This window comes from Oncorhynchus clarkii, chromosome 10 (assembly GCF_045791955.1).
Source record: "Oncorhynchus clarkii lewisi isolate Uvic-CL-2024 chromosome 10, UVic_Ocla_1.0, whole genome shotgun sequence".
NCBI classification, from domain to species: Eukaryota; Metazoa; Chordata; class Actinopteri; order Salmoniformes; family Salmonidae; genus Oncorhynchus; species Oncorhynchus clarkii.
In genome coordinates this window covers 36059157-36129880 of record NC_092156.1, presented here as the reverse complement: position 1 = coordinate 36129880, position 70724 = coordinate 36059157, and the positions used below count along the sequence as shown (strand labels likewise).

General features: G+C 42.9%; 4 protein-coding genes and 1 pseudogene across 5 annotated transcripts; 3 read left to right on the top strand and 2 right to left on the bottom strand.

Moving 5' to 3' along the window:
• Nucleotides 1–28107: 28107 nt before the first annotated feature.
• LOC139418379 (NF-kappa-B inhibitor alpha-like) lies at nt 28108–31788 on the top strand. Its single transcript, XM_071167777.1, has 6 exons — nt 28108–29004; nt 29094–29211; nt 29453–29654; nt 29795–29883; nt 30058–30288; nt 30477–31788. The coding sequence occupies exons 1-6, from the start codon at nt 28511–28513 to the stop codon at nt 30516–30518; spliced, it is 1176 nt and encodes a 391-aa protein (XP_071023878.1). The 5' UTR covers nt 28108–28510; the 3' UTR covers nt 30519–31788.
• Nucleotides 31789–32250: 462 nt separating this feature from the next.
• On the bottom strand, nt 32251–34677 carry LOC139418377 (zinc finger and SCAN domain-containing protein 21-like; annotated as a pseudogene).
• On the top strand, nt 34459–37200 carry LOC139418378 (zinc finger and SCAN domain-containing protein 23-like). Of its 2 annotated transcripts, none has more exons than XM_071167776.1 (3): nt 34459–34553; nt 35061–35740; nt 35920–37034. In XM_071167776.1, exons 2-3 carry the CDS (start codon nt 35076–35078, stop codon nt 36800–36802), a joined length of 1548 nt encoding a protein of 515 aa, XP_071023877.1. In that variant the 5' UTR covers nt 34459–34553; nt 35061–35075; the 3' UTR covers nt 36803–37034. The 2 variants fall into 2 exon arrangements, with proteins under 2 accessions (XP_071023877.1, XP_071023876.1); XM_071167775.1 differs by lacking the exon at nt 34459–34553 and adding an exon at nt 34623–34813 and having other exon boundaries at nt 35920–37200.
• A 3655-nt stretch (nt 37201–40855) lies between these two features.
• Nucleotides 40856–46832, bottom strand: LOC139418376 (tripartite motif-containing protein 16-like). Its single transcript, XM_071167774.1, has 8 exons — nt 46562–46832; nt 43375–43974; nt 43145–43240; nt 42669–42902; nt 42311–42467; nt 42154–42210; nt 41990–42043; nt 40856–41903 (listed from the first exon to the last, which is right to left on the bottom strand). Exons 2-8 carry the CDS (start codon nt 43933–43935, stop codon nt 41353–41355), a joined length of 1710 nt encoding a protein of 569 aa, XP_071023875.1. The 5' UTR covers nt 43936–43974; nt 46562–46832; the 3' UTR covers nt 40856–41352.
• A 208-nt stretch (nt 46833–47040) lies between these two features.
• LOC139418383 (tubulin polymerization-promoting protein family member 3-like) lies at nt 47041–51193 on the top strand. The gene is made up of 4 exons (XM_071167780.1): nt 47041–47183; nt 49234–49430; nt 49547–49700; nt 49873–51193. Exons 2-4 carry the CDS (start codon nt 49240–49242, stop codon nt 50062–50064), a joined length of 537 nt encoding a protein of 178 aa, XP_071023881.1. The 5' UTR covers nt 47041–47183; nt 49234–49239; the 3' UTR covers nt 50065–51193.
• The last annotated feature ends 19531 nt before the right edge of the window (nt 51194–70724 follow it).

The window sequence follows — 70724 nt, the reverse complement described above, 5'->3', positions numbered from 1 at the left end:
TCTCTAAAGTTGATAGTCTCTAAAGTTGATAGTCTCTAAAGTTGATAGTCTCAAAAGTGTTGATAATCTCTTAAGTGTTGATAATCTCTAAAGTGTTGATAATCTCTAAAGTGTTGATAATCTCTAAAGGGTTGATAATCGAAGGTTTTGATAGTCTCTAAAGTTGATCATCTCTAAAGTGTTGGTAGTCTCTAAAGTTGATAATCTCTAAAGTGTTGGTAATCTCTAAAGTGTTGATATTCTCTAAAGTGCTGATATTTTCTAAGGTGCTGATATTCTCTAAAGTGCTGATATTCTCTAAAGTGTTGATAATCTCTAAGGTGTAGATAGTCTCTAGGGTGTTGATAGTCTTTACGGTGCAGATGATCTCTAAAGCCATTTGATTACCTGTTCAGGAGTCTTATGGCTTGGGGGTAAAAACTGTTGAGAAGCCTTTTTGTCCTAGACTTGGCACTCCGGTACCTCTTGCCATGCGGTAGTAGAGAGAACCGTCTATGACTGGGGTGGCTGGGGTCTTTGACCATTTTTAGGGACTTTCTCTGACGCCGCCTGGTGTAGAGGTCCTGGATGGCAGGCAGCTTAGCCCTAGTGATGTACTGGGCCGTATGCACTACCCTCTGTAGTGCCTTGCGGTCAGAGGCCGAGCAATTGCCGTACCAGGCAGTGATGCAACCATGCTTTCTATGTTGCAGTTGTAGGACCTCTTGAGGATCTCAGGACCCATGCCAAATCTTTTTATTTTCCTGAGGGGGAATAGGCTTTGTTGTGCCCTCTTCACGACTGACTTGGTGTGTTTGGACCATTCTAGTTTGTTGTTGATGTGGACACCTAGGAACTTGAAGCTCTCAACCTGCTCCACTACAGCCCCGTCGATGAGAATGGGGGCGTGCTCGGTCCTCCTTTTCCTGTAGTCCACAATCACCTCCTTAGTCTTGGTTACGTTGAGGGATAGGCTGTTATTCTGGCACCACCCGGCCAGGTCTCTGACAAATTGTAGTATATAAATAGAAATAAAAAAGATAATTGAATTATTACACTATTACCCTATTGCTAACAAAAAACACACAAATACATCTAAATTGCACAAATCCTATATCACAAAAATACACAAATAGAATAACACACTTATAAAGAAGAGAACCTGATTATTCCACTATTCCACAGAAACACACAAACTAAATTGCACAACTAATTACATTAGTAGTGTACAAAGTTAGAGGTGCGCTATTTGACACATTCCCCCGCTCCCCCTTCCCCGGGCTTCCAGTGGAGAGACCTGAGGTCAACCTACCCACGCCCCCCTCCCCATCTCGTACTTCTGAGTGGGAGACCTTCCCAGACAGTAGCCTACCTAGCTCACAAAATAGAATCAGGGTGCCCACTCCAACAAGGTTAATTGACCCACAGTCCCACACAGTGACATGATATCATTGATGTGAAGTGCAAATGAGCGATAGAAAACCGATCGCGCAAATGTCTCAATTCGGGATATGTATATATTTTGTTGTGCGGGCGCCCCATGCCGCCCCTGGCAAGATGTTGCCCCGGCAAGATGCCGCCCTGGGCGGCTGCCCATGTCGCCTATGCCTAAATCCACCACTGATCACTGCATATGCTTGGCCTGCCAATATTATTTTCAGACCATATTATATTTCAAAACTCAAGCTTTGAGCCTTTGATAACAAAGTAGATCAGTTGTTGTATTACTTGCGAGGCACAGCTGAGCATAAATTTGAATAATTTGCTTTTTATTTTGCTGTACTGATGGTAGGCCTACCTGCAGCAGATGGTTCGCCTCTCATCGTCCCTACTCTCTCCTTTCCTCTGGTGAGACGTTTCATATTATTCTGTAAGTAACACTCCATCTAGTATGATATGCCACGTTTCGTATGATATGTATTCATTTGTGGATGTCCATGATCCATTTCGTACGATATGTTACGAACTACAATTCGTATGATATGTCATGGATTTCCAAAACATACAACATGTTATGAGTTTGCAAAATGTATAATATGTTATGAATTTGAAAAACGTATGATATGTTACGAATTCCAATGTGTTGTGGCTAATGTTAGCTAGGTGGCTAATGCTAACGTTAGCTAGGCTAGGGGTTAGGGTTAGGATTAAGGTTAGGGTAGGGGTTAGCGTACATGCTAAGTAGTTGCAAAGTAGCTAAAAAGTAGTAAGAAGTTGAAAAGTTGCTAAAGTAAAGATGAGGTTTAAGCACGCAACCTTTGGGATGCTAGACATTCGCATTATATGCCCACCCATTCACCCTGACAAACCACCTCCTTTCATGTTTGCCTTAAGTAACCTTCTGTCTTATGTAAGCATACCAAACGTAACATATCATACTAATTTGAGTGTCCCGGATATACATTTACTATGTTATGTCTAGTCTATGAGACCAGGCTGGTGAGACTGACCGGAGAGGGGGGACACAGTCTTCCACCTGATGGCGAAACTCGAGTCACACCACATTGCACAAATTCATGTTATTCCTATGACCAGATAAAGTGAAATATTCCTTGATATTAAAATAGACATGAGGAGCTGCTAATAATAAAAACTCAGGCCTATCGATACACGGCTACCCCATACCTCTACTTCTAACTGATTGGTTTATGTAAGCGGGGTAGAAGTAAAAGCAAGTGGAAGTAGGGAGAAGCGCATTCATGTTTTGTAAAGGTGTTGACAAAAACAGTGACAGTGCTGAGTAAAAACAGTGACAGTGCTGAGTAAAAACAATGACAGTGCTGAATAAAAACAGTGACAGTGCTGAGTAAAAACAGTGACAGTGCTGAGTAAAAACAGTGACAGTGCTGAGTAAAAACAATGACAGTGCTGAATAAAAACAGTGACAGTGCTGAGTAAAAACAGTGACAGTGCTGAGTAAAAACAATGACAGTGCTGAATAAAAACAGTGACAGTGCTGAGTAAAAACAGTGACAGTGCTGAATAAAAACAATGACAGTGCTGAGTAAAAACAATGACAGTGCTGAATAAAAACAGTGACAGTGCTGAGTAAAAACAGTGACAGTGCTGAGTAAAAACAGTGACAGTGCTGAATAAAAACAATGACAGTGCTGAATAAAAACAGTGACAGTGCTGAATAAAAACAGTGACAGTGCTGAGTAAAAACAGTGACAGTGCTGAATAAAAACAATGACAGTGCTGAGTAAAAACAATGACAGTGCTGAATAAAAACAGTGACAGTGCTGAGTAAAAACAGTGACAGTGCTGAATAAAAACAGTGACAGTGCTGAATAAAAACAGTGACAGTGCTGAGTAAAAACAATGACAGTGCTGAGTAAAAACAGTGACAGTGCTGAATAAAAACAGTGACAGTGCTGAGTAAAAACAGTGACAGTGCTGAATAAAAACAGTGACAGTGCTGAATAAAAACAGTGACAGTGCTGAATAAAAATTTAAACATGAACTCACTCATAAAAACAGAAGCTCGTTGCTGTATTCTTTGACAGTCTCTCTTTGGTCATGGTTTTAAAAGTTATGAATCTCACCTAGACTAGTATCAAACTTTGCTGTGGGTTTGTGGAAGCTGTAAATTGAGTTTACAGTGAGTTGAGCTATCCAATTGGCCAGCGCAGTAGGAGCATTTGATTTAGCTTTCCTGGTCCGCCAGGTAGGCGGAGTTTATCACTTCAGACAAATGAAATGGTTCAAAATGGGAACACTTTGCCTGCAGGACTACTGAATCAACTGCACCTACCGCCAACAGTGCAAGACGAATAGAAAAAAAAGACATCGGAGTGCAAGGCTTTATCGTTGGCTTTTCTACAGAAATGTTTGGTGATCGACTAGGAATGCCTTGAAGATTGACCAGTGGATCTCGGTTGACCGGTTGGTGTGCGCTGCTCTATAGAGTGGAAAATGTCTCCACTGCACTCCCTCTGCTCTGCAGTCTATCTCATGTAATACACAGTGACAGCTTAACATTCCAGCTGTTTTTAGCTGCACAAAGATTCAAAACCTGCTTTACATCAATTATTTAAGAAACAAAAATGATACATCTCTCTCAGAGGCTATGTTACACTATTGTGTAGAGTCTGAGTTTCTACTCATGAATCCTTGATATTTCACCGGTTCAGTCTGGATATGAAAGTTAAGCTCCTGACCTGAATGGTCTGAGCATTTCACTGTTAGTCTACACCTGTTGTTTACGAAGCATGTGACAATTCAAATGTTATATGATTTGATTCAGGATAAGAGACTCAAACATTATGCAGTCAGTTCTTCTATTGAGTGTATTGTACTGTAACACAACAGAGTGGGTTTAACCCAGACATGACTCCCTCGTCTCACACCCACTCCAGCTGACACACATGCGCCTACATGCACGCACACACAAACGCGCATCCACATGCACGCACACACACACATACTGAGTCCTAGTACACTTGCCTGGCCTCGACGACTCCTCAACATCACGATTATCATTCATTTGGGTAGGAGAGAGGAAGCAGACAGAAACGAATACAACTAATGAGAATTTCACCCAAAACACAAAGCCTCTTACCGTCAAAACAATATCAATATCTATGTATAATCTATGGAAATCTTAACCCTACCTCTGATATGACATTACGATGGGAAATCAGAGCAGCAGTGATCATAGATCTAATGGCGTTGGTGTTAAGAGTGGTCCAGAGTGAGTGGGTGGGGTGTGGAACCTTTTAGTGAGATTAAACCTTCACGGCTTATTTATTCACATCAAGGCTGTGTTATGAACCCATTGACATGTGGCCAGGAGGAAAATAGGAGTGTGTGCAGGTGCTGAAAACCAACATATCATTATCATGTCAACGACACCCGCTGACAAGCAAGCACAACCTCAGCACACACAAGTCACAAGTCATCCAACTCCTAATCAAAAGAGTCGGTTGTCACAGAAGAGTTGAGATTGATTTTGTTAGCAGGCTGGTTGCCAGGCCGGTTGCTGTGGTGATGGAGAGAGGACAGTAACGATGTTAAGCACCACAGAGATTACTGTATCAGTATCAGTGTGCAGCACTGCCTCCTCATTCCCCTCTTCATAAAACTATAGTCGACCATCAAATAAATCATTGTGTTGCCCTTTAAAGGGACTTTTATCCACACTACTAGAGTTGGGCGATATTTGGGGAGACCTATTCCACAATAGGCTATTTCAAGTAACGCAGATATCCAATATTATCGTTTTGCGCTGTTAATTCTCTAGAGTGTAAGATGTTGGGAAACAAGGTTTGGAAGTATCTGTCCTATATCTAGGATAGCAGCGGAGAGTCAGTTGCAGTAGGAGCACATATAGTACCAGTCAAAAGTTTGGACACTCCTACTCGTTCAAGGGTTTTTCTTTATTTTGACTATGTTCTACATTGCAGAATAATAGCGAAGACATCAAAACTATTAAATAACACATATGGAATTATGTAGTAACCAAAGAAGTGTTAAACAAATCAAAATATATTTTATATTTGAGATTCTTCAAAGTAGCTAACCTTTGCCTTGATGACAGCTTTGCACACTCTTGGCATTCTCTCAATCAGCTTCATGAGGTAGTTACCTTGAATGGATTTTAATTAACAGGTGTACCTTGTTAAAAGTTAATTTGTGGAATTTCTTTCCTTCTTAATGCCTTTGAGCCAATCAGTTGTGTTGTGACGCGGTAGGGGTGGTATACAGAGCATATCCCTATTTGGTAAAAGACCAAGTCCATATTATGGCAAGAACAGCTCAAATAAGCAAAGAGAAATGAAAGTCCATCACTACTTTAAAACATGAAGGTCAATCAATATGGAAAATGTCAAGAACTTTGAAAGTTTCTTCAAGTGCAGTCGCAAAAACCATCAAGCGCTATGATGAAACTGCCGGTCATGAGGACCGCCACAGGAAAGGAAGACCCAGAGTTCCCTCTGCTGCAGAGGATATGTTCATTAGAGCTGAGCTAACTGCACCTCAGATTGCAGCCCAAATAACACAGAGTTCAAGTAACAGACACATCTCAACATCAACTGTTCAGAGGAGACTGCGTGAATCAGGCCTTCATGGTCGAATTGCTGCAAAGAAAACACTACTGAAAGACACCAATAAGAAGAAGAGACTTGCTGGGGTCAAGAAAGACGAGCAATGGACATTAGACAGGTGGAAATGTCCTTCGGTCTGACGAGTCCAAATTTGAGATTTTTTGGATCCAACCGCCGTGTCTGTGAGACGCGGAGTACGTGAACGGATGATCTCTGCATGTGTGGTTCCCACCGTGAAGAACAGAGGAGGGGGTGTGATGGTGAGGGGGTGCTTTGCTGGTGACACTGTCAGTGATTTATTTAGAATTCAAGGCACACTTAACCAGCATGGCTATCACAGCATTCTGCAGTGATACGCCATCCCATCTGGTTCGTGCTTAGTGGGACAATCATTTGTCTTTCAACAGGACAATGACCCAACACACCTCCAGGCTGTGTAAGGGCTATTTGACAAAGAAGGAGAGTGATGGAGTGCTGCATCAGATGACCTGGCCTCCACAATCACCCGACCTCAACCCAATTGAAATGGTTTGGGATAAGTTGGACCGCAGAGTGAAGGAAAAGCAGCCAACACGTGCTCAGCATATTTGGGAACTCCTTCAAGACTGTTGGAAAAACATTCCTCATGAAGCTGTTTGAAAGAATGTCAAGAGTGTGCAAAGCTGTCATCAAGACATGGCTACTTTGAAAAATCTCAAATCTCAAATATATTTAGATTTGTTTGACACTTTTTTGGTTACTACATGGTTCCATATGTGTTATTTCATAGTTGTGATGTGTTCACTATTATTCTACATTGTAGAAAATAGTCAAAAAAATAAGAAAACCCTTTGATTGAGTAGGTGTGTCCAAACTTTCGACTGCAATTGTATATGTATATTCATTGCACATATTTAACCCCTTTTTTTGGGAAGGCACAAAACTACCTTCATACTTCATACGTTTTTTTTAAACCGGTACCGGTTACCTTCAGATGAGTCCCACGAGAGACTCTGACCTTTCCATAGAGCGGTTATAGTAGTTTTGTAGGTCAAACAGTTCAGATGCTACATAAGTTTTCCAGAGAAGACCGATTTTTGGTCTCATGGTCTGACTAACACCTCTCTAGCTCTGTCACCTTTCAGATGCGGAAGTGTGGCACTGGTGATGTGGTGGATTGAGACGCATCCAATGCAAAGAAAATACAGATCTCTATATTAAACTGACTTAATGGGGAGTTTTTGTTATTTAACTTAGATTGATGCACCAGTAATTATTTATAAATAATTTCACACTGTGTGTCACGACTTCCGCCGAAGTCGCCCCCTCTCCTTGTTCGGGCGGTGTTCGGAGGTCGACGTCACCGACCTTCTAGCCATCACTGATCCATTTTTCATTTTCCATTGGTTTTGTCTTGTCTTCCATCACACCTGGTTCCATCCCATCAATTACATGTTGTGTATTTAACCCTCTCTTTCCCTCATGTCCTTGTTGGTGATTGTTTGTTGTATGTATTGGTGCTAGTTATCATTCTGGTGTGCGATGGGTTTTGTACCCACTTTCATTATTTTTGTACATGTTGGTTTTCGGAGTTTGTGAGCACTTATTAAACGACTCTGTTTATACCAAGTTCGTTCTCCTGCGCCTAACTTCCCTGCCACCAGCACGCACCCATTACACTGGGCTGTTTTTTTGGTTTATTTATGACATTAAAGTCATTATACTCTTATGGCAAAAAATAAGCCCTAGTTAATTAATTTTGACATATTGATACAGCCGAACAGATAAAACTGCACAGTTTTGATTTGTAAAGTTAAAGTCAAGTATTGTCTTGCACATCACAATATCTTCCACATATCGCTGATTCTCGATATTATAATATGTCGGCCAAACCCTAATTGCTACCACTCAAAACATGCCTCTAGCTTTCTCCCTATTTAGATACAATGCTGTCTCGGAGCTCTATGGACAATTCCTTCGACCTCATGGCTTGGTTTTTGCTCTGACATGCACTCTCAACTGTGGGACTTTATATAGACAGGTGTGTGCCTTTCCAAATCATGTCCAATCAATTGAATTAACCACAGGTGGACTAAAATCAAGTTGTAGAAACATCTCAAACATCTCAAAGATGATCAATTTCGAGTCTCATAGCAAAGGGTCTGAATACTTATGTAGATAAGGTATTTCTGTTTTAATTTTTTTATAAATTTGCAAACATTTCTAGAAAACAGTTTTTGCTTTGTCGTTATGGGGTATTGTGTGTAGATTGATTAGGATTTGTTTTATTTAAACCATTTTAGAATAAGACTGTAACTTAACAAAATGTGGAAATAGTCAAGGAGTCTGAATACATTCCGAATGGACTGTACATACCAGGGTTAGACAGTGGCTTCATAAATCTTCACCAAGTCTTCTGCACTAGTAACCAAATGGACTGAATGAACAATTGGAACAGTTGGTTCCCATGTTGTTTACGTGTTCCCTTTTTGTTCTAATTTATGAATATCTATATTGAACCAAGGTCTATGACATCCTCTCTGCCTGTCACTGGTTTATATCACTCTAGCTAATTCCCTGAACCAGTGGAATACAGCTGTATGAATGACTGCCTATGGTAAGGGATGAGCCTCCACAATGTACAGATGCTGATTGCATTCAAAACAGGACAGCGCCACAACACACACACACACACACACACACACACACACACACACACACACACACACACACACACACACACAAATACATACATAACAAACACATAACAGTGTACCTTAGACATACATATTACTACTAGCTTATTCATGCATTGACGCATGTAAGTCAATTATTTCTCCCAGTGTGCAGCCAGTCACAGGAGCGAGCGGTTTGGGCTCTGTGTGTTTATGCAACTGAAATGAAGGGAGGTAAATCAAATGAGGGAAATGACAGGGAAGCCGCCTCAGCCAGGGAGATGAAAACTTTGATTCGAAAATGTTCATGAGGTAGCTCTTGACTTTCATCAATCAGAAGATCAATAAAGGGAGAGCAGATGACAATTGTGTAATGTATTTTCTGTGACTGTAATCTAGGAATACTTCACAGTCTATGGAATAACTAATTAAATCACTTTCACCCATTGTTATCCCTTCTGGGTAAGGGTGCTATCGTGTTACAAAGAGACAGGCTTTGGGGTCTCGATTTTCCAGTTCAAGTTTAAGTGTCAGGACAATCTAATCATATTTTTACACTCATGAAATTACAGTACAAAATTAACATGAGTGTCTGGGGTATTGGCAGGAAATGGGATACCTAGTCAGTTGCACACCTGAACGCATTCAACCGAAATGTCTCTGAATCAGAGAGGTGCGGTGGGCTGCCATAATCCATGTCCATGTCATCAGCACCCGGGGAGCAGTTGTTGTGAGGGTAAACTGCCTTGCTCAAGGGCAGAACAGCTGATTTTTTCACCTTGCCGCCTCACAGATTCAAACAAGCAACCTTCGGTCCCAAGCCAACACTCTTGGCACTAGTGATCCCTTGAGGGGAGGAGCAGAAGTAAAGCAGAAGTAAAGTGGGAGGAGGCAAGAACAAACACATCAGAAGAGGAGAGGAAACGGACAGAGTGCTGGAGGAGGGAGACACAAAGCAGCAGAGCAGACGGTCTGTTTAACTGCTCATGTTGCCTCCACATGAGAAGCAGCAGCTCAGCCCAGAGAGATTAGGCTATAGGTCAGTCTGTGTCTTACATTACATTACTACAGGTCAGTCTGTGTCTTACACTACATTACTACAGGTCAATCTGTGTCTTACACTACATTACTACAGGTCAGTCTGTGTCTTACACTACATTACTACAGGTCAATCTGTGTCTTACACTACATTACTACAGGTCAGTCTGTGTCTTACACTATATTACTACAGGTCAGTCTGTGTCTTACATTACATTAACACAGGTCAGTCTGTGTCTTACATTACATTACTACAGGTCAGTCTGTGTCTTACACTACATTACTACAGGTCAATCTGTGTCTTACACTACATTACTACAGGTCAGTCTGTGTCTTACACTACATTACTACAGGTCAATCTGTGTCTTACACTACATTACTACAGGTCAGTCTGTGTCTTACACTACATTACTACAGGTCAATCTGTGTCTTACACTACATTACTACAGGTCAGTCTGTGTCTTACACTATATTACTACAGGTCAGTCTGTGTCTTACACTACATTACTACAGGTCAATCTGTGTCTTACACTACATTACTACAGGTCAATCTGTGTCTTACACTACATTACTACAGGTCAGTCTGTGTCTTACACTACATTACTACAGGTCAGTCTGTGTCTTACACTACATTACTACAGGTCAGTCTGTGTCTTACACTACATTACCACAGGTCAGTCTGTGTCATACACTCATTACATTACTTGCTACAGGTCAGTCGGTGTCTTACACTACATTACTACAGGTCAGTCTGTGTCTTACACTACATTAACACAGGTCAGTCTGTGTCTTACACTACATTACTACAGGTTAGTCTGTGTCTTACACTACATTACTATTGGTCAGTCTGTGTCTTACACTACATTACTACAGGTCAGTCTGTGTCTTACACTACATTACTACAGGTCAGTCTGTGTCTTACACTACATTACTACAGGTCAGTCTGTGTCTTACACTACATTACTATTGGTCAGTCTGTGTCTTACACTACATTACTACAGGTCAGTCTGTGTCTTACACTACATTACTACAGGTCAGTCTGTGTCTTACACTACATTAACACAGGTCAGTCTGTGTCATACACTCATTACATTACTTGCTACAGGTCAGCCATAGAGTCCGTAATGTTGCACACTATAGATCTACAATCAAATGGCATTTGGCATCAGTGGAGGGTCCTCAGAGAAGGAAGGGGAGGAAAATCCTCCTCAGTGAATTTCATTTTATTTTTAAATAGTGAAACATTAAAAATGTATCCTTTTGGGGGAAACTATACTAAATATATTCCCATGTCACCAAATAATTGATTAAAATACATTGTTTTGCAATTAAGGTCTACAATAGCGTGAAAAGCACTCTGTAGGATAACATCATGGTGTAGCCGGAGGACAGCTAGTTTCCATCCTCCTCTGCGTACATTGACTTCAAAACAAAACTTAGGTGGCTCATAGTTCTCACCACAGTCCATAGACTTACAGAGTAATTCTGACTTCCGGAGGACATCCTCCAACCTATCAGAGCTCTTGTAGCATGAACTGACATGTTGTCCACCCAATCAAAGCATCAGAGAATGAATTTAGTACTGAAAGCATAAGCTACATCTAGCTAGCACTGTGGTGCATAAAGTATGGTGAGTAGTTGGCTCAAAGAGCAAGACAATAGTTGAACAGTTTTGAACATATTCATTTCTTTAAAAATGAAGGATGAGCAAGAGAGAGAAAAAGAGAGAGAAAGAGAGAGCTAGCTAGTATATATATATCTTTACTTTCACTTTCACTTAGATAGTGAATGCAGCTACTCAAACACCCGGCTCAAACAGAGAGGGATGCTAGGTTAGCTAGCTGGCTATGGTATCCAACACTAGAATTCTTTATTTTTATTTATTGCCACCGGGACCCGCTGGTGTAACTGCTAAACTGCTTGCTGACTTTACAGTGTACTGCATGATTGTAGTGGGTTTGTAACACGTTAGTTCTAGGAGCCATGCTGACTATGACGTTAGCTATTATGGTGATAACGATGTAGGTTGGGTGTAGCCGTTAGTGGTTATAATATGAAGGTTTGGCTTGGAAAGGTTTTTTCTGGTCACAGACAGCTGATTTGTTGTGCACTAAAGTCCACATGCGAAGGGGAAAGGTGAGAGGAGGAAAGCACGTAGTTGCGAGAAGGAATTATGTGATCATGCTGTTTGTGCATGGCTGCTATGAAAGTGAACTGTGTTTGCATGTGTACAAGACCTTGGGACTAAACACCTCCCCCTGTAACTCCATCTTCCACGCTGATCCTCAACATGGGGGCCACTCAGGGGTGCATGCTTAGTCCCTCCTGTATTCCCTGTTCACCCACGACTGCGTGGCCAAGCACTACTCCAACAGCATCATTAAGTTTGCTGACGACACAACGTGTTAGGCCTGATCACCGACAACAATGAGACAGCCTATAAGGAGGAGGTCAGAGACCTGGCAGTGTAGTGCCAGGACAATAACCTCTCCCTCAAAGTGAGCAAGACAAAGGAGCTGATCATGGACTACAGGAAAAGGAGGGCTGAACATGCCCCCATTAACATCCTCAGGGTTGTAAGTGGAGCGGATCGAGAGCTTCAAGTTCCTTGATGTCCACATCACCAACAAACTATCATGGTCCAAACACACCAAGCGTGTCTTGAAAAGGGCACGACAATGCCTATTCCCTCTCAGGAGAAAATATTTGGCATGTGTCCCCAGATCCTCAAAAGGTTCTACAGCTGCACCATCAAGAGCATCCTGACTGATTGCATCACCGCCTGGTATGGCAACTGCTCGGCATCCGACCATAAGGCGCTATAGAGGGTAATGTGTACGGCCCAGTACATCACTAGGGCCAAGCTTCCTGCCATCGAGGACCTCTATACTAGGCGGTGTCAGAGGAAGGGCCCAATTTTTTTTAAGGACTTCAGCCACCCAAGTCATAAACTGTTCTTTCTGCTACCGCATGGCAACTGGTACCCGGGTACCAAGTCTAGGTCCAAAAGGCTCCTTTAACAGCTTCTACCGAAAGCCATAAGACTGCAAATAGTTAAATGGCTACCCGGACTATTTGCATTGACCGTTCCCCCCTTTTTTTTACGTTGCTGCTACTCGCTGTTTATTATCTACGCATAGTCACTTTACCCTTACCTACATGTACATATTGCCTCAATTACCTCAACTAACCTGTACCCCCGCACATTGACTTGGTACCGGTACCCCCTGTATATAGCCTCGTTATTGTTATTTTATCTTGTTACTTTTATTCTTTAGTTTATTTTGGAAATATTTTATTAACTCTTATTTTTCTTAAAACTGCATTGTTTGGTTAAGGGCTTGTAAGTAAGGATTTCACGGTATCTGATAAATAATATTGAATTTGAAATTCATTCCTCTGTTTCTGTTGAAAAAAAATCTTAAACGGAAGCAAACGGGGATAAACATACCTGAATTTGTCCAACAGAAACTCTTGTTCGCAACTGTTGGACTAATGATTACACCCATTGGGCTCCCGAGTGGCATAGCAGTCCAAGGCACTGGATCTCAGTGCTTGAGGCCTCACAACAGACACCCTGGTTCGAATACAGGCTGTATCACAACTGGCTGTGATTGGGAGTCCCATAGGGCAGCGTACAATTGGCCCAGCGGTGTCCGGTGTAGGCTGTCATTGTAAATAAGAGTTAAATAAAGGTTTCACTGTTACTTTTTTAAACAGCTAGATGCAGGAAAGAGTGTGCACGGCGGTATTGAATGTGTCACTGTCACCAAATTTTCTCTCGAACCTGTGCACCTACTTTGTAAACTTTCATTCATAGGCTAGGTTGTAGCAACCTCGTGATGGGTATAGGGAAAATTCAAGTATCATGTAGTAGCCTAAACCTATTGATGTTACATTGAACTGGGTAAATTTAATATGAATGACAGTTATCTAATGTGCTGTGATAGAAATAAGGCCATAGTCATTTAAAAAATTATCATCCTCCCTCATAGGGCTGTGGCGGGCACGAAATTTCTTCAGCCGGTGATTGTCAAGCAAATAACTGTCGGTCTTACGGTAATTTACTGTTAATTAACATAAACACATTTAGCACCTCCACATATAGCCTACAAGACACTGATGCAGACCTTTGGAACATCTACATTTTAAAAAGTCTAATAAATCCATGTAATATAGCCTAAACTTTCACAATGAATCCCTTATTTATTTTAGACGGGTCTAAAGAAGCATGATATGAAGAAAATGTAGTGTATTTCAGAAGAACAGAATAACATACTCTGCTACACTAGTTCATTTAGCAGACAAGATTTGCTTAGAATTCCGTGACATTATTTTATAGTATGAAGAATACAAATGAACAAAGCTGAATAAAATAGAAAGGATATTTTCTCTAAAAGATTTGAGGGAGGGAGCATATGGGGCTATTCTTTGTTGAGCGGTTAACAATGGAATAGGTACTCCTATATGCTTAATTTAGAGTTGTTAATGTAACTAAAAAAATCAGCTTGAAAGGCATGAGCTCTGCTTTGTTTTTTTGCGCAGGATGTACACACTACATCAGTCTCTCATTCAGAATTCGACAAGCACTTGATACTGCCTTGAATTTCACGCTTGGCATCCCCTTTGTGTGGCCGTAATGCACCCCCCAAAAAATCCATGCCTTTTGTGGCCAGTGGCCGCTGTGCCCTTGGCCCGGAATGCTGCATTGTGCCCTTTTCCCTGAGTGCTGCGCGCTCCGTAGCATGGACCATTATCATGCACCTGTCTCGAAACAGGGTCAGGGGAAAAAATACATGTCATCTATGCACTTCAATAGCAAATGGAGGACCGCTTTTCCTGTGGTTCATTTTCATGCCAGCCAGGTAGGCTGTACTCCTGTTGTAAAGATAAGAAATGTGCTTAATATTAGTTGAGAAATAAATATAGTAGGTCTGTTATTATCTATGCATAGCCACTTTAATAAACCTACCTGCATGCTATTGTTAGTTACTGCTGCTCCTAAATTATTTGTGTTTCTTATCTCTTACTTTTTTAGGTATTTTATTAAAACTTCATTGTGGTTTAAGGGCTTGTAAGTAAGCATTCCACTGTAAGGTCTACACCTGTTGTATTTGGTGCATGTGACAAATGAAATTTGATTTGATTTGTTTGAGTCAATGCCATTCCATGGGTTATTTCAGGAGGCATGTCTTATTAGGGGTGTGGCTTTCACATTGTTATTTTTAATCACTGGTAGAGTAAATGCCTTTCCTGTACATCACGATAAGTTGGTGCATTGCCATTTCAATTTTCATTAAAAAATCAACACATTACATATTTTAATGTAACATTAATAACATAATTATTTACATATTGTAAAAAAGTGGTAACTATCCCAACATTGGGATTTGCATAGGCTTTTAAGGAACTCTTACATATTTGTAAACTTAATTAAAGCTACTAAACTGTCAGTGTTCCACCTTAACATATACTGGCTGTATTTCTGTATTCTGAAAGTTACATATCTTGAAAACTTGATTGCTGACAAACGAAACATTTTGGGACTATCAACAATGAACTAATGAAACAAATAACAAAATATACTTTTTGGATGGAATTTTCCTTTAACAATATAACAGAACAGATGAACCAGAATGACATTTACTCTCATGGTTAGCCAAAAATAACAATCTGAAAGCCACGCCCCTACTTAGCCACACTCCCAGTCTTCTGTTCTGAACTGCTGGGTCATATCTCAATAACTCAGCATTAATAACCCAGCCTCAACAACCAAACCATTCTCTTTTTAAAGAAAACAACCCAACTGCTGTAAGTGATCCAACGCCTGCAACCCAGCAGCTGGGTCATCAAAACAACCCAGCATGTTTTGGGGTGTATCCAACTATAAGGATATTGGGAAGCCATTTTACGTGACTTGTACATGGAATATGAAATCTGATTTACAGTGAACGGAATACATAAAACAAAAACACACACCATCTTGCCTTGCAAAGTCTCCATTATGAAACAGGCTGGCGCACGGCATGCTGTCTGATAGAATATGCATGGGCAGGCGATGGAGAAATAAAACTGAGGAACCATATGTTGGCTTCAGCTCAGATGATTTCCACTGGGGTGGATTACTTAGTGGAGACCTTTATTAGCTCCAAGAGGCCATAGGAGGGCACACACACCACCACCACCACCACCACCACCATTGTCCACAATCAACAGAAATGAATACTGACTCACTGTTCACTGCTCCATACAGTCTTTCCTGCTGCACTGATACAGATTACAATGTTTCAAAGTCTTCATTAGGTTTAGTGCTGACCGCAGATACCTGTGTACATGGAATACATACAGTACAAGCAATGTAGCCCACATTTCATCAGTGCTTTGTACAAGAGTACAGGTGTGATGGCATTGACTGATTGCAGAATTCCATTCCTGTTAGGAAATTAAATGTAAGCCATAACTTCTTAAAGAAAATAAGCATTGTATGTTTTCACACAACTGAGTGCACCATACCATGTACATCACACCATGACTTACCATTTTTTTATAGACCGTTTACGAGGACTAACAAGTCACAAATAACAGACAATACAATATTCAAAACCAAACATACCAAGACAAAACCACTAAAGATACTCTCAGGTTGTTTAATTACCAGGGTTGGGGTAAACACAAGACAGGACAGGAAGGAACAGGACAAGACAGGACAGGACCGGACTAAACAAGACTGGTGGATAAGCTGCTGGTTAGCATAGGGCTGTAAACTAGGTAGGAGGTGCCATACTTGACGTTGTCTGGGGTTTCTGAGGGCAATGTAGGATAGGAATGTTTCCCAGATTGGGTTAAAGTCCTTCAGTTTGTTAGCTGAAGGTAGATCTCTCCAAGGAGGCCAGGTTCAGACAGTAGGTTAAGCCAGTGTATGGTTGAAACATTCAATCTGCTTTTCCAGTTTAGCCTAATCACTTTTTTAACAGATTGGGAAATATAAGGCACGTCTTAAGTGGTTTTAGATAGGAATCTTCTATTTCAATCCAGGAAGGTGAGTTTGCACTCGGATAATTGAGACATTTGGCTATGGTAGTAATTTGAAAGGTCAAATAATATTTTTGAAATCTGGTGCTCCTAATCAACCTTTGAGTTTACCGTGTTGCAATTTAGAAAGTTTAATCCTGGCCTTTTCCTGTCTCCAATAAAAATCTTGAGATAGAACGGTTAATGGTATCAAACCATTTCTGTGGTTCCAATGCTAATTTAACCATGATCATCTTATCTAATCATCGGTTTTAGGGTGTGGTCCTAATAAAGGGATATTTTATAACCCCCCCCCCCCCCCATGGTGTCCGTATTCTATTATCCCATTAAGTGGACATCCTTATGTCAGAGAGAATGTAGAAATAGTGATGGTCATGGTTGTCATTCATATTTTAGAGTAGACCATGAAGTGTTATTATTAGCCAAGATGTGTGACATTTTAAATTAGTAACGTTTGATATCTGAAATGGTACTTCTTCACAAGAGGATCAGTCAGCTTTCGCTCAACTTGGAGGATAATTGCAAAATAAAGTCAGCCAAAGATTGCATACGAAACATTAAAATCTAGTGAGAGAATGAGAGAGAGGGAGATTGAGAGAAAAATAAAATGAAAGACAGAAAAGAAAACTGTATTGTCAGGTTTAGAAGGAAGGAGGGTTGGATGGAGACAGCCAGGGCAAAGGAGAAGCTGGTGGAGACACAAGGCTGGTGTTTGAGGGGCAAGAGAGAGAGTGAGAGAAGAAGGCAGGGGGGGGGAGTGAAAGAGGCAGAGAGAGAGGAAGAGAAGAAGGCAGGGAGAGGGAGAGAGAGAGGGAGTGTTGCAGTGAATGGCAGAGAGTGCCAGGGGTGTGCTTTGACATTCATCACAGTGATGGTCAGGAGAAGAAGGGTTAATCTTTGTCACATTGCCCCGACATCTCTGACATCACTACATGACTTCACGTCACAGGGAATCCAGGACAAACATGGAGGAGCTGCACATCCTAACTGCACATCTGTATATCCACATCGATGGAACAGTAGTGGAGAGGGTAGCAAGTTTTAAGTTCCTCGGCATACACATCACAGACAAACTGAATTGGTCCACTCACACAGACAGCATCGTGAAGAAGGCGCAGCAGCGCCTCTTCAACCTCAGGAGGCTGAAGAAATTCGGTTTGTCACCAAAAGCACTCACAAACTTCTACAGATCAGTGCATCAAAGCTGGGACCGAGAGACTGAAAAACAGCTTCTATCTCAAGGCCATCAGACTGTTAAACAGCCACCACTAACATTGAGTGGCTGCTGCCAACACACTGACACTGACACTGACTCAACTCCAGCCACTTTAATAATGGGAATTGATGGGAAATGATGTAAATATATCACTAGCCACTTTAAACAATGCTACCTTATATAATGTTACTTACCCTACATTATTCATCTCATATGCATACGTATATACTGTACTCTATATCATCGACTGCATCCTTATGTAATACATGTATCACTAGCCACTTTAACTATGCCACTTTGTTAACATACTCACCTCATGTATATACTGTACTCGATACCATCTACTGTATCCTGCCTATGCTGCTCTGTACCATCACTCATTCATATATCCTTATGTACATATTCTTTATCCCCTTACACTGTGTACAAGACAGTAGTTTTGGAATTGTTAGTTAGATTACTTGTTGGTTATTACTGCATTTTCGGAACTAGAAGCACAAGCATTTCGCTACACTCTAACATCTGCTAACCATGTGTATGTGACAAATAAAATTTGATTTGATTTGATTTGATTTATACCACCATCCGTGTGTTCATTAGTGGCTTCAATGACACAAAACATACAGTTAGACATTTCAGTACCCCTTAATACAGCCATTGATGGTCAGCTCATAAAATGAAGACATCCGGCTTTAAAAATGCATTGATTGCTACACCCCCCACACCCCCCCCCCCCCCCACCCCACACAGACACACATCATTCTCTTGCCTAATGATCAGCCATTCTAACACAAACACTCATACATACTATACACCCCCCCAACACACACACACACACACACACACACACACACACACACACACACACACACACACACACACACACACACACACACACACACACACACACACACCTTCTTCCTTAATGAGTCTAGTTTTAATGACTCTAGTTAATTAGGTGAACATAATCTTCTGGTGAAAGCCCAATACAGCCTTTACAGCAAATAAATAAATTGCCCGTGTATTTAATACTGACTGGCTATGTGCAGCCTACACAGAACAGTCTCCCTTATTACTTTGTGCTTAGAGATTGACTACTAGCTTGATGATCAGAGCAGTCATGGCTCGTTTCTGCTGATTCTTCGTTTTTCAAAACTGCTTGGGTCTGCATTCTATTATCGAATGATACACTGGTACCCTTATGTATTAAAGATGTGAACACCATTTTCCTGTCACCATATGCCAACAGCTATACAGAGCTTGGATTAACCGTTGAATTCCTGGACTGCCTCCTATTCCTATTATGACATGTGGAAGACATCTATCTCAGTGCCTTGACAATATTGTAGAGTCCATGGATTATATTTCTACACCCTTGACCCAGGTCTACTCTCTGATCCGTGTGTCTAGCAGATGCAGAGAGCTGCACACCCCCCCAGACAGTCCATCTCCCAGGGCTATGATTTAGAGCCAGAGGAAAGAGCCATTGGCAGGTTTAAAACACTCTGTTACCAGGCCAGCTCCCCAAGTAAACAGATAACACAGCTTGGCAGCTATTCAATAAGACTCCTACAACACTACAGCTGTAATTCTCATAGACACCCCCCCCCCCCCCCAAAAAAAAAATCTGTTTTACAGGTACCGTCCTGATTCCCCAAATAACCTGTTGTCTCCCTTCCTCCGTGCTTGATTTAAGGAACATCTGGAGAGTTATTTTTTTGCAGGTACCGTTGTCACGTTGGTATGAAGAGATTCAGGAGACAGGCGCAGGAATGTGTAATATTTTTTTTATTATTATACCCCAAATTACGACGTGCCGTGTAAAAGCATGGGGACGAAGACCGAACAAACACTACACAAAACACAGGGTTGAAACCCTCGCGAATACATACACACACGCACAATGATTAACACACAGGACGAGACCCGTAATCATCTGCGCAATCCACAATGGCACGACAGCCAAAACACACAGCACAGGTACACACAACACACGCACATAGTAACAATAATCGACAAGTCCTTGGAAACCAAAGGGCACATATATACAAATACTAATCAGTGGGAATAGTGGACAGGTGTGCGTGATGAAAGTTCCGGAGGGATCCGTGACAACCGCCATAATTCCCTAAATAACCTGCTGTCTCCCATCCTCCATGCCTGATTTAAGGAACATCTGGAGAGTTATTTTCATGTCTTCTAGTGCCTAAATGAATCAAAACACAGAAGGCCTGAGCAGCTGAGAGTCAGTTACAGTAGGAGCACATATAGTACCAGTCAAAAGTTTGGACACACCTACTCGTTCAAGGGTTTTTCTTTATTTTTACTATTTTCTACATTGTAGAACAATAGTGAAGACATCAACACTATGAAATAACACATACATGAAGAATCATGTAGTAACCAAAAATGTTTTAAACAAATCAAAATATATTTGAGATTTGAGATTCTTCAAAGTAGCTAACCTTTGCCTTGATGACAGCTTTGCACACTCTTGGCATTCTCTCAACCAGCTTCATGAGATAGTTACCTGGAATGCATTTCAATTAACAGATGTGCCTTCTTAAAAGTTCATTTGTGAAATTTCTTTCCTTCTTAATGCATTTGAGCCAATCATATTTGGTAAAAGTCCAAGTCCATATTATGGCAAGAACAGCTCAATTAAGCAAAGAGAAACGACAGTCCATCATTACTTTAAGACACAAAGGTCAGTCAATGCGGAAAATGTCAAGAACTTTGAAGGTGCTGTCGCAAAAGCCATCAAGCATTATGACGAAACTGGGTCTCATGAGGACCGCCACAGGAAAGGAAGACCCAGAGTTCCCTCTGCTGCAGAGGATAAGTTCATTAGAGTTACTAGCCTCAGAAATTGCAGCCCAAATAAATGCTTCACCGAGTTCAAGTAACAGACACATCTCAACATCAACTGTTCAGAAGAGACTGTTGAATCAGGCCTTCATGGTCGAATTGCTGCAAAGAAACCACTACTACAAGACACCAATAATAAGAAGAGACTTGCTTGGGCCAAGAAACATGAGCAATGGACATTAGATCGGTGGAAATCTGTCCTTTGGTCTGATTAGTCAAAATTTCAGATTTTTGGTTCCAACCGCCGTGTCTTTGTGAGACGCAGAGTAGGTGAACGAATGATCTCCGCATTGTGTGGTTCCCACCGTGAAGCACGGAGGAGGAGTTGTGATGGTTTGGGGGTGCTTTGCTGATGACACTGTCTGTGATTTATTTAGAATTCAAGGCACACTTAACTAGCATAGCTACCACAGCATTATGTAGCAATACGCCATCCCATCTGGTTTGCACTTTTTAAAATGTATTTATTTGACCTTTATTTAACCAGATAGGCTAGTTGAGAACAAGTTCTCAATTGCAACTGCGACCTGGCCAAGATAAAGCAAAGTAGTTCGACACATACAACAACACAGAGTTACACATGGAATAAACAAACATACAATCAATAATACAGTAGAAAAATCTATATACAGCATGTGCAAATGAGGTAGGATAAGAGAGGTAAGGCAATAAATAGGCCATGGTGGCGAAGTAATTACAATATAGCAATTAAACACACTGGAATGGTAGGATGTGCAGAAGATGAATGTGCAAGTAGAGATACTAGGGTGCAAAGGAGCAAGATAAATAAATTAATAAATACAGCATGGGGATGAGGTAGATTGTATGGGCTATTTACAGATGAACTATGCACAGGTGTAGTGATCTGTGAGCTGCTCTGACAGCATAGTGTGACTATCATTTGTTTTCAACAGGACAACGACCCAACACACCTCCAGGCTGTGTAAGGGCTATTTGACCAAGATGGAGAGTGATGGAGTGCTGCATCAGCTGACCTGGCGTCCACAATCCCCTGACCTCAACCTAATTGAGATGGTTTGGGATGAGTTGGACCGCAGAGGAAAAGCCATCATTAAGTGCTCAGCATATGTGGGAACTCCTTTAAGACATTCCAGGTGAAGCTGTTTGAGAGAATGCCAAGAGTGTGCAAAGCTGTCATCAAGGCAAAGGGTGGCTACTTTGAAGAATCTCAAATATAAAATATATTTTAATTTGTGTAAAACTTTTTTGGTTACTACATGATTCCATATGTGTTATTTCATAGCTCATAGTTTTTATCTTCACTATTATTCTACAATGTAGAAGGAAAAACCCTTGAATGAGTAGATGTGTCCAAAGTCTGTTCGTACATCTGTTAAGATAGGCAGAAAGCTTACTTAAGCTTACTTAACCTCATTTCTCCTCTAAGATCATCCAATGACTATATATGAGATCACCACTCTGACCTGGGAAAGGGAATTTGAGTTGGGATGGAGAAGGGGTGAATGGACGAGGGGATTCCTGTGCTGCTGCCAGCATTGAAGAATGTCCACAGAAGAGCGCAGGTCAGCACTTTTCAGAGAGCTGCTGCAGACCCGGCACCAGAATAAAGTGACTTAGGGGGGCAGTTGAAATCGATGAAGGGGCACAATTTTGGGGGGGGGGTTCTTGCATTGGAATTATATTGAATTCTGCGTATATACCACAATAAACATAAAGTTCAAATGCTGAGACTCTGAGACCATTGAATGCTAGCTTTTGAAGTGACAGGTTGACACGAAATCTGTAGCCTATCTCTGCTGCGCTGCATCAACACATTGGACAGCGTCCTACACACTAAAGCACATGGAAACTATGTGTTTGATGCAATTGATACCATTCCACTCATTCAGCTCCAGCCATTACCACAAGCCCGTCCTCACAAAATAAGGTGACACCAACCTCCTGTGCAAACAGCCTATCTGAATGCAGCCGTACACACAACTGTCTTACCAAAATAACGCAAACTAAATGCTGAAAGTAGTAGCCTAGTTAGTCATGCATGCAAACAAAAACACTGAACAACAGTTTGGCTTAGAATACCAACACAACTGCGAATGTGAACAAATGAATGTGAACAGAACAAAACAGTGGCACCAAGTAGGCCTAGTAAACACAATATCAGATGGATAAAGGCATGACACAATCTATATTTACGCTAGTTACATTAACAGTAACTAAACAGTTGGAGATGGAAATAACCAAAACATATCCTACAACCTCCTACAGTGAGATGCAGCCATGCACAGGCCTGCTTCAAACATGGACAATCAAGCCGCTCATGGCTTCAGTAACTTCTGTGGATCAAATTCGACCCACGTAATCATTTAAGCAACGCCAGCCTACCATGAACACGTTTCTAATACGTACAGTTCCATTTACAACAACTCAAACCAATAGGCTACCAAGAAAACAATAGTAGAATGTATCTATTTCAATGATGAAACATACCCATATGTAGCTTTACCCAGGGGTGTCATTTGGGTTCTTACATTGGAATTATATTGAATTCTATTTATATCATTCTATACCACAATAAACATAAACGTTTAAATGCAGAGACCATTGAGTGCTTTTGACAAAGAAGTGACAGGTTGGTTCGAAATCTCCGCTGCACTCTATCAGCACCATGGACAGCGCCCTACACACTACGCTTCCACCAAATCGGATTTGCTTAGATCCAGCGGTGGTTTCCCCTTTTTAACATCTAGAAAGTAATGGCTCTCTGGGTCAAGGGCACACAGGGCCTCCACCAGTTGGCTGTTGTGTTCTCTGAATCGTTCTGACATTTCAACAATGACAGCATCCAAGAACAGTCTTTTACACTCAGTTTCTTCTCCTCTGTCCTCCTGGCCTACTGTACTGTCCACCACATACTAGAACTTCACAATACTGTCACAACTTTTAACATCCACTGACACCAGTAACCAGGTGTCCCCTTCTCCTTTGGCTTTGTTTGGGTACTTTGGCGAAGCCAATTTATGTTATCCATTGTTAGGTCCGAGCTAGCTAAATAGGCTAATAAAGCTAATGGTTTTTACAGCTAGCTCAGAAACTAACTAAACACTGTAGTGGTGAGGCATGTTGAGTGAAGCTGCTACAATGATAAACTTGACTCCACCCTTATAAATCAAAATCAAATATTAAAGACAGAGGCATATCACGTTATTAATTTAGCATACAACAGATGATACCTTTTTTGTAAAAAATGTATGGAAACCCAAAGGAGTCAAACCTAAGCTTTCCATAGCCCCCCTACACATACCAGGCACACTCTGCTAACCTGTCACTCTGCTTTTTTTAATATAGGGACATAAAACTAGAGGGGACACAAGTTTCCTTTTGCCACCTTGTGGATCCGGGCCCGAGCTGCTGTAGTGTAGAGTGGTTATCTCTCCACCTCCTCTACCTCCTCCCACCCTCTTCTTCCCCCATCAGCCCAACATCCTGAGCCTCCCCTAGGAGTGCCTCCTCTCCCCTCCTCACATAGTGTACAGAGCAGGACCCCCAGACTGAGCTCAGCTCCCATGCGAGTCATCCATATGTTAATCTGCAGCAGCAGATCTTTGGCACAGCCACATGCTACTCTGCTATGCTGAACTAAACCCCACCATCTCCATCATCCCTACACAGTACATACTTTTCCATGGGCCACTAGCTTGCTGAAATGAATGTACTTGGCCAGGTGTTTTACTAACCCCTTCCCTCCCATCTCTAACTCCATACCACCACACAAGCACATCCACCTTCCAAATCAATACATGGATGGAGGCTGACCATGTTTTCTCTCTCTCTCTATTTCACTTCCGTTGGATGGTGATACTGGAGGAGAGAGTGCGGTAAGGTATTATAATTAAGTGCCTCCTTCTCACACACGCATGCAAGCACGTGCACACACACACACACATACACACCTCACCTTCAAACAACCCTCTTAATTCTCTGACACTTAGTTATTCCTGTTCAGTTTCTTTGAATATCCTTTTCACGCAAAAGCACGACATGTCGTGTAGCCTCTTTCATCGCTCCATTTCCTTTTGACTTTTTTCAGAAATGTATTTTACTTCTCTGAAATGTTTTAGCCTATCTTTGGAACGTCTCATACCATTATTTCATGCAGCGAATTAGTTGCTAATGAATCCTATAAAATAGAGCTTTGTTTGTCCTTGATAACCTTTGTTAATGATCATTTTGCTTACAGATGACAAAGAGGAAAACAAAAGATGGTTTTCGTATAGGTCTCTGGCGCCACCCCGTGTATCCTCATAAAATGCATATTTGACTTCAAGTGCTATTTTCTACTGCAAATTATCTTTGTTTGTTTAGTGATTATTACAGTTAATGTCATCAAACAAATTGATGGTGATATCAAGGATCAATACCATTTTGATAATTGTGCTCTTCAAAAGACAGACACCTATGCAACATAAAGCAGGCTTTCTGAGCAAACCCAGCAATTGTTATGTAAAGTAAGTCATGTATTGATTGAGATGAATGATGCCCAAATTTGTATTAATAATGTATTATCTGCAGTGGAGAGGGGCAAAAGCTTTAATTTCCTCTGCGTGCACATCACTGATGATATGAAATGGTCCCTTCATACTGACAGCACATTGAAGAACGCAAAACAGAGCCTCTTCAACCTCAGGAGGCTGAAGAAATGTGTCCTGGCCCTTCACAAACTTCTACAGATGCACCATCAAGAGCATCCTGTCAGGCTGTATTACCTCATGTTACAGCAAGTGCACCGCCCGCAACCCGAGGGATCTCCAGAGAGTAGTGCGGTCAGCCCAACGCATCATCGGGGGCACACTGCCTGCCCTCTACAGCACCCGGTGTCACAGGAAGGCCAAGAAGATCATCAAGGACCTCAGCCACCAGAGCCACGGCCTGTTCACCCTACTACCGTCTAGAAGGTGGACCGAGAGCCTGATAAACAGCTTCTATCTCCAGGCCATCAGTAGTGGTGCGTGGGTCAAATCCCTGGGGAAGCCAAGCCCTTTCATTCATGGGCAATGTTAGCTAGTTAACATTAGCCTTCTACATCTAGCTACATATTGAACTTCCATCCTCTCAGGCCAGGGCCACAACAATGTATGAATTAATGGTTGGATCAGAATCGCTGTTATAATCATTGGCCAGTACGGAGAATTAAGTAAAACCAGAAGTCCAAATCCCTATCTCCATCCATGGCTAATTTAGGAAAGGCCCAACACAATGAGATGCAACAATTCAAGAGTTTTCTGTCAATGACATATGCTCTCAATGGGATTTGATAGGAGTGACGCCAAATCCAAACTGTCTCCCCTTGATTCTTTTTTTGGGTGCGCCAGAACCATTCACAGTTGAGCTCGCTTGGTTTAGCTCAACGCTGATTGGCACATTTGTTATACTTTTTCTGTCAACGGAGTTCAGATCGCTTCAGATAGATGGCATACACGTAGATAGACAGATGCTTTCTCCTGTGAGATACATTCAGCCTCTTGCAAATTGAAGGAAAATTATGAAACACAGAGACCAAAGACATATTATTTCGTTTTTTAATTGAGACATTTTTGGTGGAAGTCTGGCTTCTCTTGGAATGTAGGAGAATATAATACAATATATCTGGTAAAAGATAATACAAAGAAAAAAATAACCGTTCTTTTGTATTATTTTTTGTACCGCCATCTTTGAAATGCAAGAGAAAGGCCACAATGTATTATTTCAGCCCAGGTACAATATACATTTTGGCCACTAGATGGCAGCAGTGTATGTGCAAAGTTTTAGAGGGATCCACTGAAACCATTGCATTTCGGTTATTTTTTTTTTAATAAACACTGCCCAAATATGCCTAACTTGTTTATTAATAACTTTTTATGTTCAAAATTGTGCACTCTCCTCAAACAATAGCATGGTATTATTTCACTGTAATTGCTACTGTAAATTGGACAGTGCAGTTAGATCAACAAGAATATAAGCTTTCTGCCAATATCAGACGTGTATATCCTGGGAAATGTTATTGTTACTTACAACCTCATGCTAATCGCATTAGCCTGCGTTAACTCAACCGTCCCATGAAAGGGACACCGATCCCGAAGAAGTTTTAAATAGTACCCGCAAAACACCTGTCTCAACGTCAACAGTAAAGAGACGACTCCGGGATGCTGGCCTTCTAGGCAGAGTTCCTCTGTCCAGTGTCTGTGTTCTTTTGCCCATCTTAATATTTTATTTTTATTGGCCATTCCGAGATATGGCTTTTTCTTTGCAACTCTGCCTAGAAAGCCAGCATCCCGGAGTCACCTCTTCACTGTTGACGTTGAGACTGGTGTTTTGCGGGTAATATTTAATGAAGCCTTGTGAGGCGTCTGTTTCTCAAACTAGACACTCTAATGTACTTGTCCTCTTGCTCAGTTGTGCACCAGGGCCTCCCACTCCTCGTTCTATTCTGGTTAGAGACAGTTTGCGCTGTTCTGTGAAGGGAGTAGTACACAGCGTTGTACGAGATCTTTAGTTTCTTGGCAATTTCTCGCATGGAATAGCCTTCATTTCTCAGAACAAGAATAGACTGACGAGTTTCAGAAGAAAGTTCTTTGTTTCTGGCTATTTTGAACCTGTAATTGAACCCACAAATGCTGATGCTCCAGATACTCAACTAGTCTGAAGAATGCCAGTTGTATTGCTTCTTTAGTCAGAACAACGGTTTTCAGCTGTGCTAACATAATTGCAAAAGGTTTTTCTAATTATCAATTAGCCTTTTAAAATTATAAGCTTGGATTAGATAACACAACGTGCCATTGGAACACAGGAGTGATGGTTGCTGATAATGGGCCTCTGTACGCATATGTAGATATTCCATAAAAAATCTGCCATTTCCAGCTACAATAGTCATTGACAACATTAACAATGTCTACACAGTATTTCTGATCAATTTGATGTTATTTTAAAGGACAAAAAATGTGTTTTTCTTTCAAAAACGAGGACATTTCTAAGTGATATTTATATTCCAGACTCTACTGCTGTTCATATAATTCTTAGTGTGCGTTGTGTTTTTTAAATGTTTATTGTTATTTGTGTACTTGTTTGACATTTTACTGTATTGTTAGGAGCTAGGAACATAAGCATGTCGCTGCACCCGCTGTAACATCTGCTAAACTGTGAACGCGACCAATAAACGTTGATTTGATCTCACTATAACAGCAGTACAGTCAAATATGTTTTTCTCATTGTTCTGTCCGTGGTACCGTAATAAAGGACCTATCCGATATGCAATTTCACGCATGCGCACAGGACCTACTCCTTCTAACAGACTTGGCTGGAGAGGCTTGGGAATTCCCCAGGACATCTCCTTTCTCGAGACGACTTGACCTGTAAACAATTTAGCACGGTAACGTTAATATTTATTTTACTCCGTGAAAAACCATCAAAGTTGAACTTTGATGATATCAGTTAGAGCTTAGATGCAGCGCCCTGTACTGTTTTCGTAGACTTGGTCCTCTAGCACCTTTAGCGTGCTAGCTAGCTAACTAACTGCTTGGACATCAGTTACCAGCTTGAAAGCACAGCTAGCCTGCTACATTGCTTTCGCAAACTGGTTACTAGAATCAATCGATTTTAACCAGCTGTTGCAAAATAGTCTATTATAAAAAACGAATAGCTAGCTAGCAACAGTATTCGTGATGGCTGGTATTCAGCCCAGGTGCGATATTGGAAAGCAGCATGCACGGCCTATGCTTGGCTTCGGGCTTGACAAACACGAAACTCTGGGTACTTCTGCACCGGATGATTGGTGCGACAGTGGGCTAGAATGTCTGAGTGGAACAGCGCTGAGCCTGGATGACTCCTTCAGCATTGAGACATCCAAAACCTGGGGGCCCAGGTCCCCTCCTCACACGGCCTCCTACCCCTCACTGGATGACACTGACAAGCACCCTATGGACTTTAGTTCACTGGGTGGTGGAGAGAGGTTGGACTCGGCTATAGGGGACTCAATTACAGATGAGACGGTGGGGAGTATATCACAGGGGCTGGGGACCATGCACCTGAATGAACCAGTTATCAGTTACACAGTCGACGACCGTGGGAGGCAAGCAGCACCGAGCCTGGAGGAGGAAAGACAAAGGAGAGACGAGATGCTCAACACACTGAACTTTGTGTCTGAGGATGGAGACACGTGAGTAGGCTCTCGTTACTATTCACATGATGAACAGCAGTTTGTTGGCTATTTGTCATTGTTATCTCAAACATCTCCTTTGTTCATAGGGCTCTTCACTTGGCTCTTATCCACGAGCACTGGGCCTTCGTACAATACTTACTGGGGGTGATCGCTCTGGACAGGAGCTGGGTGCCTTACCTGGACATCCAGAACCACTTGGGACAGGTAAGCACAGGGACACACTGCTCTTCTGAGCTGAGATCAGCCACACCAGCATAGGGAGGTTTCCCAATGGGGGGGTTTATTAACATGTAATTAACATGTGTCCACTTTCATTTTATTGGTCTCCTCACTCTTCATTTGGCCCTCTCAAATCTCCTACTTTGGGGACTTTTTGTCTCTATTGTGTTTTCCTCTATTTTCAATGTCCACTTCTTTTCTTCCTCCTCCTTACTTCCTCTGTCAGACTGCCCTCCACCTGGCTGTCATAGTGGACCAGTCCCAGTGTGTGCGGGGGCTGCTGTGGGGTGGTGCGAGTGCTGAGCTCCAGGAGAGAGGAGGGAACACACCACTGCACTTGGCTGTCAGGGAGCTGAGGCAGGACTGTGTACGAGAGATCACCTCCAACTGCCAGAACACCGACTATCTATACGTCACCAACTACTCGGGTACACAGATCGCCCAGACGACGTGTAGCCTGTCGTTGTACCGTTAGAAACTTTACATACCGTAACTTTATCATCCCTGTTTTACCTTTTAGGTTTCTCTATTTGTAATGTCACCTTCCCTCTCTCTGTCCCTCCTTTAGGGGTGAGTGCACTGCATTTGGCAGTACAGAGGGGCAAGGAGGATATAATCAGCATGCTGATTGAGGCAGGAGCTGATGTTAACCAGAGGGTGAGTAGACTGATATAGACAGGGTGGGTCCTCCATGCCTGCTGGGTTCCAACATGCCTCAGCACTTCATTCAATAAAGTCATTAAAGGTCACCTCACCTGCTGAGCAAGATAATTACACTTAAAGGTTATGATGATCCACTCACTGCCTCTCTCTCCCTTTCTGCACACCCAGGACCCAGGCTCAGGCCGTTCCCCTCTCCATTGGGCCGTGGAGTCCCAGAGCCCCAGGGTGGTGCAGTTGCTGCTGCAGAGGGGAGCCAATGTAGACCAGCCCTCCTATGCAGGCCACACAGCCCTCTACTGCTCCCTGCACAGGCCCAACAAGGAGGTACAGGCCCTGCTCAAGGCTGGAGGGGCCTCTGACGCACAGGCCAAGGACGAAGAGGAGAGGGAGAGTGAAGAGGTGAGGGTGGTCTGGGGGAATTAGTTGTCACTGCAGATATGAACTTCTTTATTTGTCTGTCATAGATCTATTGATATTTCAGAAGTCACAGTGTCCATCATGGCTGTAAGTGTTACTATTGGGTTTATATGACTCCATGACACTGGAGTCATATTAACTCTGCTGTTCTCTGCGTTTGCCTCCTGTAGGAGTTTGATGACGTTGTTATCAATGGACAACGAGTGCACTAACCATGAACATGGAACCTGAGCCACATGGAGTCATGGCGCTGCTGTTGGGCTAAGCGATTGATGTGCATCATGTGCATTTGTGTGTGTGTGGTTCGTGTATGTATGTGTGCCTGTAAATTGTATATAGCAAGGCTGCAGAGTAGGTAAAGTTCTCAACCCAGTCCGGACTTAAGTCATTCGATTTAATTGATCAGTTGTTCCTGTGTCAATTTAGTTCCTTTACATTGTGCAGGGGGTAAGCTAATGTTAGTTGGGTCACATGGTTTTAGTGTTTGTCTGGAGCTAAGCTTGCCAAGACTAGTGTTGCCTACCTTACGCATGGGAGAATGATCTAAACAAAAGCTGTGTTCTGTCAAACTAGTTGCCAGTTTCACCACTACAGATTCCAACTTTAAAGCTGGAGTCCTTCATGTTGAAACTGCCACACCCGTTTGAGATATGACAACAACAAAGAAGTTACTGCAAACAATGAACTGTGTTTTTCTCTCGAACATGATTGGACGCGAGATAGAACAGCAGTGTATATAGTGCATTTATTTTTACCATGAGACCCAACGCTCCCCAGCTCTGCTTCGTCAACAAAACAAAAACAGTTTCCCCTACTGCGGATTCTATCTTTAAGGCTATAGATGAGAGATGTGGGTTTGGGACTAAAGCAGTTAGAAGGATCTGAGATGTTACCATTATTAACAAGGCAGGGTTAGGGGAAGACGTGAATGTATATAAGGTAGAGAGAGGTTTATGCATGCCAAGGTAAGTAGTTAACAAGGGATGGGAGGAGAAAAGAGAGGGGCAAACTCAACACATTGCTAAATCATCTTTGCCTCAAGTTGAAATAAATGATCGTTTAACGGCATTTGGGAACCTCTGCAAGTCTATATGAGTTGAGATTTTTTGACCTATCACATGGGTAGAGGGTAATGTGATGTGACAATTTCAGTAATGAATCAGTTCCTGACTATGAGTGCTCTAAAGAGGGCCTGACGACTATCCCTGGAATACCCTGGAGTGATGTCATTCAGTTCATTTGATGTATAGTTCACAAATTAAAGACAGCTACAAAAAGCAGACACGGCGACCCTCCAGAACAAGGGTTTAATCTGGTGTATATTCGCTTTCTGTATTTTTGACTTATTTTTGTATTCTTTTGAAAAAGGATTGACTGGTGATTTGACAGGCTAGGATGCCTCTGTATTTGCTCGTCAGCAGGAGCATGATGTCTACATGATTATTGTAATAAAACTGTAAAATGTATAGAGTATTAAGAGGATATGCAGTGTCTGCTGTTTATTTTCCCTGAACACTCATCAGTATGGATTCTGTATCAAAGTTGTAGCCAAGCTTTACTTCCATGCACAGCTTCGATACAGATACAGTTACAGCATCCGGGAGCCGAGGCTCCATAATTATACTGAACAAAAATATTAACGCCAAATGCAACAATTTCAAAGATTTTACTGAGTTACAGTTCATATAAGGAAAAAAGTCAATTTAAATAAGTCTCTTATGGTAGAGAAATTAATATAAAATTATCTTGACAACAGCTCTGGTGGACATTCCTACAGTCAACTTGAGACATGTGGCATTGTGTTGTGGGACAAAACTGCACATTTTAGTGGCCTTTTATTGTCCCCAGCACAAGGGGTACCCGTGTAATGATCATGCTGTTTAATATCTGAGGGGTGCGGGGGACTGTCTTAATCGACATCCATGGCACCCGGGGAACAGAATAGCTCAGGGATTTGATCCAGCAACCTTTGGGTTACTGGCCCAAAGCTCTAACCACTAGGCTACCTGCCGCCCGTTACAATCATAGTACCTGCACCCATTGGTCACACTTGCCAGGGACTCAGTCTGTAGATCCAAAATAGTATTTGTGCTTCTTTAAATGTTCATCATGGGGAAACTGGTGTAGTAACTTAAATGTTGCTAGATTAATGTGGATAATAAATTATGTCCACTAAAGTAGGCTGATGTTAAATGTTTATTGTTGAACATATGGAGTAATTTAGTTAGCTGGTTTGGGACTAAAGCAGTTGAAAGGATCTGAGATGTAAGCATTATTAACAAGGCAGGGTTAGGGGAAGATGCCCTTCCGCTGTCCCACATCCAAGGGAGCATGCTTTCATCGTGCACCGTCCTCAGATGCCTCAGCATCTTGTCATTGAGGTTAAGCTCTTTCCACAGCGGGTACAGAGGAAGGGCTTTGCCTGGGAGTGAAGAAGCTTGTGTTTTGTCAGGTTGTGGCTGTGATGGAAGCCCTCCCACACACTGCAGCGGAATGGCCTTTTTCTGTGTAGATGTTGCTGCCCTTTCAGCTGAAAACAGACGTCCCCGCAGTCTATACATGTATACGTGGTCTCACCTGTGTGGGTCCTTGTAAGATTTCTGATTATACTTGTCCCTGAACTGCTTTCCACACTCAGGGCAGCCCACAACCGTATTATTGATTCTGGGGTGGTGGGTCAGGCATGTCTGAGAAGTAAAGGTTTGGTCACAGTCAGTGGAATTTAGGGAAGGCACTGCAACTGTGTTTACTGACAAAGTCAGCCTGTTTGTAGTTCTTACCACAGTCAGGACAGCAGTGGCTTGGTCTATGGGAGGGATCTTTTGTTTTTACGTTTCAGGTAGGAGAGGGTCTCAGCGGTGTTAGGGCTGGACGAGGAGATGATGGGCAGATACACATCTCTTGGCCCTCCCAGAGACAGGCATCTGATTTGCTATGTTTCTTAGCTGACCCCTCTCAACCTTCTCAGTATTTCTAGCCATGTCAATAGACTGTCCCATCTCAGAGGCTGACCCGATCTCAACCTTTACTTCAGACTGGCTATTGTATTTTATCTCCTCCTTAACCCAGTCCTCATGTTCAGCAAAATCATCTTCCCCATCAAGTCTCCTATCCTCACTGTAAATGCCATCCAGATGTCTGGCATCTATATTGAAACTAAAGTACAGGCAGACTCGACACATCTATCCTCTTCAGAAACAACCTTGGGCACAGTCCTGTGACTTTAATCTTCTCACAGTTAACTTTAGGTTCTGCATGTCTGAAAATAAATTGAAATAGACATATCAACAAATGCATTCCAATAAACCCACAATATTTGTAGGCAACATATGAGTGTAAGAAATACTCAAAACATGATCTGTCCATACCCTGCTGTTTCTTCTCTCTGTTGGTCTACAGAGTACCCCTCCATCAGAGTGGTTGTCCATCTCACTGCTCTACTCCCCAGGTGTGTTGTTCAGGTACTCCTTAGCCATGCAGATAGTTTCCTCCATCTCCTGGGGGCACTGTTTCAGCACTCAGTCTCCAACGTCTTTGGGGAGAAGGGATACAGAACTCTGCAGGGCCACACACCTCACCACATCCACAGCTGTCCTCCTCGGAGACAGTAATGGGCAGCACTCTCCAGCCCTTTCCCCAGCTCCCTGGGCGGTCTCTCTGGGTCGTACCTTATAGAGCTGAAGCCCTGCTGCTGTAGTCTCTGTTCTGCCCTGACTGGGCCCAGGCTTGATCCGCCACTTCCTCCAGCTTCACATTGGGCTCCATTCTCCTGAGCACCTCATTCTCCAGTAACTGTACCATAGAGTCTGGATCTCTCCCTGTACAGTCAGGGCTTGTAGCTGCTGTCTGTGCACTGCTAGTAGGTCTGTAAATAACCGCACCACTTCCATGGTTCCACTCTTGGAGTCTCTATGATTATAAACATTTGGTAATGATTGTGCCACTGGACAATGACGATAACTTGGATGTAACTTTATAATACATTCTGTGAAAATACAATGCTGATAGCCACCTAAGCCTTGATTGGCTATGTTTCTAACACGTGATCTAAGAGGTTGTGAAAGTTTAAAAGGCTGTACATCTGGCTAGCTAACTCATTTAAATGTATCTCTGGATGAGGGATAACGTTAGCTAACTGGCCTAGCTAACCAGCTAACGTTAGCGCAGTTCAGTAGTCTAGCTAAGTTAACGTTACCAGAAAGGCTATAGACAACTTTCACCGACTATCAAGCTGACCAAAACCACAGGTAGAAAAATAACGTTACTGACCGTGAGGCTAAGGCTTCTTTTGGTATTTTACTCGTATTGTATTTCGTGCAAGTTAGTCTACAGTTAGCTAGATAACGTTACGTAAACAGTTTTATATTGTTTCCGGGGGTACCATTTGATTGTGACGACGCCTGTGTGGTGTAACATTGTAAACATTCCTCTCGTCCATTGTTGTCAAAATATTATGTGTAGCTAGCTAGCTACTGAAACGTCCACGGCGAGTAATTAACAATCACAGGTAAATTCTATTACTTTGAGTTATGTTTTATTCTGTGTAATACCTTTTCAGATAATATCATTTTGCTGTCGTTTAAAAAAAACAAAAAACGTTTAAATCTCCCACTTAACGTTGTCCACCTTGCTAACTAGTTATGTTGCAGTGAAGCTACTGGAAATTTGACTCTAATAATTAGCTAGCAATGATTTTGGGGTAATATATGCCTTTGTGATCCAGTAGTCCATTTATTTGACTGCTCTCACCATAGGCACCTGCAATCAATATGAATGTAGTTGAGTTCCTGGTGTCCCTGCTGGATGTGCATAAACAACAGCTGAAAGCACTGACCAGACAGGGGGAGATCCAGGAAAAGGTCCTCAGCCAGCTGGTCAAGGATGGTTTAACCAAAACCCTTGACCGGTCTTCACCGCAGGATGAAGCGGAACAGAGAAGGCCTGGGATGACAACAGGGAGAGATAAAGACCCAGAGGACTGGGTTGCTAGGCTGGCTGGGCTGCTGCAAGAGGAGACACAGAAGAAGAGTCAACCGATCAGACCCCAGGGGTTGACTAATGCCTCCCAGACCAGGGTACAGGGACAGATGTGGACTGTGGAGGACAAGAGCAGGCAGGACTTCCTGTCCCTGAGGTACGACACCCAGAAGGGAGCCAGAGAGCTGGGGCAGAGGCTTGACTCAGCTGCTAAGCACTGGCTTAGGCCTGACCTAAGGACTGCTGCACAAGTAGAGCAGTGTGTTGCCATGGAGCAGTTTCTGTCCCTATTGCCAAAGGAGGCTGGTGCCTGGGTGCAGAAGCAGCAGCCCAGGGATATGGAGGAAGCAATCAGCATGGCTGAGCAGCGGCTTCGGTCTGGGGTCTTCACCGTCTCCTCGCCTGCCCCTACACAGACAGACACAGCACAGAGCTCAACAGAGGTACATGAACAAGGGTAGGTCAATGTGTGGCTGCTATTGATCTTATCGTATCTTCAGTTATTCTATCATCCTCAGTGTTTTAAGTTTTTAATTGTTTAGTCACATTCATATCACAACAACGATTCACTATGATTAACCTTTATCTCTTGAAATGTAAGTGCCCTTGATTGTATTTCATTTTTTTGATTTAAAGGAGTGTCAAGATGCAGAGCACCAGTGATCAGCCAGATGCTTTGACCAAGTCATTTCTCAACCAGCTGGAGACAGTTAAACTGGAGGCTGTCCATTTCAGCCTGGAGATTCCTGACGTGGGGATGACCAGCTATCAGGAGGAGCAGGACGAGCATAAGAGGGTCCCAGAGGAAGGGTCCATCTTTGTGTGTAAGCAGGAAGTGGAAGATCCTGACTGGCATCAGGAGAGTGCTCCTCCAGAGCCCATCCAAATGTCTGTGAGAACAACAGAACATGAAAGCATGTCTGTGGACACACCTTACATCTTCCTTCCCAGAAACAACCCTCTCTCCTCCACCATGTACACACATCCAACACCCACAGTGTCCAGTCAGATCCCCTCCCCACAGTCACCCCCACCCCTAGCTCCTGATGCCTATCATCCACATGTCCAGGACAGCCCAGTGATAGACGGACTGCGGAGTAATGCTTCTAGTGACGAGACTGAGCTTACTGCCAGGTGCACAAGACTAATCTCTGAAGATGGACAGTTGACCTGGAGGACCCTCTCGGGTGTTCCTTCACCCTCCTTCCACACTCGCCAGCCATCACCCTCGCCCTCCCATCAGTGCCCAGACTGTGGCTGCTGCTTCGCCCAGCAGAGGAACCTGGAGGAGCACAGGAACATTCACACGGGAGCGAGGCCCTTCGTCTGTGGGGTGTGTGGGAAGGCCTTCTGCCACCGCCGCACCCTCAACAAACACACACGCATCCACTCCTGGGAGAGACCCTTTCAATGTACTGACTGTGGACAGACCTTCAAACTCAAAGACACCATGAAGAGGCACCAGGTTTCCCACAGCAAGACAGGGCCAGGGGTACGTCACCTCTCTCACTCACGCTGATACTCTAACTATCAGCACTTCACCTGGCTGGGAGGAGGCCTCATGAGAATTGACACACAACAATGACTTGAAGTAGGACTGGTCAGGTGGCTTTCTCTGTAAATGTCCTACGTAGGCAGATGTATTTGTGAGAACTACCAGTGTTTTCTGTTGGCGTGTTCCATAAACGGAGGACACTGCTTTGGGTTTCACAGGTGAACTGGTTGGTGGAACATCGCTCCCATGTTTCCATGTAAACAAGCTCAAATTACTTGTTCTTTATTTATTCTTTTTTTGTAGATGCCCTTGATCCAAGATATAGGTATTTCATGCATTTTGATATTGTGATAGTTAATCTTTAATTATTTGTTTGTGATCATGGTAGTACTTATTTTCAGAACAGAGATCAGAAAACATTGTGTGACAGTGTACTGTATTTATTTTTAGAATCAATATGTTTTATGCATGATGTATGTACAGTACCAGTCAAAAGCTTGGACACCTTCATTCAAGGGTTTTTCTTTATTTGACTATTTTCTACATAGTAGAATAATAGAAGACATAAAATCTATGAAATAACACATGGAATCATGTAGTAACCGAAAAGGGTGAAGTAAATCAAAATATATTTTAGATTTTTCAAAGTAGCCACCCTTTGCCTTGATGACAGCTCTGCACACACTTGGTATTCTCTCAACCAGCTTCACCTGGAATGCTTTTCCAACAGTCTTGAAGGAGTTCACACATATGCTGAGCACTTGTTGGCTGCTTTTCCTTTATTCTGCAGTCCAACTCATCCCAAACCATCTGAATTGGGTTGAGGTTGGGTGATTGTGGAGGCCAGATCATCAGATGCAGCACTCCTTCACTCTCCTCCTTGGTCAAATAGCCCTTAAACAGCCTGGAGGTGTGTTGGGTCATTGTCCTGTTGAAAACAAATGATAGTCCAACTAAGAGCAAACTAGATGGGATGGCGTAACGCTGCGGAATACTTTGGTAGCCATGCTGGTTAAGCGTGCCTTGAATTCTAAATAAATCACAGTGTCACCAACAAAGCACCACCACACCTCCTCCATGCTTCACAGTGGGAACCACACATGCGGAGATCATTGGTTCACCTACTCTGCATCTCACAAAGACAGCGGTTGGGGTAAAAAAAATCGAACATTTGGACTCGTCAGACCAAAGGACAGATTTCCACCGGTCTAATGTCCATTGTCGTGTTTCTCGGCCCAAGCAAGTCTCTTCTTATTATTGGTGTCCTTTAGTAGTAGTTTCTTTGCAGCAATTTGACCATGAAGGCCTGATTTTCATGCAGTTTCCTCTGAAAAGTTGATGTTGAGATGTCTGTTACTTGAACTCAAAGCAGTTATTTGGGCTGCAATTTCTGAGGCTGGTAACTAATGAACTTATCCTCTGCAGCAGAGGGAACTCTGGATCTTCCTTTCCTGTGGCGGTCCTCATGAGATCGTTTCATCATAGCGCTTGATGTTTTTTTTGACTGCACTTGAAGACACTTTCAAAGTTCTTGAAATGTTCCGTATTGACTGACCTTCATGTCTTAAAGTAATGATGGACTGTTGTTTCTCTTTGCTTATTTGAGCTGTTCTTGCCATAATATGGACTTGGTCTTTTACCAAATAGGACTGTATTCTGTATACCACCCCTACCCTGTAACACAACTGATTGGCTCAAACACAATAAGACTGAAAGAAATTCCACAAAATAACTTATTTGGGATAGGGGGCAGCATTTTCACTTTTGGATGAATAGCGTGAGCAGAACAGAGTAAACTGCCTCCTACTCAGTCCCAGATGCTAATATATGCATATTATTATTAGTATTGGATAGAAAACACTGACGTTTCTAAAACTGTTTGAATGATGTCTGTGAGTATAACAGAACTCATATGGCAGGCAAAAACCTGAGAAAAAATCCACAGGAAGTGGGAAATCTGAGGTTTGTAGTTTTTGATCTCAGCCCCTATCGAATACACAGTGGGATATGGGTTATTTTCCACTAGATGACAGTCTTTAGAACGTTGTTTCAGGCTTCTACAGTGAAGGGCGGCCGGATGAGAGCTGTTTGACTAAGGGGTCTGCCAGCAGCCTCGTTCTCAGTAACACGCATTTCACATGAGAGGTAGCTCTCGTTCTATTGCTTTTCTACAGACAATGGAATTCTCCGGTTGGAACATTATTGAACATTTATGATAAAAACATCCTAAAGATTGATTCTATACTTAGTTTGACAAGTTTTTTTCAACCTGTAATATAACTTTTTGAACTTTTTGTCCGACTGGACCTGAACGCGCAATTGGCCTAGCGTCGTCCGGGTTAGGGAGGGTTTGGCCGGAAGGGATATCCTTGTCTCATCGCGACTCCTGTGGCGGGCCGGGCGCAGTGCACGCTAACCAGGTCGCCAGGTGTACGGTGTTTCCTCCGACACATTAGTGCGGCTGGCTTCCGGGTTGGATGCGCGCTGTGTTAAGAAGCAGTGCGGCCTGGTTGGGTTGTGTTTCGGAGGACCATTGGCTTTTCGACCATCGTCTCTCTCCAGCCCATATGGGAGTTGTAGCAATGAGACAAGATAGTAACTACTAACAATTGGAATTTAAAAATAAATGCCTAATGCTTGTATGTTTGAGAAATTTGATTTATGGGATTTCTGTTGATTTGTATTTGCCGCCCTGCAATTTCATTGGCTGTTGGCGAGGAACCCCAGTCCTAGACAGGTTAACTTTAAACCAGGCACATCATGAAGCTGGTTGAGAGAATGTCAAGAGTGTGCAAAGCTGTCATCAAGGCAAAGGGTGGCTACTTTGAAGAATCTCAAATATAAAGTATATTTTGATTTGCTTAACTCTTTTGGTTACTACATGATTCCATGTGTTATTTCATAGTTTTGATGTCTTCACTATTATTCTACAATGTAGAAAATAGTACAAATAAAGAAAAACCCTTGAATTAGTCGGTGTGTTCAAACTTTTGACTGGTTACTGTAAGTATTCAGACCCTTTGTTGAAGCGCCTTTGGCAGCGATTGCAGCCTTGAGTCTTGTTTGGCATGACGCTATAAGCTTGGCACACCTTTATTTGGGGAGTTTCTCCCATTCTTCTCTGCAGATCCTCTCAAGCTCTTTCAGAGACTTGTTCCTGAAGCCACTCCTGCGTTGTCTTGGCTGTGTGCTTAGGGTCGTTGTCCTGTTGGAAGGTGAACACTCGCCCCAGTCTAAAGGTCCTGAGCGCTCTGGAGCAGGTTTTCATCAAGGATCTCTCTGTACTTTGCTCCGTTCATCTTTCCCTCGATCTTGACAAGTCTCCCAGTCCCTGCTGCTGAAAAGCATCCCCGCAGCATGATGATGCTGCCACCACGCTTCACCTTCGGGATGGTGCCAGGTTTCCTCCATACGTGACACTTGGCATTCAGGCCAAAGACTTCAATCTTGGTTTCATCAGACAAGAGAATCTTGTTTCTCATGGTCTGAGAATACTTTAGGTGCCTTTTGGCAAACTCCAAGCGGGCTGTTGTATGCTTTTTACGAAGGGGTATCTTCCGTCTGGCCACTCTACCATAAAGGCCTAATTGTTGGAATGCTGCAGAGATGGTTGTCCTTCTAGAAGGTTCTCCCATATCCACAGAGGAACTCTGGAGCTCTGTCAGTGACCATCAGGTTCTTGGTCACCTCCCTGACCTTTCTCCCCCGATTGCTCAGTTTGGCCAGCCAGTCAGCTAGCTCTAGGAAGAGTCTTCTTGATTCCAAACTTCTTTAATTTAAAAATGATGGAGGCCACTGTGTTCTTGGGGACCTTCAATGTTGCAGTAATTTTTTGGTACTCTTGTCCAGACATTTACCTTCAACACAATCCTGTCTCGGAGCTCTACAGACATTTCCTTCGACCTCATGGCTTGGTTTTTGCTCTGACATGCACTGTCAACTGTGGGACCTTAAATAGACAGGTGTGTGCCTTTCCAAACCATGTCCAATCAATTGAATTTAACACAGGTGGACTCCAATCAAGTTGTAGAAACATCTAAAAAATGATCAATGGAAACAGGATGCACCTGAGCTCAATTTCTTTATTTTTTTATTTTTATAAAATGTTCAAAAATGTCAACCTGTTTTCACTTTGTCATTATAGGGTATTGTGTGTAGAATGATGAGATTTTTAAAAATCCATTTTAGAATAAGGCTATATTGTAACAAGATGTGGAAAAGGGGGAGGAGTCTGAATACTTTCCGAATAGACTGTATACACATTTGTATCAGATACTGTAGCTGGAGGATGTTCATATTTATTTACTTGCACAGTTTGTAAAGAGAACCATTGATATATTTCCAATTTAGGAATTTTCTTTGACTAAGATTACATGTCACAGTAATAAAGTCAAAGGAATGATTTGATTATAGTTTCTGTTTTTATCATTTGCAATATCCTTAACTCTTCACTCATACGGTTTTATATTTTATTGAAATGTGTTCAATTTAAATGTTTCGTAATGTGTGCAACATTAGCAATGTGTAGTTTACATAGTCGTATTTTCACTGAGTAGATGCCCTTCAGTCTGTTATCACTGTGCTCCGTAAGGTTGGAGGTTCTCCTTTAGTTGGCAGAGGGACACGGAAGAACCCACTCCAAAGCCTGCATACAGGGGCTCAGAGAACTGGGCCTTGAATTTGTGGATCAGCTCCATGGCCTCTGACACAGAGTAGAAGGCCAGCGTGTTGGCAGTGTAGTCCAAGTACACTCCAACCCGTGTGGCCCGCGGGGCCTCTGGCAGGTCTTTGTCCATCTTGTTGTGCCATGCGGAGTAGCCCGAGTCAGAGCAGAGCAGACTCCAGGACTTGTCGTTGTAGCCCAGCAGACTGTGAGAGTTCTTACTCTTGCGGCTGATGCTCTTATAGGCCACTCCGATTGAGAACTCCCCGCTCCACTCTGCTTCCCAGTAGTACCTGAACCCACCTAGTGACTCCCTGCATAGAACCTGGGAGAAGCCATCGAATCGCTCAGGGTGGTCCGGGTAAAACTGGACTGTCTTCTTCCGCATCACTTTGTGGTTCCCTTCAAACAGAACCAGTTCTTTGTAGGCTGTGTTGGGGTCAAAGGTGAGCGGACAGGAATCTGATGGAAAAGTAATATTTATTGGCGTTATCAGAAAATGATATGATTGAGTTGGTATGAAGAACAGACAAGAACAGACCACTCACATCTCAGGAAGTCTGCCCTAGTTTTGGGTTCCTGAAAATCTGCCCTGGAGGGTGCTGTATTAGTGCCAGAACAAATTATGGATTATATCATCAGAGATAGTCAGATTGAACAAATTAGAATTTTTCACAGATAATAAACCAGTTTAAACTTCATAAATATATACCTTTGAATTGTTTGTCTCCACCTCTTGGTGAAAGTATGTAAACAGGGGTATCACTTACTGGAAATGTAAAATGACAGTTGGTTATCACAATGTAATGCTATATTCTTGCTGTACAAAGGCTGTGTTATAGGCGTCTAAGTCGCATTAATATACTAACCTAGCTTGGAGATTTTGCTCAGCTCCTTCTTACAGATGTCATCTAGATGCTCCTTCATGTCGGTGGCAGTCTTCGTGATCTCTCCGAAGGAGAACTGGGGGTTGATTAGTACTTTGGGCACCATGGGCTCAGGAGGAACACACAGCGTGGGGAAACTCTACGTAGTGCAGAAGTAAGATATGAAATACTGTTTCAGTGAGTCATTTTTTATTAAATAGACACAAGGAGAATAACATATTTGAATTGAATAGACTTGCTTTTCATTGTAATGCCAATGCTAGAGTCATAATATTTTGTTGAATATTGTACTGATCCTTGTTCCGACAGCCCAGTGTCCCCCCTCCCTCTAGTCCACTACCTGTAGGAAGTGGATGTTATCCTCTGTGTCCAGGATCTGGCGCAGCTCAACATCTTTGCGCTGCAGCTCCAGGATCTCCTGCTCCAGCCGCTCCACGTATCCCTCAGCCTGTGACATGGCCACCTGCATGTTGGCCTTAGTCAGCTGGCTCACCTCAGCGTGCCATCGCTCCACTGCCTGCAACATCTCACTGAAGATCTTATCACTGTCCGATATCACCCGCTGGGCATTGCTCTGACGTTAGGGGAGGGAGATACTGTATATTACACAAATATCATTGTGTTGTTTTATATGTGTATATATATATAATTAAAAACAAAACATTGCTAACTCACATTGTTTTAATTCATATACTATATCATAGTAATGATTTTGTGCCTCTAAGACAAAAGTTTATGATCAACCAAATATACCATTAATGAAGGGATGTAGTCTCATAAAAAGTACCAGAAATTGACCTAGGAAATGGACCTAACCTTGAGAACGTCAACATTGTGTCTCAACTCCTGCAGTTCCTTCATCCGCTCCTGAATGATGTGCTGGACCTCAGACTGGGTCACCAACAGGTTTTTCTGTTGAAGAAGAGGAACCACAAGACCCTTTTGTCTTTAGAAGTTTCAAATGAGTTTCAGCCATAGCATTGCAGTTGTCATGTACTGGTAGAGCGGTGAGGGTAGGTTGTTCCAGTGTGTAAGAGCAGTCTTGCCTGTTTCTCAGCGCGCTCCTCCTCAGCAGAGATGATGTTGTGGCTGCGGTGCTCCCTGACTGTACACAGTACACAGATACACATCTGGTCAGAGCGACAGAACAGCTCCAGGCCCTTCTGGTGCTGCGGACAGATTTTCCTGTCTAGGTGACCCGTCTCATCCACCAGCTTGTGCCTCTTGAAGGTGGCCGACTCGTAGTGAGGCTTGACGTGCGTCTCGCAGTAGTAGGCCAGGCACATCAGGCAGGACTTGACAGCCTTGCTGCGGCGGCCTACACAGAAGTCACACAGTGAATCCCTCTGGAGGTAGGGGAAGGGCTGCAGCTCGAGCTCCTGGGTCACGTTGGGCACATTGCGTCTCAGCACGGGGCGAGGGCTGAAAGTGGCCCGGCACTGGGGGCAGCTGTACACCCCCAGGTGGTCGTACTGGTCCCAGTAGATCTTGATGCACTCCAGACAGTAGGTGTCTCCACAGGAGATGGTGACGGGGTCTCGCAGCATGTCTGCACACAGAAGACATGTGTAGCCATCTGGAGGCAGGGGGAAGTTAGACTCAGCCATGGTCCTGCTGGGTCAGACTGTCTGAGACAGGGAAATAACCTGTTAGGAGAAAAGAACTGACTGATCACAGAATGATTCTCCACTGACCTGTGTTTAAAGAGAGTAAAGCCAGAGCCCAGTCCCCCTCCACAGGTATTTAAAGGTGAGGCTGTGTTTTAGTGTAAACAGAGAATACATGAAAAGACACTCAGATGTTTTTGTTGACACAACAGCAGTGAGAGTTTAATGGTGGCCGACAACGTCCACGGTCAAAACAGTCTGTCCTGCTTCTTCTCTGTAAAATAAATCTAGGACAGTGGTTCTCAAACCTCTCCTCTGGGACCCCCAGATGTTTCCCAATGTTGTTGTAGCCCTGAACTAACTCACCTGATTCACCTAGTTAAGGGCTTGATGATTAATTAGTTGACAATTTGAATCAGGTGTGCTAGCTGTGGAATAGTTAAAATACATGGACCGTCTGGGAGTCCCTGCGGAGAGGTTTGAGAACCCTAAATCTAGGACACAGCACCATCATGTTTATACGTACACAACACAGTTACAGTAAACAGCCTAAAGGACAAGGTCAAATCTCTGCCTGTCCCATCTGGGTCAACATGCCCTCTGAATCACACAGTTTAATAATCTACAGTTGAAGTCGGAAGTTTACATACACCTTAGCCAAATACATTTAAACTCAGTTTTTCACAATTCCTGAGATTTAATCCTAATAAAAATTCCCTGACTTAGTTCAGTTAGTATCACCACTTTATTTTAAGAATGTGAAATGTCAGAACAATAGTAGAGAGAATGATTTATTTCAGCTTTTATTTCTTTCATCACATTCCCAGTGGGTCAGAAGTTTACATACACTCAATTAGTATTTGGTAGCATTGCCTTCAAATAGTTTAACCTGGGTCAAACGTTTTGGGTAGCCTTCCACAAGCTTCCCACAATAAGTTGGGTGAATTTTGTCCCATTCCTCCTGACAGAACTAGTGTAACTGAGTCAGGTTTGTAGGCATCCTTGCTCGCACACACTTTTTCAGTTCTGCCCACACATTTTCTATAGGATTGAGGTCAGGGCTTTGTGATGGCCACTCCAATACCTTGACTTTGTTGACCTTAAGCCATTTGGCCACAAGTTTGGAAGTATGATTGGGGTCATTGTTCATTTGGAAGACCTATTTGCAACCAAGTTTTAACTTCCTGACTGATGTCTTGCTTCAATATATCCACATAATTTTCCTCCCTCATGATGCCATCTATTTTGTGAAGTGCACCAGTCCCTCCTGCAGCAAAGCACCCCACAACATGATTCTGCCACCCCCATGCTTCACGGTTGGGATGGTGTTCGTCGGCTTGCAAGCCTCCACTTTTTCCTCCAAACATAATGATGGTCATTATGGCCAAACAGTTCTATTTTTGTTTCATCAGACCAGAGGATATTTCTCCAAAAAGTACGAACTTTGTCCCCATGTGCAGTTGCAAACCGTAGTCTGCCTTTTTTATGGCGGTTTTGGAGCAGTGACTTCTTCCTTGCTGAGTGGCCTTTCAGGTTATGTTGATATAGGACTCGTTTTACTGTGGATATAGATACTTTTGTACCTGTTTCCTCCAACATCTTCACAAGGTCCTTTGCTGTTGTTATGGGATTGATTTGCACTTTTCACACCAAAGTACGTTCATCTCTAGGAGACAGAACGCGTCTCCTTCCTGAGCGGTATGACGGCTGCGAGGTCCCATGGTCTTTGTACTTGTGTACTATTGTTTGTACAGATGAACGTGGTACCTTCAGGCGTTTGGAAATTGCTCCCAAGGATGAACCAGACTTGTGGAGGTCTACAATTATTTTTCTGGGGTCTTGGCTGATTTCTTTTCATTTTCCCATGATGTCTAGCAAAGAGGCACTGAGTTTGAAGGTAGGCTTGAAATACATCCACAGGTACACCTCCAATTGACTCAAATTATATAAATTAGCCTATCAGAAGCTTCTAAAGCCATGACATAATTTTCTGTCGTTTTTCAAGCTGTTTAAAGGCACAGTCAACTTAGTGTATGTAAACTTCTGACCCACTGGAATTGTGATACAAGTGAAATAATCTGTCTGTAAAAATTTTTGGGACAAATTACAAAGTAGATGTCCTAACCGATTTACTAAAACTATAGTTTGTTAACAAGAAATTTGTGGAGTGGTTGAAAAACAAGTGTTAATGACTCCAACCTAAGTGTATGTAAACTTCCGACTTCAACTGTATGTGTATCTTGTAAACAGAACATTATTCTAGATAATTCCCACTCTCTAGACGGAACAGAACATTATCCACATGATATTTGTGGTGCCAGTACCAGATTAGCCACTAGAGGGTGGGGTTCCATCCTACATCCTTTCTCATTAAAGGAATGGGTTTCACTGTTCAATTGTAATGACCACGTGTTAAAGATGTGTCAAACATGGGGTGAGGGTTATGATTGAGTCAGTGTTAAAAAAAACTAATATGCTTCATAGACAGAGCGAAAGGCAGTGAATAGTAACAAATAAACAGAATTGCTGCGTATGGATTTGTGTATCATGTTAGTTTAAATAAGGTCCTGACTGGCGCAGGGGTCAAAGACACTGTATCTCAGTGCAAGAGGCATCACTGCACTACCTGGTTTGAATCCAGGCTGCATCACGTCCGGCCGTGATTGGGAGTCCCATCGGGCGGCGCACAATTAATTAGTCCAGCGTCGTCCAGGGTAGTCGTTGTAAATTTGTTTTCAACTGACTTGCCTAGTTGAATAAAGGTTAAATAAATAAATACAAGTATTAGATGTTTACTGTTCATGTACAGATTAGTGCTATCCTCATTTTATAGGCTGTTCTTCATGTTTGTCAAAACAAAGGCCCTCTTTGTTGCTCTGGACAGGCAGACAGCGAACAGACAGAGGACAGGGCGTGGTTGCACCAGTTGTGAGCCAAATCATAAAGGACAGAGAGGGGAGGGGGAAGGAGCCCGGGAGGGGGAGAAAGGGAGGGGGTAAGGTTGAGAGAAAGAGGGAGTGAACGAGCAAACGCATGCGCCCAAGAGTGACAGGCAGCATATGATGTCATGGCTTGTGCTGGTCTGTGCTCTCTCTCTCTCCCCACCCTCTGTTCTTCATCTCCCTCCCCTCTCTCTCCACCTCTCTCATCATTGTGAAGGTGGTGTGAGTGGCAGGGCTAGGAGGAGGACACACAGCATTAGCACGGGCATCCCCAGCATCATCACTCAGCATCCCTTCATCTAAAAGGTAAACATGTCTATATTTATAGTTATCCTGTACCGAGTCTATGGACCAGAAATGTTGAGGTTCAAACACAATGCATGACAGAAAATCATAGAAATGAGAAGCCATTTGTTTGACATCATTTAATGTGCTCACTGTCCTCTTTTCGGTTTACTTTTATTTTGTGCTTTCAGGCATCTTTACTAGACTCTGTTGTCATACTTCATTTGAAATGAACATACGTGTAGACATACATACACTGAGTGTACAAAACATTAGGAACACCTGCTCTTTCCATGACATCAACTGACCAGGTGGATCCAGGCGAAAGCTATGATCCCTTATTGATGTCACTTGTTAAATCAACTTTAATCAGTGTAGATGAAGGGGAGGAAACAGGTTAAAGAAGGATTTTTAAGCCTTGAGACAATTGAGACATGGATTGTGTGTATGTGTGTCATTCAGAGGGTGAATGGGCAAGACTAAAGAGTTAAGTGCCTTTGAATGGGGTATGGTAGTAAGTGCCAGGTGCACCGGTTTGAGTGTGTCAAGAACTGCAACGCTGCTGGGTTTTTCACACTCAACAGTTTCCTGTGTGTATCAAGAATGGTCCACCCCCCCAAAGGACTTCCAGCCAACTTGACACAATTGTGGGAAGCATTGGAGTCAACATGGGCCAGCATCCCGTTGGAACGCTTTCGACACCTTGTAGAGTACATGCCCTGATGAATTCAGGGCTGTTCTGAGGGCAGAAGAATGTGCTCTTAATGATTTGTACACTCAGTGTATATTATATGTTATGGGGCTATATTGCATAATGTTTGTGTTTAACTTGTGGAATGTTCCTGTACTGTAAAAAATGACTTCAAGATAATAATAATAATATTTCTTTACATTTTGAATAACAAATGCTCCATGGCCCAGTCTTGGATAAAATACATGAACTTGTTAGCCATCATGAATGGACAAGACCCATTATAAAACAGAGAGAGTGAGCAGTCTGGTGGTCTCATTTAGTGAAAATAATTGAGATATTTTCCGCAACAACAGGCTGCTCTCTAGGAATGATACATCATGGAACGTTATTTAATTAAGTAGCTGCCAGAGAGTAGCTGAAACACCAGTAACAGTTCAAGATGGGTGTGTGTGGATATGGGTGTGTGTGTGTGGATATGGGTGTGTTTGTGTGGATATGGGTGTGGGGTGTGTGTGTGTGTGTGTGTGTGTGTGTGTGTGTGTGGATATGGGTGTGTGTGTGTTCACCATAAGTCAGCGACCACAGCAGCCATTTCTTGGTGGGGCAGGGAATCAATCCAGCTAATGGATTTATTACAAACAAGTGAGCATGTGAGTAATGCCCAGAAGACATGGTGTGCTGAATGTCTTGCCTTAACGACCAAATCTCTCCCAATAGTTAATACCTCATTTCCTGTTCGTGGACACACCGCGTCCTCCCAATGTTCTTTCAATATTATGGCAGGGAACCTGGTCTTTGTGTGAGAAACAACAACTCTCTCAACTGTATGCCTTTCTCATACATCCCATCCTTAATGTTGTACCTCTCCCTCTCATCATCTCTCTCTCTCATCATCCGCTTCTATCTCTCTCCCATCACCCCCCTCTCTCATCACCCCCCCCCCCTCTCTCTCATCATCCCCCCTCTCCCTCATCATCTCTCTCTCTCATCATCCGCTTCTATCTTTCTCTCATCACCCCCCTCTCTCATCACCCCCCCCCCTCTCTCTCTCTCATCATCCCCCCTCTCCCTCATCATCTCTACCCCTCTCTTTCTCATTATCTGCCTCTCTCTCTCTCTCTCTCTCTCTCTCTCTTTCTCATCATCCGCTCTCTCTCTCTCTCTCTCTCTCTCTCTCTCATATCATCCCCCTCTCTCTCATCACCCCCCCTCTCTCTCATCATCTCTCTTGCTCTCATCATCCACCTCTCTCTCATCATCCCCCCTCTCTCATCATCCCTCTCGCTCTCTCATCCTCTCTCTCTCTCTCATCCCTTTTTCATCCCTCTCTCATCCTTCTCTCGCATCATCCCTCTCTCTCCCTCCCTCTCTGTATAGGACAGAATGGCAGAGGGCTCAGTATCAGAAGCAGAGGTAGAGACGGCCTTCAAGAAGTTTGCCATTCATGGGGACACCAAGGCTACTGGGAAGGAGATGAACGGCAAGAACTTTGCCAAACTCTGCAAGGACTGCCGGGTTATCGACGGCAAGAACGTCACCGCCACCGACGTGGACATCGTCTTCACTAAAGTCAAGTGAGAAACTCCGTCCAGTTTCAAATCTCCACACTGAAAGATCCACAGTCATCTTTCTAGTGAGAGGGAAAACGAGAGGGAAAACGATCACAATATTTTGTGTCTATGTATTTTAGGGCGAAGACAGCTCGTGTGATCACCTTTGAGCAATTCAGCCAGGCCCTGTCAGAGTTGGCCCCGAAACGTTTCAAAGGGAAGGGCCAGGAGGAGACGCTGCAGCAGCTCTATGGCCTCATAGCAGGGAAGGAGCCCTCCAACGCGGGCGTCACCGTGAGTGTCTACCTGTCAGCAGCACACTGCCTGATAATGCTGGTCCCAGAGAGAGCAAGAGTGTGTGTGTGTGTGCGCTGTGTGTTTGCATATGTGTAAGGGGTGGGTAAGTTCTTGCTTTGTATGCTCATCTCTCATTCTCTCTTTCCTTCTCTCTTTTTCCTGCTCATAGAAAGTGGCCAAGGCAGCGGCAGTGGACAGACTGACAGACACCACCAAATTCACGGGGGCACACAAGGAGCGTTTTGACGAGACTGGCAAAGGGAAGGGCAAGGCTGGGCGAGAGGAGATCCCAGATGCCAGTGGCTATGTGGGGGCCTACAAGGGCAAGGGCACCTATGAGGATAAGGTCAAGGAAGCATAGGCAGGATAAAGGAAACAGAGAGAGAGCTACTCAGACCCTACCATTTACCCCAAAGGCCCCCTAAATGCTGAACCTTTAATTAGAACTGAGAACTGAACAGGTACAGGAGGATGGACTGTTCAGTCACTGGATACCATAGTATCAGGGGAGGCCGCGATTGTCAATAATCATTTCTTCTTAACGGACTTGCCTAGTTAAACAAAGGTTACATTTAAAAATGATAAATATATCCTCAGAGTTACAGGGTGGGGTTGGGGTGGTAGGATGGAGAGGGCAGGTGTAACGCTTCCAGTGGGGAGTAAACCTGAATATGAAACATTACCTGTATTAGTTGATAAAGAATAATAAGAAAATGTACTTAAGAAAATGTACTTAAATAATCTATATACTCCCCCTTCGTAAATGCTCCAGCCCAACCCCTGACCCCATCCCTCTCAGCTTTACTAAACACCTCAGTCAGCACACTTATTACTACAGGAAGTAACTCAGCTCCCTACTACTACAGAAAGTAACTCAGCTCCCTACTACTACAGAAAGTAACTCAGCTTCCTACTACTACAGGAAGTAACTCAGCTCCCTACTACTACAGGAAGTAACTCAGCTCCCTACTACTACAGGAAGTAACTCAGCTTCCTACTACTACAGGAAGTAACTCAGCTTTCTACTACTATACACATTGTGCCTTATCATTGAGGTTGCTTCTAACACTAATGCCCTGGTATTATGCACTTCCTTCACCCACATCCTTCTCAACTGGTGTACATAGCTTAATCTGCTCTGCTATAATAACTGTATATTGGAAATGTAAATGGATGAATTAATAAATACATTATTAGATGAAGTAATAGATTAATGAATGGTGAATACATTCAAATATATATCAACTGTATCTGGACATTATAGTCCTTTGCTTGTGCTGTAGATTGGACACATGGAATAAGAGACAGATGAGTCCTCTCCTCCTCTGAGAAGATGAGAACACTGTCTGTTGGAGGACTGGGAGCCTCCTGACTGCACTGCATTGTTGTTCTGTCCTTCCTGATCACTGTCCAGTCTAGCTGTGTCTCCCTCTGTTCCGAAGAGCTGGAAAATACTATGTAAACTCTAAAATAAATCACTGAGCAGCAAATCAGACCATGTGAAAGAGTTATTTTTTCTCTCTCTGTCACACACACACACACACACACACACACACACACACACACACACACACACACACACACACACACACACACACACACACACACACACACACACACACACACACACACACACACACACACACACACACACACACACACACACACACACACACACACACACACACACACACACACACACACACACACACACAAATCTCTATCAATTCATGTCAAAGTCACAGGGATTAGTACTATTCCTTTGGGTACTGCACACCCCAAAACACAGTATCTGTCCCTAATATCTTTACAAAACCAGTCTGCTTCCTCTGTTATTAAGTCCCATACTGGTGCAACAAGGCAACAAAGTGAATGAGGACCTCCCCAAGACATAGTCACCCCCTGTCTATCTGAGACCTGTGCTGAGCTGAAAGATGTGAGGTGAGACACATGGAATGGTGTTTATGGTAGTTGACTATGGGTGGAACATCCCTCTGGGGTAGGTGATGAATGATGCTCTGCTTGCATGTGACATTCTATGTCATGTTCAGTGGGAGAGTGCTTTGGTGAATGTTCAGATCAGTTCAGCATAGTTCAATCCACTACTGTGTTATGAATGTACTTAAAAATAAATGCCTTGTGTGTGAGGGTGTGTCTGTGTCGTGTTCTGTCTTCTCTCCCAGGTATCGTGCTGCTGTGTGTTTTGTAGACAGGATCTACTCCTGGAACAGCCCGGGACAACACTGTGAGAGACAAAGAACAAAGAGGAAGTGTCAATACTGTATATAAGTGTTTATAATAGTCTGGTTTGAATCTCAATGAGGATGTGTGTTAGTGTGTACAGATTGTTAGTGTGTTAGTGTGTACAGTGTGTTAGTGTGTTAGTGTGTACAGAGTGTTAGTGTTTACAGAGTGTTAGTGTGTACAGATTGTTAGTGTGTTAGTGTGTACAGAGTGTTAGTATGTTAGTGTGTACAGATTGTTAGTGTGTTAGTGTGTACAGTGTGTTAGTGTGTACAGTGTGTTAGTGTGTACAGAGTGTTAGTGTGTACAGAGTGTTAGTGTGTACAGATTGTTAGTGTTTACAGAGTGTTAGTATGTTAGTATGTTAGTGTGTACAGATTGTTAGTGTGTTAGTGTGTACAGATTGTTAGTGTGTACAGATTGTTAGTGTGTACAGAGTGTTAGTGTGTTAGTGTGTACAGATTGTTGGTGTGTTAGTGTGTACAGAGTGTTAGTGTGTTAGTGTGTACAGATTGTTAGTGTGTTAGTGTGTACAGAGTGTTAATGTGTACAGAGTGTTAGTGTGTACAGATTGTTAGTGTGTACAGATTGTTAGTGTGTTAGTGTATACAGATTGTTAGTGTGTACAGATTGTTAGTGTGTACAGAGTGTTAGTGTGTTAGTGTGTACAGAGTGTTAGTGTGTACAGATTGTTAGTGTGTACAGATTGTTAGTGTGTACAGATTGTTAGTGTGTACAGAGTGTTAGTGTGTTAGTGTGTACAGATTGTTAGTGTGTTAGTGTGTGCAGAGTGTTAGTGTGTACAGAGTGTTAGTGTGTACAGATTGTTAGTGTGTTAGTGTGTACAGAGTGTTAGTGTGTACAGAGTGTTAGTGTGTACAGATTGTTAGTGTGTACAGATTGTTAGTGTGTTAGTGTGTACAGAGTGTTAGTGTGTACAGATTGTTAGTGTGTACAGATTGTTAGTGTGTTAGTGTGTGCAGATTGTTAGTGTGTACAGAGTGTTAGTGTGCTAGTGTGTACAGAGTGTTAGTGTGTTAGTGTGTACAGAGTGTTAGTGTGTACAGATTGTTAGTGTGTACAGATTGTTAGTGTGTTAGTGTGTACAGATTGTTAGTGTGTACAGAGTGTTAGTGTGTACAGAGTGTTAGTGTGTACAGTGTGTACAGATTGTTAGTGTGTTCGTGTGTGTGTATAGATTGTTAGTGTGTACATATTGTTAGTGTGTTAGTGTGTACAGATTGTTAGTGTGTTAGTGTGCACAGAGTGTTAGTGTGTACAGAGTGTTAGTGTGTACAGTGTTAGTGTGTACCGAGTGTTAGTGTGTACAGAGTGTTCGTGTGTACAGATTGTTAGTGTGTACAGTGTGTTAGTGTGTTAGTGTGTACAGAGTGTTAGTGTTTACAGAGTGTTAGTGTGTACAGATTGTTAGTGTATTAGTGTGTACAGAGTGTTAGTATGTTAGTGTGTACAGATTCTTAGTGTGTTAGTGTGTACAGTGTGTTAGTGTGTACAGAGTGTTAGTGTGTACAGAGTGTTAGTGTGTACAGATTGTTAGTGTTTACAGAGTGTTAGTATGTTAGTGTGTACAGATTGTTAGTGTGTTAGTGTGTACATATTGTTAGTGTGTACAGATTGTTAGTGTGTACAGAGTGTTAGTGTGTTAGTGTGTACAGATTGTTGGTGTGTGAGTGTGTACAGAGTGTTAGTGTGTTAGTGTGTACAGATTGTTAGTGTGTTAGTGTGTACAGAGTGTTAATGTGTACAGAGTGTTAGTGTGTACAGATTGTTAGTGTGTACATATTGTTAGTGTGTTAGTGTATACAGATTGTTAGTGTGTACAGATTGTTAGTGTGTACAGAGTGTTAGTGTGTTAGTGTGTACAGATTGTTGGTGTGTTAGTGTGTACAGATTGTTAGTGTGTTAGTGTGTACAGAGTGTTAGTGTGTACAGATTGTTAGTGTGTACAGATTTTAGTGTGTTAGTGTGCACAGAGTGTTAGTGTGTACAGATTGTTAGTGTGTACAGATTGTTAGTGTGTTAGTGTGTACAGAGTGTTAGTGTGTACAGATTGTTAGTGTGTTAGTGTGTACAGAGTGTTAGTGTGTTAGTGTGTACAGTGTGTACAGATTGTTAGTGTGTACAGATTGTTAGTGTGTACAGAGTGTTAGGGTGTTAGTGTTACGGTGAGTGAATGAGGACCCAAAAGCGAACTAACTTAAACAGAGCTTCTTTAATAACCAAACATAGGTAGGCTCAGATAGACCGGCAGATTCCGACAGGACAGGACAAGGTTACAGCAAACATGACGATAGTCTGGCTCAGGCATGAAACACAACAAACAAGAATCCGACAAAGACAGGAGCAGAAACAGAGAGAGATATAGGGACCTAATCAGAGGGAAAAGGGGAACAGGTGGGAGAAGGGGTGACGAGGTAGTCAAGAGGAGACAAGGAACAGCTGGGGGAAAGCGGGGGAGAAAAGGTAACCTAATACGACCAGCAGAGGGAGACAGGGTGAAAGGAAAGGACAGAAAGACACAACATGACAATACATGACAGTACCCCCCCACTCACCGAGCGCCTCCTGGCGCACTCGAGGAGGAAACCTGGCGGCAACGGAGGAAATCCTCGATCAGCGCACGGTCCAGCACGTCCCGAGAGGGAACCCAACTCCTCTCCTCAGGACCGTACCCCTCCCAATCAACGAGGTACTGGTGACCACGGCCCCGAGGACGCATGTCCAAAATCCTGCGGACCCTGTAGATGGGTGCGCCCTCGACAAGGATGGGGGGGGGGGGGGGGGAGACGAGCGGGGGCGCGAAGAACGGGCTTAATACAGGAGACATGGAAGACCGGGTGGACGCGACGAAGGTATCGCGGAAGAAGAAGTCGAACTGCGACAGGATTAATGACCCGAGAAATACGGAACGGACCAATGAACCGCGGGGTCAACTTGCGAGAAGCCGTCTTAAGGGGAAGGTTCTGAGTGGAGAGCCAAACTCTCTGACCGCGACAATATCTAGGACTCTTAGTTCTACGCTTATTAGCAGCCCTCACAGTCTGCGTCCTATAACGGCAAAGTGCAGACCTGACCCTCTTCCAGGTGCGCTCGCAACGTTGGACAAAAGCCTGAGCGGAGGGGACGCTGGACTCGGCGAACTGAGATGAGAACAGCGGAGGCTGGTACCCGAGGCTACTCTGAAAAGGAGATAGCCCGGTCGCAGACGAAGGAAGCGAGTTGTGGGCGTATTCTGCCCAGGGGAGCTGTTCTGACCAAGACGCAGGGTTGCGAAAAGAAAGACTGCGTAAGATGCGACCAATAGTCTGATTGGCCCGTTCTGCTTGACCGTTAGACTGGGGGTGAAAGCCGGAAGAGAGACTGACGGAAGCCCCAATCAAACGGCAAAACTCCCTCCAAAATTGAGACGTGAATTGCGGACCTCTGTCCGAAACGACGTCTGACGGAAGGCCATGAATTCTGAAAACATTCTCGATGATGATTTGTGCCGTCTCTTTAGCAGAAGGAAGCTTAGCAAGGGGAATGAAATGAGCCGCCTTAGAGAACCTATCGACAACCGTAAGAATAACAGTCTTCCCCGCTGACGAAGGCAGTCCGGTGACAAAATCTAAGGCGATGTGAGACCACGGTCGAGAGGGAATGGGAAGCGGCCTGAGACGGCCGGCAGGAGGGGAGTTACCGGACTTAGTCTGCGCGCAGACCGAACAAGCAGCCACGAAACGACGCGTGTCATGCTCCCGGGTGGGCCACCAAAAACGCTGGCGAATGGAAGCAAGCGTACCCCGAACGCCAGGGTGGCCGGCTAACTTGGCAGAGTGAGCCCACTGAAGAACGGCCAGACGAGTAGGAACGGGAACGAAAAGAAGGTTCCTAGGACAAGCGCGCGGCGACGGAGTGTGAGTGAGCGCTTGCTTTACCTGCCTCTCAATTCCCCAGACAGTCAACCCGACAACACGCCCCTCAGGGAGAATCCCCTCGGGGTCAGTGGAGGCTACTGAAGAACTGAAGAGACGAGATAAAGCATCAGGCTTGGTGTTCTTAGAGCCCGGACGATAAGAAATCACGAACTCGAAACGAGCGAAAAACAGCGCCCAACGCGCCTGACGCGCATTAAGTCGTTTGGCAGAACGGATGTACTCAAGGTTCCTATGGTCAGTCCAAACGACAAAAGGAACGGTCGCCCCCTCCAACCACTGTCGCCATTCGCCTAGGGCTAACCGGATGGCGAGCAGTTCGCGGTTTCCCACATCATAGTTACGTTCCGACGGCGACAGGCGATGAGAAAAATACGCGCATGGGTGGACCTTGTCGTCAGAGAGGGAGCGCTGAGAAAGAATGGCTCCCACGCCCACCTCTGACGCGTCAACCTCGACAACGAACTGTCTAGAGACGTCAGGTGTAACAAGGATAGGAGCGGATGTAAAACGATTCTTGAGGAGATCAAAAGCTCCCTGGGCGGAAACGGACCACTTAAAGCACGTCTTGACAGAAGTAAGGGCTGTGAGAGGAGCTGCCACCTGACCGAAATTACGGATGAAACGACGATAGAAGTTCGCGAAGCCGAGAAAGCGCTGCAGCTCGACGCGTGACTTAGGGGCGGGCCAATCAATGACAGCTTGGACCTTAGCGGGATCCATCTTAATGCCTTCAGCGGAAATAACAGAACCGAGAAATGTGACGGAGGAGGCATGAAAAGTGCACTTCTCAGCCTTCACAAAAAGACAATTCTCTAAAAGGCGCTGGAGGACACGTCGAACGTGCTGAAGATGAATCTGGAGTGACGGTGAAAAAATCAGGATATCGTCAAGGTAAACGAAAACAAAGATGTTCAGCATGTCTCTCAGGACATCATTGACTAATGCCTGAAAGACAGCTGGAGCGTAGCGAGGCCGAAAGGAAGAACCCGGTATTCAAAGTGCCCTAACGGAGTGTTAAACGCCGTCTTCCACTCGTCCCCCTCCCTGATGCGCACGAGATGGTAAGCGTTACGAAGGTCCAACTTAGTGAAAAACCTGGCTCCCTGCAGGATCTCGAAGGCTGAAGACATAAGAGGAAGCGGATAACGATTCTTAACTGTTATGTCATTCAGCCCTCGATAATCTATGCAGGGGCGCAGAGACCCGTCCTTCTTCTTGACAAAAAAAAACCCCGCTCCGGCGGGAGAGGAGGAGGGGACTATGGTACCGGCGTCAAGAGCTACAGACAAATAATCCTCGAGAGCCTTACGTTCGGGAGCCGACAGAGAGTATAGTCTACCCCGGGGGGGAGTGGTTCCCGGAAGGAGATCAATACTACAATCATACGACCGGTGTGGAGGAAGAGAGGTGGCCCTGGACCGACTGAACACCGTGCGCAGATCGTGATATTCCTCCGGCACCCCTGTCAAATCACCAGGCTCCTCCTGTGAAGAAGAGACAGAGGAAACAGGAGGGATAGCAGACATTAAACATTTCACATGACAAGAGACGTTCCAGGAGAGGATAGAATTACTAGACCAATTAATGGAAGGATTATGACAAACTAGCCAGGGATGGCCCAAAACAACAGGTGTAAAAGGTGAACGAAAAATCAAAAAAGAAATGGTTTCGCTATGATTACCAGAAACAGTGAGGGTTAAAGGTAGCGTCTCACGCTGAATCCTGGGGAGAGGACTACCATCCAGGGCGAACAAGGCCGTGGACTCCCTTAACTGTCTGAGAGGAATGTCATGTTCCCGAGCCCAGGTCTCGTCCATAAAACAGCCCTCCGCCCCAGAGTCTATTAAGGCACTGCAGGAAGCTGACGAACCGGTCCAGCGTAGATGGACCGACAAGGTAGTGCAGGATCTTGAAGGAGAGACAGGAGTAGTAGCGCTCACCAGTAGCCCTCCGCTTACTGATGAGCTCTGGCTTTTACTGGACATGAAGTGACAAAATGACCAGCAGAACCGCAATAGAGACAGAGGCGGTTGGTGATTCTCCGTTCCCTCTCCTTAGTCGAGATGCGGATACCTCCCAGCTGCATAGGCTCAGCTCCCGAGCCGGCAGAGGAAGATGGTAGTGATGCGGAGAGGGGGGCGACGGAGAGCACGAGCTCCTTTCCACGAGCTCGGTGACGAAGATCAACCCGTCGCTCAATGCGAATAGCGAGTTCAATCAAGGAATCCACGCTGGAAGGAACCTCCCGGGAGAGAATCTCATCCTTTACCTCTGCGCGGAGACCATCCAGAAGACGAGCGAGCAAGGCCGGCTCGTTCCAGCCACTGGAGACAGCAAGAGTGCGAAACTCAATAGAGTAGTCTGTTATGGATCGATTGCCTTGACATAGGGAAGACAGGGCCCTGGAAGCCTCCTCCCCAAAAACAGATCGATCAAAAACCCGTATCATCTCCTCCTTAAAGTCCTGATACTGGTTAGTACACTCAGCCCTTGCCTCCCAGATTGCCGTGCCCCACTCACGAGCCCGTCCAGTAAGGAGAGATATGACGTAGGCGACACGAGCAGTGCTCCTGGCGTAAGTGTTGGGCTGGAGAGAAAACACAATATCACACTGGGTGAGGAACGAGCGGCATTCAGTGGGCTCCCCAGAGTAACACGGCGGGTTATTGATTCTGGGCTCCGGAGATTCGAAAGCCCTGGAAGTGGCCGGTGGATCGAGGCGGAGATGGTGAACCTGTTCTGTGAGGTTGGAGACTTGGGTGGCCAGGGTCTCAACGGCATGTCGAGCAGCAGACAATTCCTGCTCGTGTCTGCCTAGCATCGCTCCCTGGATCCCGACGGCTGAGTGGAGAGGATCCGAAGTCGCTGGGTCCATTCTTGGTCGGATTCTTCTGTTACGGTGAGTGAATGAGGACCCAAAAGCGAACTAACTTAAACAGAGCTTCTTTAATAACCAAACATAGGTAGGCTCAGATAGACCGGCAGATTCCGACAGGACAGGACAAGGTTACAGCAAACATGACGATAGTCTGGCTCAGGCATGAAACACAACAAACAAGAATCCGACAAAGACAGGAGCAGAAACAGAGAGAGATATAGGGACCTAATCAGAGGGAAAAGGGGAACAGGTGGGAGAAGGGGTGACGAGGTAGTCAAGAGGAGACAAGGAACAGCTGGGGGAAAGCGGGGGAGAAAAGGTAACCTAATACGACCAGCAGAGGGAGACAGGGTGAAAGGAAAGGACAGAAAGACACAACATGACAATACATGACAGTTAGTGTGTACAGATTGTTAGTGTGTACAGATTGTTAGTGTGTTAGTGTGTACAGAGTGTTAGTGTGTACAGATTGTTAGTGTGTACAGATTGTTAGTGTGTTAGTGTGTATAGAGTGTTAGTGTGTACAGATTGTTAGTGTGTACAGATTGTTAGTGTGTAAGTGTGTGCAGATTGTTAGTGTGTACAGAGTGTTAGTGTGTTAGTGTGTACAGAGTGTTAGTGTGTTAGTGTGTACAGAGTGTTAGTGTGTACAGATTGTTAGTGTGTACAGATTCTTAGTGTGTTAGTGTGTACAGATTGTTAGTGTGTACAGAGTGTTAGTGTGTACAGATTGTTAGTGTGTACAGATTTTAGTGTGTTAGTGTGCACAGAGTGTTAGTGGGTTAGTGTGTACAGAGTGTTAGTGTGTACAGATTGTTAGTGTGTACAGATTGTTAGTGTGTACAGAGTGTTAGTGTGTTAGTGTGTACAGATTGTTAGTGTGTACAGATTGTTAGTGTGTTAGTGTGTACAGAGTGTTAGTGTGTACAGAGTGTTAGTGTGTACAGATTGTTAGTGTGTACAGATTGTTAGTGTGTTAGTGTGTACAGAGTGTTAGTGTGTACAGATTGTTAGTGTGTACAGATTGTTAGTGTGTTAGTGTGTGCAGATTGTTAGTGTGTACAGAGTGTTAGTGTGTTAGTGTGTACAGAGTGTTAGTGTGTTAGTGTGTACAGATTGTTAGTGTGTACAGATTGTTAGTGTGTTAGTGTGTACAGAGTGTTAGTGTGTACAGATTGTTAGTGTGTACAGATTGTTAGTGTGTTAGTGTGTACAGATTGTTAGTGTGTTAGTGTGCACAGAGTGTTAGTGTGTACAGAGTGTTAGTGTGTACAGAGTGTTAGTGTGTACCGAGTGTTAGTGTGTACAGAGTGTTCGTGTGTACAGATTGTTAGTGTGTTAGTGTGTACAGATTGTTAGTGTGTTAGTGTGTACAGAGTGTTAGTGTGTTAGTGTGTACAGAGTGTTAGTGTGTACAGATTGTTAGTGTGTTAGTGTGTACAGATTGTTAGTGTGTTAGTGTGTACAGAGTGTTAGTGTGTACAGTGTTAGTGTGTACAGATTGTTAGTGTGTTAGTGTGCACAGAGTGTTAGTGTGTACAGATTGTTAGTGTGTACATATTGTTAGTGTGTTAGTGTGTACAGATTGTTAGTGTGTTAGTTTGCACAGAGTGTTAGTTTGTACAGAGTGTTAGTGTGTACAGATTGTTAGTGTGTGCAGATTGTTAGTGTGTTAGTGTGCACAGAGTGTTAGTGTGTACAGAGTGTTAGTGTGTACAGATTGTTAGTGTGTACAGAGTGTTAGTGTGTTAGTGTGTACAGATTGTTAGTGTGTACAGATTGTTAGTGTGTTAGTGTGTACAGAGTGTTAGTGTGTACAGAGTGTTAGTGTGTACAGATTGTTAGTGTGTACAGATTGTTAGTGTGTTAGTGTGTACAGAGTGTTAGTGTGTACAGATTGTTAGTGTGTACAGATTGTTAGTGTGTTAGTGTGTGCAGATTGTTAGTGTGTACAGAGTGTTAGTGTGTTAGTGTGTACAGAGTGTTAGTGTGTTAGTGTGTACAGAGTGTTAGTGTGTACAGATTGTTAGTGTGTACAGATTGTTAGTGTGTTAGTGTGTACAGATTGTTAGTGTGTACAGAGTGTTAGTGTGTACAGAGTGTTAGTGTGTACAGAGTGTTAGTGTGTACAGATTGTTAGTGTGTACAGATTGTTAGTGTGTTAGTGTGTACAGAGTGTTAGTGTGTACAGATTGTTAGTGTGTACAGATTGTTAGTGTGTTAGTGTGTACAGATTGTTAGTGTGTTAGTGTGCACAGAGTGTTAGTGTGTACAGAGTGTTAGTGTGTACAGAGTGTTAGTGTGTACCGAGTGTTAGTGTGTACAGAGTGTTCGTGTGTACAGATTGTTAGTGTGTTAGTGTGTACAGATTGTTAGTGTGTTAGTGTGTACAGAGTGTTAGTGTGTTAGTGTGTACATAGTGTTAGTGTGTACAGATTGTTAGTGTGTTAGTGTGTACAGAGTGTTAGTGTGTACAGATTGTTAGTGTGTGCAGATTGTTAGTGTGTTAGTGTGCACAGAGTGTTAGTGTGTACAGATTGTTAGTGTGTACAGATTGTTAGTGTGTTAGTGTGCACAGAGTGTTAGTGTGTACAGATTGTTAGTGTGTACAGATTGTTAGTGTGTTAGTGTGTACAGAGTGTTAGTGTGTACAGAGTGTTAGTGTGTACAGATTGTTAGTGTGTACAGAGTGTTAGTGTGTTAGTGTGTACAGATTGTTAGTGTGTACAGATTGTTAGTGTGTTAGTGTGTACAGAGTGTTAGTGTGTACAGATTGTTAGTGTGTACAGATTGTTGTGTGTTAGTGTGTACAGAGTGTTAGTGTGTACAGATTGTTAGTGTGTACAGATTGTTAGTGTGTTAGTGTGTGCAGATTGTTAGTGTGTACAGAGTGTTAGTGTGTTAGTGTGTACAGAGTGTTAGTGTGTTAGTGTGTACAGAGTGTTAGTGTGTACAGATTGTTAGTGTGTTAGTGTGTACAGATTGTTAGTGTGTACAGAGTGTTAGTGTGTACAGAGTGTTAGTGTGTACAGAGTGTTAGTGTGTACAGATTGTTAGTGTGTACAGATTGTTAGTGTGTTAGTGTGTACAGAGTGTTAGTGTGTACAGATTGTTAGTGTGTACAGATTGTTAGTGTGTTAGTGTGTACAGATTGTTAGTGTGTTAGTGTGCACAGAGTGTTAGTGTGTACAGAGTGTTAGTGTGTACAGAGTGTTAGTGTGTACCGAGTGTTAGTGTGTACAGAGTGTTCGTGTGTACAGATTGTTAGTGTGTTAGTGTGTACAGATTGTTAGTGTGTTAGTGTGCACAGAGTGTTAGTGTGTACAGAGTGTTAGTGTGTACAGAGTGTTAGTGTGTACCGAGTGTTAGTGTGTACAGAGTGTTCGTGTGTTAGTGTGTACAGAGTGTTAGTGTGTTAGTGTGTACAGAGTGTTAGTGTGTACAGATTGTTAGTGTGTTAGTGTGTACAGATTGTTAGTGTGTTAGTTTGTACAGAGTGTTAGTGTGTACAGTGTTAGTGTGTACAGATTGTTAGTGTGTACAGATTGTTAGTGTGTTAGTGTGCACAGGGTGTTAGTGTGTACAGATTGTTAGTGTGTACATATTGTTAGTGTGTTAGTGTGTACAGATTGTTAGTGTGTTAGTTTGCACAGAGTGTTAGTGTGTACAGAGTGTTAGTGTGTACAGATTGTTAGTGTGTGCAGATTGTTAGTGTGTTAGTGTGCACAGAGTGTTAGTGTGTACAGATTGTTAGTGTGTACAGATTGTAAGTGTGTTAGTGTGTACAGTGTGTTAGTGTGTACAGTGTGTTAGTGTGTACAGAGTGTTAGTGTGTACAGATTGTTAGTGTGTTAGTGTGTACAGATTGTTAGTGTGTACAGAGTGTTAGTGTGTACAGATTGTTAGTGTGTACAGATTGTTAGTGTGTTAGTGTGTACAGATTGTTAGTGTGTGCAGATTGTTAGTGTGTTAGTGTGCACAGAGTGTTAGTGTGTATAGATTGTTAGTGTGTACAGATTGTTAGTGTGTTAGTGTGTACAGAGTGTTAGTGTGTACAGATTGTTAGTGTGTACAGAGTGTTAGTGTGTTAGTGTGTACAGATTGTTAGTGTGTACAGATTGTTAGTGTGTTAGTGTGTACAGAGTGTTAGTGTGTACAGAGTGTTAGTGTGTACAGATTGTTAGTGTGTTAGTGTGTACAGAGTGTTAGTGTGTACAGATTGTTAGTGTGTACAGATTGTTAGTGTGTTAGTGTGTGCAGATTGTTAGTGTGTACAGAGTGTGTACAGAGTGTTAGTGTGTACAGATTGTTAGTGTGTACAGATTGTTAGTGTGTACAGATTGTTAGTGTGTTAGTGTGTACAGATTGTTAGTGTGTACAGAGTGTGTTAGTGTGTACAGAGTGTTAGTGTGTACAGAGTGTGTGTTAGTGTGTACAGAGTGTTAGTGTGTACAGATTGTTAGTGTGTACAGATTGTTAGTGTGTTAGTGTGTACAGAGTGTTAGTGTGTACAGAGTGTTAGTGTGTACAGAGTGTTAGTGTGTACCGAGTGTTAGTGTGTACAGAGTGTTAGTGTGTACAGAGGGTTAGTGTGTACAGAGTGTTAGTGTGTACAGATTGTTAGTGTGTACAGATTGTTAGTGTGTTAGTGTGTACAGAGTGTTAGTGTGTACAGATTGTTAGTGTGTACAGATTGTTAGTGTGTTAGTGTGTACAGAGTGTTAGTGTGTACAGAGTGTTAGTGTGTACAGAGTGTTAGTGTGTACCGAGTGTTAGTGTGTACAGAGTGTTCGTGTGTACAGATTGTTAGTGTGTTAGTGTGTACAGATTGTTAGTGTGTTAGTGTGCACAGAGTGTTAGTGTGTACAGAGTGTTAGTGTGTACAGAGTGTTAGTGTGTACCGAGTGTTAGTGTGTACAGAGTGTTCGTGTGTACAGATTGTTAGTGTGTTAGTGTGCACAGAGTGTTAGTGTGTACAGAGTGTTAGTGTGTACAGAGTGTTAGTGTGTACCGAGTGTTAGTGTGTACAGAGTGTTCGTGTGTACAGATTGTTAGTGTGTTAGTGTGTACAGATTGTTAGTGGGTTAGTGTGCACAGAGTGTTAGTGTGTACAGAGTGTTAGTGTGTACAGAGTGTTAGTGTGTACCGAGTGTTAGTGTGTACAGAGTGTTCGTGTGTTAGTGTGTACAGAGTGTTAGTGTGTTAGTGTGTACAGAGTGTTAGTGTGTACAGATTGTTAGTGTGTTAGTGTGTACAGATTGTTAGTGTGTTAGTTTGTACAGAGTGTTAGTGTGTACAGTGTTAGTGTGTACAGATTGTTAGTGTGTACATATTGTTAGTGTGTTAGTGTGTACAGATTGTTAGTGTGTTAGTTTGCACAGAGTGTTAGTGTGTACAGAGTGTTTTTAGTGTACAGATTGTTAGTGTGTGCAGATTGTTAGTGTGTTAGTGTGCACAGAGTGTTAGTGTGTACAGATTGTTAGTGTGTACAGATTGTAAGTGTGTTAGTGTGTACAGTGTGTTAGTGTGTACAGTGTGTTAGTGTGTACAGAGTGTTAGTGTGTACAGATTGTTAGTGTGTTAGTGTGTACAGATTGTTAGTGTGTACAGAGTGTTAGTGTGTACAGAGTGTTAGTGTGTACAGATTGTTAGTGTGTACAGATTGTTAGTGTGTTAGTGTGTACAGATTGTTAGTGTGTGCAGATTGTTAGTGTGTTAGTGTGCACAGAGTGTTAGTGTGTACAGATTGTTTTTGTGTACAGATTGTTAGTGTGTTAGTGTGTACAGAGTGTTAGTGTGTACAGATTGTTAGTGTGTACAGAGTGTTAGTGTGTTAGTGTGTACAGATTGTTGGTGTACAGATTGTTAGTGTGTTAGTGTGTACAGAGTGTTAGTGTGTACAGAGTGTTAGTGTGTACAGATTGTTAGTGTGTTAGTGTGTACAGAGTGTTAGTGTGTACAGATTGTTAGTGTGTACAGATTGTTAGTGTGTTAGTGTGTGCAGATTGTTAGTGTGTACAGATTGTTAGTGTGTTAGTGTGTACAGAGTGTTAGTGTGTACAGAGTGTTAGTGTGTACAGAGTGTTAGTGTGTACAGATTGTTAGTGTGTACAGATTGTTAGTGTGTTAGTGTGTACAGATTGTTAGTGTGTACAGAGTGTTAGTGTGTCCAGAGTGTTAGTGTGTACAGAGTGTTAGTGTGTACAGATTGTTAGTGTGTACAGATTGTTAGTGTGTTAGTGTGTACAGAGTGTTAGTGTGTACAGATTGTTAGTGTGTACAGATTGTTAGTGTGTTAGTGTGTACAGAGTGTTAGTGTGTACAGAGTGTTAGTGTGTACAGAGTGTTAGTGTGTACCGAGTGTTAGTGTGTACAGAGTGTTCGTGTGTACAGATTGTTAGTGTGTTAGTGTGTACAGATTGTTAGTGTGTTAGTGTGCACAGAGTGTTAGTGTGTACAGAGTGTTAGTGTGTACAGAGTGTTAGTGTGTACCGAGTGTTAGTGTGTACAGAGTGTTCGTGTGTACAGATTGTTAGTGTGTTAGTGTGTACAGATTGTTAGTGTGCTAGTGTGTACAGAGTGTTAGTGTGTTAGTGTGTACAGAGTGTTAGTGTGTACAGATTGTTAGTGTGTTAGTGTGTACAGATTGTTAGTGTGTTAGTGTGTACAGAGTGTTAGTGTGTACAGTGTTAGTGTGTACAGATTGTTAGTGTGTACAGATTGTTAGTGTGTTAGTGTGCACAGAGTGTTAGTGTGTACAGATTGTTAGTGTGTACAGATTGTTAGTGTGTTAGTTTGCACATAGTGTTAGTGTGTACAGAGTGTTAGTGTGTACAGATTGTTAGTGTGTGCAGATTGTTAGTGTGTTAGTGTGCACAGAGTGTTAGTGTGTACAGATTGTTAGTGTGTACAGATTGTAAGTGTGTTAGTGTGTACAGTGTGTTAGTGTGTACAGTGTGTTAGTGTGTACAGAGTGTTAGTGTGTACAGAGTGTTAGTGTGTACAGATTGTTAGTGTGTTAGTGTGTACAGATTGTTAGTGTGTACAGAGTGTTAGTGTGTACAGAGTGTTAGTGTGTACAGAGTGTTAGTGTGTACAGATTGTTAGTGTGTACAGATTGTTAGTGTGTTAGTGTGTACAGAGTGTTAGTGTGTACAGATTGTTAGTGTGTACAGATTGTTAGTGTGTTAGTGTGTACAGATTGTTAGTGTGTTAGTGTGCACAGAGTGTTAGTGTGTACAGAGTGTTAGTGTGTACAGAGTGTTAGTGTGTACCGAGTGTTAGTGTGTACAGATTGTTAGTGTGTACAGATTGTTAGTGTGTTAGTGTGTACAGATTGTTAGTGTGTTAGTGTGCACAGAGTGTTAGTGTGTACAGAGTGTTAGTGTGTACAGAGTGTTAGTGTGTACCGAGTGTTAGTGTGTACAGAGTGTTCGTGTGTACAGATTGTTAGTGTGTTAGTGTGTACAGATTGTTAGTGTGTTAGTGTGCACAGAGTGTTAGTGTGTACAGAGTGTTAGTGTGTACAGAGTGTTAGTGTGTACCGAGTGTTAGTGTGTACAGAGTGTTCGTGTGTACAGATTGTTAGTGTGTTAGTGTGTACAGATTGTTAGTGTGTACAGAGTGTTAGTGTGTTAGTGTGTACAGAGTGTTAGTGTGCACAGATTGTTAGTGTGTTAGTGTGTACAGATTGTTAGTGTGTTAGTGTGTACAGAGTGTTAGTGTGTACAGTGTTAGTGTGTACAGATTGTTAGTGTGTACAGATTGTTAGTGTGTTAGTGTGCACAGAGTGTTAGTGTGTACAGATTGTTAGTGTGTACATATTGTTAGTGTGTTAGTGTGTACAGATTGTTAGTGTGTTAGTTTGCACAGAGTGTTAGTGTGTACAGAGTGTTAGTGTGTACAGATTGTTAGTGTGTGCAGATTGTTAGTGTGTTAGTGTGCACAGAGTGTTAGTGTGTACAGATTGTTAGTGTGTACAGATTGTAAGTGTGTTAGTGTGTACAGTATGTTAGTGTGTTAGTGTGTACAGAGTGTTAGTGTGTACAGAGTGTTAGTGTGTACAGATTGTTAGTGTGTTAGTGTGTACAGATTGTTAGTGTGTACAGAGTGTTAGTGTGTACAGAGTGTTAGTGTGTACAGAGTGTTAGTGTGTACAGATTGTTAGTGTGTACAGATTGTTAGTGTGTTAGTGTGTACAGAGTGTTAGTGTGTACAGATTGTTAGTGTGTACAGATTGTTAGTGTGTTAGTGTGTACAGATTGTTAGTGTGTTAGTGTGCACAGAGTGTTAGTGTGTACAGAGTGTTAGTGTGTACAGAGTGTTAGTGTGTACCGAGTGTTAGTGTGTACAGAGTGTTCGTGTGTACAGATTGTCAGTGTGTTAGTGTGTACAGATTGTTAGTGTGTTAGTGTGTACAGAGTGTTACTGTGTTAGTGTGTACAGAGTGTTAGTGTGTACAGATTGTTAGTGTGTACAGATTGTTAGTGTGTTAGTGTGCACAGAGTGTTAGTGTGTACAGATTGTTAGTGTGTACATATTGTTAGTGTGTTAGTGTGTACAGATTGTTAGTGTGTTAGTTTGCACAGAGTGTTAGTGTGTACAGAGTGTTAGTGTGTACAGATTGTTAGTGTGTGCAGATTGTTAGTGTGTTAGTGTGCACAGAGTGTTAGTGTGTACAGATTGTTAGTGTGTACAGATTGTTAGTGTGTTAGTGTGCACAGAGTGTTAGTGTGTACAGAGTGTTAGTGTGTACAGAGTATTAGTGTGTACCGAGTGTTAGTGTGTACAGAGTGTTCATGTGTACAGATTGTTAGTGTGTTAGTGTGTACAGAGTGTTAGTGTGTACAGAGTGTTAGTGTGTTAGTTTGTACAGATTGTTAGTGTGTACAGATTGTTAGTGTGTACAGATTGTTAGTGTGTTAGTGTGTACAGATTGTTAGTGTGTTAGTGTGTACAAAGTGTTAGTGTGTACAGAGTGTTAGTGTGTACAGATTGTTAGTGTGTACAGATTGTTAGTGTGTTAATGTGTACAGAGTGTTAGTGTGTACAGATTGTTAGTGTGTACAGATTGTTAGTGTGTTAGTGTGTACAGATTGTTAGTGTGTACAGAGTGTTAGTGTGTACAGTGTGTTAGTGTGTTAGTGTGTACAGATTGTTAGTGTGTTAGTGTGTACAGAGTGTTAGTGTGTACAGCTTGTTAGTGTGTTAGTGTGTACAGATTGTTAGTGTGTTAGTGTGTACAGATTGTTAGTGTGTTATTGTGTACAGAGTGTTAGTGTGTTAGTGTGTGCAGAGTGTTAGTGTGTACAGAGTGTTAGTGTGTACAGAGTGTTAGTGTGTACCGAGTGTTAGTGTGTACAGAGTGTCCGTGTGTACAGATTGTTAGTGTGTTAGTGTGTACAGATTGTTAGTGTGTTAGTGTGTACAGGGTGTTAGTGTGTACAGAGTGTTAGTGTGTTAGTGTGTACAGAGTGTTAGTGTGTACAGATTGTTAGTGTGTTAGTGTGTACAGATTGTTAGTGTGTTACTGTGTACAGAGTGTTAGTGTGTACAGATTGTTAGTGTGTACAGATTGTAAGTGTGTTAGTGTGTACAGTGTGTTAGTGTGTACAGTGTGTTAGTGTGTACAGAGTGTTAGTGTGTACAGAGTGTTAGTGTGTACAGAATGTTAGTGTTTACAGAGTGTTAGTATGTTAGTGTGTACAGATTGTTAGTGTGTTAGTGGTACAGATTGTTAGTGTGTACAGAGTGTTAGTGTGTTAGTGTGTACAGATTGTTGGTGTGTTAGTGTGTACAGAGTGTTAGTGTGCTAGTGTGTACAGATTGTTAGTGTGTTAGTGTGTACAGCGTGTTAATGTGTACAGAGTGTTAGTGTGTACAGATTGTTAGTGTGTACAGATTGTTAGTGTGTTAGTGTGTACAGATTGTTAGTGTGTTAGTGTGCACAGAGTGTTAGTGTGTACAGAGTGTTAGTGTGTACAGAGTGTTAGTGTGTACCGAGTGTTAGTGTGTACAGATTGTTAGTGTGTACAGATTGTTAGTGTGTTAGTGTGTACAGATTGTTAGTGTGTTAGTGTGCACAGAGTGTTAGTGTGTACAGAGTGTTAGTGTGTACAGAGTGTTAGTGTGTACCGAGTGTTAGTGTGTACAGAGTGTTCGTGTGTACAGATTGTTAGTGTGTTAGTGTGTACAGATTGTTAGTGTGTTAGTGTGCACAGAGTGTTAGTGTGTACAGAGTGTTAGTGTGTACAGAGTGTTAGTGTGTACCGAGTGTTAGTGTGTACAGAGTGTTCGTGTGTACAGATTGTTAGTGTGTTAGTGTGTACAGATTGTTAGTGTGTACAGAGTGTTAGTGTGTTAGTGTGTACAGAGTGTTAGTGTGCACAGATTGTTAGTGTGTTAGTGTGTACAGATTGTTAGTGTGTTAGTGTGTACAGAGTGTTAGTGTGTACAGTGTTAGTGTGTACAGATTGTTAGTGTGTACAGATTGTTAGTGTGTTAGTGTGCACAGAGTGTTAGTGTGTACAGATTGTTAGTGTGTACATATTGTTAGTGTGTTAGTGTGTACAGATTGTTAGTGTGTTAGTTTGCACAGAGTGTTAGTGTGTACAGAGTGTTAGTGTGTACAGATTGTTAGTGTGTGCAGATTGTTAGTGTGTTAGTGTGCACAGAGTGTTAGTGTGTACAGATTGTTAGTGTGTACAGATTGTAAGTGTGTTAGTGTGTACAGTGTGTTAGTGTGTTAGTGTGTACAGAGTGTTAGTGTGTACAGAGTGTTAGTGTGTACAGATTGTTAGTGTGTTAGTGTGTACAGATTGTTAGTGTGTACAGAGTGTTAGTGTGTACAGAGTGTTAGTGTGTACAGAGTGTTAGTGTGTACAGATTGTTAGTGTGTACAGATTGTTAGTGTGTTAGTGTGTACAGAGTGTTAGTGTGTACAGATTGTTAGTGTGTACAGATTGTTAGTGTGTTAGTGTGTACAGATTGTTAGTGTGTTAGTGTGCACAGAGTGTTAGTGTGTACAGAGTGTTAGTGTGTACAGAGTGTTAGTGTGTACCGAGTGTTAGTGTGTACAGAGTGTTCGTGTGTACAGATTGTCAGTGTGTTAGTGTGTACAGATTGTTAGTGTGTTAGTGTGTACAGAGTGTTACTGTGTTAGTGTGTACAGAGTGTTAGTGTGTACAGATTGTTAGTGTGTACAGATTGTTAGTGTGTTAGTGTGCACAGAGTGTTAGTGTGTACAGATTGTTAGTGTGTACATATTGTTAGTGTGTTAGTGTGTACAGATTGTTAGTGTGTTAGTTTGCACAGAGTGTTAGTGTGTACAGAGTGTTAGTGTGTACAGATTGTTAGTGTGTGCAGATTGTTAGTGTGTTAGTGTGCACAGAGTGTTAGTGTGTACAGAGTGTTAGTGTGTACAGAGTATTAGTGTGTACCGAGTGTTAGTGTGTACAGAGTGTTCATGTGTACAGATTGTTAGTGTGTTAGTGTGTACAGAGTGTTAGTGTGTACAGAGTGTTAGTGTGTTAGTTTGTACAGATTGTTAGTGTGTACAGATTGTTAGTGTGTACAGATTGTTAGTGTGTTAGTGTGTACAGATTGTTAGTGTGTTAGTGTGTACAAAGTGTTAGTGTGTACAGAGTGTTAGTGTGTACAGATTGTTAGTGTGTACAGATTGTTAGTGTGTTAATGTGTACAGAGTGTTAGTGTGTACAGATTGTTAGTGTGTACAGATTGTTAGTGTGTTAGTGTGTACAGATTGTTAGTGTGTACAGAGTGTTAGTGTGTACAGTGTGTTAGTGTGTTAGTGTGTACAGATTGTTAGTGTGTTAGTGTGTACAGAGTGTTAGTGTGTACAGCTTGTTAGTGTGTTAGTGTGTACAGATTGTTAGTGTGTTAGTGTGTACAGATTGTTAGTGTGTTATTGTGTACAGAGTGTTAGTGTGTTAGTGTGTGCAG

What these genes read in the sequence shown, in the direction of transcription:
- LOC139418379 (XM_071167777.1), top strand. Translation starts at nt 28,511, where the DNA reads ATGGCTGGTATTCAGCCCAGGTGCGATATTGGAAAGCAGCATGCACGG. An exon ending in TCCAGAACCACTTGGGACAG is followed by an intron (nt 29,212 to 29,452) that starts GTAAGCACAGGG and finishes TTCCTCTGTCAG; the next exon opens with ACTGCCCTCCACCTGGCTGT. An exon ending in AGGAGAGGGAGAGTGAAGAG is followed by an intron (nt 30,289 to 30,476) that starts GTGAGGGTGGTC and finishes TGCCTCCTGTAG; the next exon opens with GAGTTTGATGACGTTGTTAT.
- LOC139418378 (XM_071167775.1), top strand. Translation starts at nt 35,076, where the DNA reads ATGAATGTAGTTGAGTTCCTGGTGTCCCTGCTGGATGTGCATAAACAA. An exon ending in ACAGAGGTACATGAACAAGG is followed by an intron (nt 35,741 to 35,919) that starts GTAGGTCAATGT and finishes TTTGATTTAAAG; the next exon opens with GAGTGTCAAGATGCAGAGCA.
- LOC139418376 (XM_071167774.1), bottom strand. Translation starts at nt 43,935, where the DNA reads ATGGCTGAGTCTAACTTCCCCCTGCCTCCAGATGGCTACACATGTCTT. An exon ending in ACAATGTTGACGTTCTCAAG is followed by an intron (nt 42,903 to 43,144) that starts GTTAGGTCCATT and finishes CCCTAACGTCAG; the next exon opens with AGCAATGCCCAGCGGGTGAT. An exon ending in GAGCAAAATCTCCAAGCTAG is followed by an intron (nt 42,211 to 42,310) that starts GTTAGTATATTA and finishes TTACATTTCCAG; the next exon opens with TAAGTGATACCCCTGTTTAC.
- LOC139418383 (XM_071167780.1), top strand. Translation starts at nt 49,240, where the DNA reads ATGGCAGAGGGCTCAGTATCAGAAGCAGAGGTAGAGACGGCCTTCAAG. An exon ending in ATCGTCTTCACTAAAGTCAA is followed by an intron (nt 49,431 to 49,546) that starts GTGAGAAACTCC and finishes TATGTATTTTAG; the next exon opens with GGCGAAGACAGCTCGTGTGA. An exon ending in CCTCCAACGCGGGCGTCACC is followed by an intron (nt 49,701 to 49,872) that starts GTGAGTGTCTAC and finishes TCCTGCTCATAG; the next exon opens with AAAGTGGCCAAGGCAGCGGC.